General features: G+C 34.3%; 2 protein-coding genes across 2 annotated transcripts; both read right to left on the reverse strand.

Moving 5' to 3' along the window:
• Positions 1 to 908: 908 nt before the first annotated feature.
• LOC123528246 (EMILIN-1-like) lies at positions 909 to 7,924 on the reverse strand. The gene is made up of 5 exons (XM_045307973.2): positions 7,755 to 7,924; positions 3,229 to 3,535; positions 2,880 to 2,921; positions 2,353 to 2,499; positions 909 to 1,216 (listed from the first exon to the last, which is right to left on the reverse strand). The coding sequence occupies exons 1-5, from the start codon at positions 7,884 to 7,886 to the stop codon at positions 924 to 926; spliced, it is 921 nt and encodes a 306-aa protein (XP_045163908.2). The 5' UTR covers positions 7,887 to 7,924; the 3' UTR covers positions 909 to 923.
• A 13,687-nt stretch (positions 7,925 to 21,611) lies between these two features.
• LOC123527515 (uncharacterized) lies at positions 21,612 to 50,916 on the reverse strand. The gene is made up of 4 exons (XM_045307011.2): positions 50,760 to 50,916; positions 33,272 to 33,612; positions 23,313 to 23,536; positions 21,612 to 21,781 (listed from the first exon to the last, which is right to left on the reverse strand). The coding sequence occupies exons 1-3, from the start codon at positions 50,863 to 50,865 to the stop codon at positions 23,318 to 23,320; spliced, it is 666 nt and encodes a 221-aa protein (XP_045162946.2). The 5' UTR covers positions 50,866 to 50,916; the 3' UTR covers positions 21,612 to 21,781; positions 23,313 to 23,317.
• Between the last annotated feature and the right edge of the window lie 10,905 nt (positions 50,917 to 61,821).

Here is a 61,821-nt window from a genome sequence, read left to right on the forward strand (position 1 = left end):
TAAAGGCCACGTCCAGGTTAATTGTTTTACATAGACTTATTTGTTTTTGAAGCAGTGGCAAAGGAAAGTATAAAGTTTGGTACAGATCCCAAAACTCATCTTCAATAATCTTAATCTTGACCTGCTGACCTACTTTTTTGTTTTTTGAAGTTAATGCTGCAAGAAATTTGGACCACAAGTATAATGTTTGATACAGATATCAATACTCAAATTGAATAGCCTTAATCGTGACCTGACCTACTGACCTACTTTTTCATTTTTGAAGTTAATGCAAAGAAATTTGGACCACATGTATATTTTTTGATACAGATCGCAATACTCATCCCAAATAGTATCAATCATGACCTACTGACCTTCTTTCTTGTTTTTGATGGTACAGCTTAGAAATTTAGACCATTTTTTATAACTATTGATTCAGATTTAAATACTCATATTTAATATTCTTAACCCAGACTTATGGTATACTTTCTTGTTTTTGAAGATATGAAGCAAAGAGGTTTAAACAACATGTATATATTTGACAGACAATCTGGAATAATCTTAACAATAACCTACTATCATAGATTTTTGTTTTTTAAGCTTAAGCAATGTAATTTGTTGAAGCAAACAATTAAAACCCATTTGAACGATATAGGATCATTATGGTCCCCTTGTTAATAATATAATAATATAAGAATAATATACACACATCAATTTATAATAATAATACAGATTACAATGTACATTTTACAAATATTGAAGGAAGTTAAGAAGTAAAGGTACTGTGACCTCCTCCCTAAGTACCCGATAACATAGGTTTTAATGCAGTAAACAACGACAAGCAAACGGCTTCAATTTCATTTACAAGATTCGAGTAGCTTGTGAAAAAATAGTGAGGAAGTAAAACACCAAATGCGTATGTATGTACTTTGAATAATTTACTGTTAATATTCGTACAGCAGTACACCAGAAAATGTTGTAAAACCTCCTGGAAAACCATAGATTGATTTATCTGCAACTTTATAGGTTGCTACCCACACGGAATCCCCCTGCTGTAAGTGAAGCAATACAAGGTTCGTGCCCTGAGCATCATGTCCCCGTTGCCATGTGTCCGCTACGCCAGAAGCTTTTCCTTGTCCGTCTACAACTATATGCATCCATAGCTTGTGTGGCTCGTACCCAGCGCCAAATGCGAAATAGAACAAGTACAGTCCTTCACGTGGCGCAGTAAATACACCTGAAATTCATATTGACTGATTCAGATACATTGTCACAATATAAACTTGTACATTAGTCTATTGATTGTGCTAAACTAATTGCGACCAGTAAGACCCAAATCCACGAACTCGATACCTATTAATGTCGAGAAAGGGAGAAAACTTGAAATTAATAAGGCCACATTTTATTTAAACAGGAAATGCAAAACATGTACACAATGATAGTTTAACACAAAATGTTCAACGTTTGTAATGGCGAGATTGTATATAATTTCCGGCAAACTAAACGCAAGAGGGATCACGCCTAAAAACACATCACTTTTTTCAGTTTATTTTTAGCTGTTACAGAATGAATTATGTTGTATCAAGTGAATATACATTTTGTATCAAAATGTATATTCGATAGTCACTTAGTGCAACTTGTTTACTTTAATTATTTTTGTGTTGATTAAATACTTCTAAAATCTATTTAAATCTAAATTAAAACCACAAAATTTGAGAAAAAATATTTAAATAAAAACGTTTGCTAAGTCAGTCTTGTACGGGTATGCTTTCGATATTCGTTTATACTATTTAATTGAGGCAATCGAAAGAATCAGGAAAAAACGAATCGAATTTAACATGATTGTTACAGTTGCTATTTATGACTTTAAACAATGTTGTAAGTCATCCAATTTAACTCTATTCGTAGATGTTACAGTCTAAAGCAAATTCTAGGAGTAATCAAAGAAAGTATCACAACCTGACATTTCTAGGCCAGGTACACGTTTCTAAAGTATAACATGATTTTATGAAATAATATTATAAGCTATAATAAATAAAATCAAATTTCTTTTATTGCAACCAACAAACGTTACAGGTATATCGTTGGTAAGTCTAAATTTATTGCAGTTTCCAAATAAATTCAAAAATAAGCCGTGCCATGAGAAAACTAACATAGCGGGTTTGCGACCAGCATGGATCCAGACCAGCCTGCGCATTCGCATAGTCTGGTCAGGATCCATGCTGTTCGCTAACAATTTCTCTAATTGAAATAGGCTCTGAAAGCGAACAGCATGGAGCCTGACCAGACTGCGCGGATGCGCAGGCTGGTCTGGATCCATGCTGGTCGCAAAGCCACTATGTTGGTTTTCTCATGACGCGGCTCAAATCTTACCGGTATGAGAATTATAAGCATTCCCGTCATTTAGAAGAACATTGTTAAATATAACTGTTTGATCAATACCCGAGTGGTCAACATTGTGGTCAAGTAGAGCCGTAAACGCAACTGGTGTCTCCGGGAATGATCTCCCTCTTCTTTCACCTTTTATACATCAATGATATAAAATTAAACATTATATTTGAAAAAAAAGAACGATATTTTGTAATCTCTCTCTCTCTCTCTCTCTCTCTCTCTCTCTCTGTCTTCTACAAAGCCAACAATATTTCAACTCTTAGGTAACAAGCCGTCCATATAATAATATTATTTTGAAAGCATTAATTCTGATTCAAATTCTATATATAAGCTAGCTGTATAAAATTCCGTATATCAACATTTCCTTTTAAAACAAAGAAAAAAGCATAATAATATCGGTCAACTTTAAATGAGCCAATGTATCAGGCCAACATGCCGGAATTTCAATTTTCTATAACAAGAACTTTGTTTTTTCATTGATTGACTTAAAAAAGAATTCTTTATAAAACCTTTCTTCGTTATACGACCTCTCGAGGACAGCCATGGTATTTCTGAAATGAAACAACATATTTTCACCAATTATCTCTTTCTTAAACATACGTATATCATGTACTACATGTAATATCAGTTATGTCAAAAGAGTTTCGTCAGACTATAAAACAAGAGATGTTTACTGTATATGTATAACGCAATTTCCCTGAAGCCTGTGCAGGAAGGGTAATGGTTGTAGCACAACAGGCAGTTAACTTTTATGGACCTTCTCTTTCAATTCATTTGTTTAATCATGTTCAAAGACTTCGAAGGATCATTAAATAGGCTCTAGTAAACGTCAAAAGTCATTCTTTATGAACACCTTACCGCTTTGTTGTATCCGTTTTCCTTCTGGCAATTTTTCTACTGTTTCTTCTTCAGGCTCATCATTGTATTTTCTATCAGGCCTAGCTTTTAAATTATCGATTTCAGCTCTTTGCTGTTCAATGGTCATTTTATGATTTAACGCTTGCTCTTCTAACTCAATAATACGAGCTTCCAATTTGGCTTGCTTGCGATTGGAATTTTCCTGTTGTACCACCAGACTAGAAATTCGGGATTCCATAATCTGGAGCTGCCGAGAAAGTCTCGAGTTACGTTCATACTGAGATGCCAGTAAGGTACTCTGATCCACCTGTCATCAAAATTATATGATTAAAGAATAAATTATGCTGGTAACGATATCATAGTTTAGTTAAGGAACTGAATTTTTTATATTTGCACTAATTTTCAACCACAAATAAATAAATCTCACACAATGAATTCAAATGCACACACTACCTCATTGTAAAATTACATTGCTGTTCACAAATCCCGTGAGAGCTCTTCATTATTTCTTATTCGAAAGACATTTTTAATCATAATTCTGTAAGATTCTCTGTCTTCATCTTTTTAAGTTATACTCGAATTATATTATATGCATTTTCATGATTTTGATACATTTATTTACTTTTAAGAAAAAAGTACATTAGTGTGCGGCACTATTTACTAATGCTTAACAAAAAGATATAACAGTATCTTTTATTTTGTAACAACAACTGACATTATTAGTTCTATTCATAAAGACGCGCAATTGCTTAACAGCAAATTTTCATTGGAGGTTTTTAGACTTTGTTGTTTTTCAGATTACTTTAATTTCTTATATCTAATTTAACATCTCAGTAATAATATTTTTTGTAAGGAGACATGTTATACTAATTGGCTATGTATGTTTTTCGTATCACTGAACTGCACTTAAATACTGAATAGAAAATGAGAGTTTTTACACTATTTTTTGCACGACGGACGGCTATACGTCGGGCGTACGACGTAATACCGCCCAAGTGTATAAATTGTGTTAAAACACGGTTTTACTTTTATAGATTATTTCGATTCTACGTAATATGCCCTTAATCTAAATAGTAGGTAACATATGATAACAAAAACACTGACGTCATCGCACGTTTAACACTATTTATGCACGATGGGCGATTATACGTCGGGTATAATAATTTCACGAGGACGCAGCCCCCGAGAATTTTTGTTTTGTACGGCGTATTACCGCACGAGTGTAAAAATAGCGTTTAAACACCGTTTTGCTATAAACTGTTTCGATTCTAATATACTCTTAATCTAAAACAGTATATTTAGAGAGTAAACGTTTTTTCCTCACGTACATATTGTCAGTATGAAGCTGAAAGTAGATACAAGAAGAGGGTAGTCGGGTTTACAAATAAACTTTTCCTTTCGTATGAATTTTGATGAATGATGTATCACAATTTAGAATCAAAATGTACCTGAATTCACAATGTTCCAACAGTGACGGGGAAGGATAGATAATCGTTAATTAGTAAATTAAGGACAAAGTACTTGGCTCCCCTTCGAATAATTTGTACTGAAATACTGAAGATTTCTATAACGCTACTTAAGGAGGTAGGTTACCTTCATATTTGTATGTGCGCATGTCCAACCGGAAGCTAATGTGACGATTTACGACGACGTTCACGACAAACTAAATGTGTTTGTATAATATTCATTCTTCTGAAAACAAATCATGAACCTGTCTTCGATCTGATGCTTTATGGTTTAATAATTCAGAAATAATGAATACATTGCCGCAGAAACGCTTCAAAACAATGTTGCTTTAAAATGACGTCACTGACGTCATGACGTTACATGTCAGTTACCGCGCAAAATTAATAGTTTTTGTCTTGAAAGTACGTAATTCTGTGCATTTTTTTATTTTAACTATTTTCAAATAACCATTATTTGCTGAAATATTTTTATGAGTCTTTTGCTCTGAATAAAAATCAATATTTTGCTTCTTTTATGTAGTTATATTGAAATGTTATGCGGAATGTAAGAAAATGGATGATGGTAACCAATGTTATTTGGAATATAGTTGGGTGAAAGGTTACTTGTTACGGCCATTTTCAAATAAAAAATGTAGCAGTTTGATTTGTAATACCTATTTTTCAGGTTCCGTTGATAATTTGTTACTTATATACTAAAACTAAGATCTAAAATTGTTCAAATTTCGGTAGAAAAATGTGGTTTCTTGAATTGAATTGATATTACCATGGAAACGAAGCCCGTGACCTATGTATCTAAATGTAAAATTCAAAAGCGTTGACACTGGTCTATTTAAGAAACACAGCTTCGGCTTTTTATTTTCATTTCAACAATATCCATGAGAATGATAGCAGCATGCTGAACGATTTTTCCATGAAAAATGCCAGACGAGGGGTACTGCTGTAAGTATTCTAAGCTGTGAAATTTGTTTGAATAAATGCAAGTAACACGAAAATATAACTTACGTTAGAAATAATATGTTTTATAGCAGCTACATTAACTAGAAAGATAATCTTATTCAATAGTTTTTATAAGAAACTACATGTACGACAAAAAGCAAGATATAAGCTATTTTAAACATCTCTGTTGCCATGGTTACTTTAAACTTTAAGAAAAATAGGGTACCATGTAAAGTGCTTGGTATTTTGCTAATAATATTACCCAAATATTCAATGTTGGTCATTAACACAAATGTGATGGCTTTTATAAGTACACATGTACTTGTGCCTCATACTTATTTCAACTCTTTTTTTTTCTTTCCATTTTTTTGTAGCTATTATATTGTAAATTTATTATTTACCACACATGTACCTGATTAGTTGTCATTGTTGTAAATTAAATGTGTAAATATTTGCATTAGGGAAGACCCGTTACTAATGTTGCGAGAACTTGTGGGTCGACCCTTTTGCCTATTATATGTACAATTGACGTAGTTATCTGTTTATATATGTATATATTGGCAATAAAATATGTTTAAACTAAACTAAACAGAATGGCACTGAAGCCGTCGAAAACCCCTATTTTTATACATAGTGGTTTAAAAATGAGAGAAAATGCGTTACCATGGAAACACGAGCCCCGCGACATATACATTTTAAGATTTTATTAGAAAGATAACGTGCATACTAGTAAAATTATCAATTATGCAGACTTCTACGGATATCAATGAAACTAAAATACACTGAAAAGTGTTAAATATCCGTATTTTCCTTCTTCTTTCAATATGAAATACCTTTGGAGGGTCATGTTTTTCAAACCTGGATAAAAATTGAACTTGAAAGGACAGAGACAAACGAAATTGAGATTGTAGCAGTTAAAACTTCATATTTACACGAAATACAAAAATGTGCTGCGGTTCAACTAATCTGAATTTACCCTTGTAACAAGGTAACCTACCTCCTTAATCTAAAACAATAGATAAAATTTAGTAGCACTTTTCTTTGTCGCAACAAAAACATTGACGTCATTGCATGTAAACGTGGCGTCATTCTAGTGTAAGACTGTTTTAACAGAGAAAAGCATATTAGAATTATAGTACAATGAAATCATACAGAAATAAGACAGGATTTTCGGAAAAAATATGGGAAGTTTTCCACTTACTTAAAAATTGTTCTATCATTGTCAAAAATGTAAACATTCGTGCTGTCTTTATCAGAAAATAAAACGGTGAAATAGACAAGATTTCTATCGTAATAACGTCCCGTCGGGACGGACTGGACGAATGCTTGCAGTAAGAAACGCTACCGATATGAAAATACGTATACATACTGACATCTTCAAGCATGTTGATAGAAAAGACCAAGTGACATTGTACTCTTACATTATATAGCAAAATACCTTAAGAGAAGTTAACTTTTCTTTCTAACTCATAATCTTTACATATCAGTTATGATCCGTGTGTTTTAGCTGGGGCTTTGACTAAAACAGAGCTAGTGCGCCTGTGATAAATTACAGACTCCGGTATATACCGGATTATCTAAATTTGAACGAAACTATCTTAAATGTATACATTTTGTAAAAAAAAGAGCAATTTTGTGTGCGCTCCAATCGGTAATAATTCCGCGCATGCGCAGAAACGGCTGCACCAACTCTGCAATGAGAAACATTCTTTAGCTGGACGTTTACCATTTGACTGATATATGTACAAAGTACCAGCAAATTAATTTTTTTTACAGTTCATTAATATAGTTTACCTATTGGTCTACTTCGTTTAAGTCGGAATTATTTTTACTTACTACATAATTATTGGCCTAAATATGATAAGATCGGTATAATAATGTTATCTACGTTGTTATGAACTTTCGTACCTTTACAATAAAAATTATGAAGCACTTCTGTCAAAGAATTTCAATTTCTATTTTTTAAATTAGCAGAAAAAATATTATATCTATTAAATGTCTATTTTTTACGAAGGTTTCTGGTCAGGGAACAGTGAAGGAACTTCAAGAAAGTATGTAAGGCTTGTAGCTGGCAAGTATATAAACTAATATTAAATAGTAAAATTAGTTTTTGAACTTGCTTACCTTTTTCTCTAGTTGAATTATCCTCTCTACGAGCTGTTCATAACTTGGAGCAGATGAAGCCTCTGAACCTGATAGTGAAAACACCACGATTACTATGAAAAACACTGAAAAAGACAAGATAGGGCTTGACATCTTAAAAGTCTAAATAAGTATGATAATGTATAAATGGAACGATGCTCTTATCTTTAAAGCTAGTATATGTATTAAAGCGTTAATAAATTAGATAGTATATAAATAGAAGGATGCAATGACTTTGTCTTGTGAATATGTGACAATGAAAAACCACGTATGAGTGTTAGATTTACAAAATAATATGTCGAGTTAAAACGTTCTCAGTTTTTTTCTAAGAGCAACTATTGTTATAGAATGGTTATACCATAGGGGTAATCTAAATAACTTTTTGTGGTTATATAACTATGCAAATAATTAGTGCGAGAACACACAATGTTAAATGCTTAGCTATTATCATGTATCATTTTTAAATAACTGTTCTGTATTAAACGCAAATATGTACAATTGATCTAGGTTTCAGCTAAACCGATTGTATTATTAATTCATATGTGCCCTCTGATTCAATTTGATAATTTCAATTATTCATATCAAGACAAATGATCGTTTATAAGATAGTATAATAATGTCAATATTGCAAAGATTTAATTACATCCAATACGTATATGATAACAAAGCTTTAAAGAAACATTTATTGTTGAAATATCCTAAAGGTTAAACCAATAGCCTGACATAGAAATAAATGTTGTTTTTTTTTTGTAAGTACAATACAATACAATACAATACAATATTGGTTTATTTGTAATACAAGGCCACCGGCCCAAAATACAATCAATATGGCATTAATTATTGTACAATGTAATGACATTATATTTAAAATGTATTCTTTAACATTCTAGATATACTGTTTGAATATAACAACAAAGTTTATTGAGTCTGGAAGAAATTTACCAAAGTTTTATCATATTGCGAATGAAAAAGTAAACACTCAAAAACTGTTCTATGTAGACTGTTAACATACCTTATGGATATTGACAGAAATGTGTTGAGAGACTGAGTAGGACCTTTTATACTTGAAATACACATAATCGATACAGAAGTTACAGTAATTTACTAGAATTAGTAACTTTGTATTTATTCTGAAAAAAGTCAGATATTACATCAATAATCACATAGGTAACGCATTATTATAACATTTTAATAATAATGATAACTGTTCACGTACATCATTTTTAAGCGTTGTCTAACACAGCTTAAGGAGTTTGTATTAATATTCTTTTAAACAGAGTTTATTTAAAGCAGGTTCCGTTAACACTATTCAGTCTGTGCACATGTGCTTATATCTGTTAGATGTAAAAGTTACTAATTTAAGTCTGATATTCTCGACTTCCTTAAGTCGAAAGCGTTAACTAAGAATCTCGAAAGTGAGAAAATACTGTCTGTTTCACAGTCACTCATTATTCTTATAAACAGCTGTTCACAAATTATCGAAGATGTCTATTCTCGTTTAAAGTATCTTTCTCTTGATGTATGGTATAGCGGACAAATTAATAGAAAATGAATCTCGTTTTCAATAGTGTAAATGTTCATACTATGGCAGTGTGGACAAAATCTATAATTCCTATCAATTTTTAAATGTCTTCCTTTTTCTATCATAAGAGCATGACTAGAACATCTAAAATTCGACAACATATGTTTTTGCATATACGTGAGTGGTAGAGATAGGTATTTCTCCGGGTTAAGAGCACACTTATACAGTTTATAAGACAACGATTTCGACGAATTGTTAAGTGATGTAGTAGAAAATGTTATATGAATGTAAATACAATCATCTCTTTGTGCTGGCAAGGACAATTTTCACGCTATTGTCCAATTTATTTGACCTGTCAAAAAATGGACCCGGCTTTTATTATATTATGTTCGAGCCTATATAAGATTAACATGAAAGCCGGGAAAATGTTTTGACAGGTCAATTAAATAGCACAATACAGTTCCTCTTGGATACAGCTTTAGCTGATAATTTTTGTCATTTAACGTATTAAAATAAGTCTTTAGAGAGAGTCCTTTAATCTATGTGCAAGAAAATGGTGAAATTTTGAATTGGGGCATTTCGTTCAATAATAGCACCTTAAAAATCAAGCAGAATGTAGCATTCTGCCCCAGCCCAATTTCCCGTCATCCTTAGTTAGCCGCGCTGTAAACAGATAAAGATAAAATACTTCAAATCTGTGGCATTGTCAGTGGTAATTGCCAAATGTCAAAGGCCAAATATTAAATGCAATTTGCAAAAACCTTATTGTTTAACATTGACTTGCAAGCCGTAATTGTCAAGCGATAAATGCTACCTGTAAAACGCGAAATGCGGACCAATACATCTACAAACGGTTGTACTCCCCCAATTCCTGGTGCGACCGATCGAAAAAAAAAATAACTGGCAGACCAGAGGTAAGAAATTGTCTTTATGTTAATTATCCGCTGTACACGGTGTGTGTATTTAAGTTTAATGAATTGCGTTTTATGCAACTCTCGGTTAAGATTTATTTAATGTGGCACTCGGTAAAACAACATATATAACAGTCAGACACGTACAAAAGTTGCTTCTGCTGGATTCGCTATGGACGGAGACCTGTCGCAAAATTACCCGCATGGTTCGTGTACGCATACAACAAGTCACACAGATGCTTACTGGGAGGGTGACTTGGGCCAAAATTACCTTATAGATCTAGTCATGTGACAGTCTACAATTGAGGAGACTGTTTTTGTAGGTGCAACCATTTTTGTCAAATGTATCTGGCATTTCAAGCTTAAAGATTCAAATGGAAAAATATGAAATAGAGTTCAATTATTAGTGTGAGGACAGTTGAAATATGCATCTAATGAAACATTTACTAGTACTATAGTCGGTTCATCGTGCTCGGCCGTTTGAAAATAGTCTGCAATTTTCATTTATTTTATTTACAATACAAGGTTTCGGATACATACTAACGGGAAGTTGCGTATTTTCCATATGCAAGTTTGGTATTTTCCTATATTATTGGCAAACATACATGTGTGCGTAAAGCGACATTTAAGACCGAAGAGTGCCGAATAGCCTAACAAGTACTCGTAATCACACGGAAATGGTAATGCCGTTTGTGGTCTACTGCCTTAAACAATTAATCATGCATAATATTATGAAAAGTTTCTACTACTATTAAGTAAATAGTTTTGAACTGAATCACATCTTTAGGAATTCATAAAATTAAGACTTAGTCACTAATATATGAAACGATGTTGATTTCTTCATGTACGTTAAAATCACGTCTTATTTAGTATTCTAAGTTTAGCGGGAAGATTGAGGGATGTAAACTTTCTTATCAGGAAAGACACGTCGATTTACATACTACACGGGTATCACGAGGGAATAATAAATTCCGTGTATACATTTCAACTGAACGACGCAGTTGCTGGGCAATGTTTCGGGTCATAATCAACACCTCAGTTATAGACTTCCTCACACTTTAAGAGGTACAAGTATTTGGACAAAGGTAATTTTATCTGTACATAACGAAGTATTTCTGTTTAATTAATGTTACTGTTCGCTAATGAGTGTGCTTTCAGTATGATCTGCTTTCATGCTTAACCATAATAGGAAACCACAGCGCATTTCAGTCTGGCTAAACACTGGCTAAAATGATTATGTTTTAATGTTATGGTACACGAACGCATGCTTGTACACCGGCCACGTCTTAAAGGTTATATATAGCAATCAAAATAATCCAAAGTATGCGACTCAATATAAATTATTTGTTATAAAACATTTTGGCGGTTTATCTAAATATTTTGCGGACTACTTTCACAATAGCTGTGGAAATGTGACTTTTGATCAACTGTTGGAATCTGTGTATACATAGCATCCAATTCTTAGATAGATATGACGAATGAATCACTGTTCAGAGTTGAAATAGTAGCCTTCTTTGGTAATGTCACGCAAAAATTCAATTCAAGATGCCTTTAATTTATTTTTTCTACGTTGTAGATGGTCCCTATGACTATTTCGCCTTAATGGGGTTTTCTTGCATGCCAGGCAGGATATTCCCGCGTTTTTATGCCAGTGCTAAAAGTCATTTTACGCCCCGAGGAATAAGTTGATTATACATTTGTAATAAGGATCTAACTCATGTGCTGAGTCTTTTTGTTTCTTAAATAAATCTTCCAACAGAGTATGAAATTGTACTTTCAACGGTTTAAAACATTCACGCGTTCTGCATCTTTTAAGGTTTCAGACTGAATAAAGGTGTAACAGGTACCGTGACTCTCCTCAAAGTATCAGAGACGAAAACAGTGCAACATTGTAGCTATATGCGTAAGAAAACTAAAAACTGCTCAGCTTCAGACTTCTTTGAGGACAACAGGAACTGTGAAATGGTATCATTGATAAAGGATGAATCAACAAACGAGAGGTCGACATTGCTGTTGGGTGAACAATATACATAATGTCTGATTTCAAATTGAGTCACTAGTCTGTTTATTACATAAAATTTTATATTAATCTCCAGTCCATCGTTTGTGTGCCTATACTGGTCTATAGCTCAGCACAGGTTTGCTAGCTTCAAGTTTAAACTTGAGAGAAAAAAAAATGAATTTACATTTATTTCTGACTTCTTGTAATAATGCATTTCAAACTTCAAATGTAATTTCCAAAGTGTTTTGACCTCGGTCAATATTGTGACTATCGGCCTATAAGTCCTGCAATAAGCATATTTTCTGTCCTAAATATTTGCCATAGTAATATTGTTTTGCTAACTACGTAATCATGCGTTTCTTCTTATTGAAATTTACACATGCTGGAGTGACTTGACTAATGTATAATAAAAAAAGAACAGAAAACATAAAAAATCTTTGCTTAAAATGGAGCTATAGAGTTATATTGGGCCACCCAAAATGACGAATGCCTTGATCACAAAACCGTTCGAAAGTCCGTATTGGTTTTTAAAAAATCGTACGAGTCCACCAGTTTTAGAAGTACAATCGTAGCGTCTGGTCAGGGTAACTACGGGCCCCATCCAATCTTTAGAGGATGCGGTCGTAGGGTATCCGTACGGACATCGCAGACAAGTCGTGGGTAACCAGCAAGAAGCCTGCAGACTGCTCGTGGGTTCGACGGCCTTACACGGCAATCGTACGACTTCCGCACGGTGTCCGTGAGATCAGAACAAATTAGTTCGGCGACATATGAAACATTTCCATTTTCAATCGTAGGATATTCGTTCGGACATCTCGGAAAAGTCGTACGGAGCTCGCAAGGAGCCCAGCCTTACCTCGTATAATTCCCGTTGGCTCGTAAGGCGCTCGTACGGCAGCCCCGTGGAGACATCGCACGTTCTACGCACAGTGTCCGTAATATCTTTCGGTCATCGTGCGTTGACCGTGCGAGTCCCCTTCGATAGTCGTGCGAGCATCGTCAAGCCTCGCATTTTTCCAAATCCGCACGGACATCGTGCGATGCTCATACGAGCTCTTCCTGAGCCCGTGCGGTTCCCGTACCGGGAGTCTTGCGAGCTGCGTCCGACTTTGGAAATTTCTACGAGCTCTTAGAGAATTTTCACCGAGTCCTCTAAGTGATCTTCTAATTTATTTTCCTTTTCTGTAACTTTGCCTTTTGTTTCTTTTTTTTTTGCGTTCAATTCACATGCAGTCGAAAAGAGAAGTGAAGAATAATATGTATGCCATTATTATTTTCTCTCACCACTCATATGTGAATGTTTTTCACATAATAATAATGTTTACGACATGTATGAAACTCTGATTCTGAATAAATATTTTGATTTGACATGACTTATAAGTGATTTTCATCAGTTTCAGATAACATACTGCAGAGTTCAGCACAAATAGATAATTTAAAGATGATTTTCACATTTTCAACTAAATTCATCAAGAACTGTGCTCACTGCTTCGTTAATCCAATACAATGTTTAGACAACAACAGTTTTTCCGTAGCGAGCCTTTAAACATTTCGATTATTTCGATTCCAATATGTCTTTTATTGTAAAATTTAGATCAAATAATTATGTTTCTTCGCGCATGCATTACGCCAGATGGCAAGTCATCACGCTCCTTTGTTCATACACACCAGGACCTGAAATGGTAATAATTCAGTATAGGCGAAAATGTTGGCGATGCGAATAACCAGTAATTAATTCAGACAGTTTTGCAATGTGAAATTTCGTTTTAAACATGCTACTAAGTAAAATATTTGATCAAATTTGAAAGCTCTATTTCTTGATGCACTCACTTCTAAGTAACGCAACATAATATCTTTGTGAAGATTTAAGCATTGCTAGTCATATTAGAATATCAAATGAAAGAGTTATATTAAAAATTATAGTGTTAGGAAAAAAAAAACAGCAACAAAAAAAAACAACACTAGTTTCAATTATTTCGGTAACAGCAAATATTCAGTCCTGGAGCTGTTCTCATTTATTATTCTCTTTCTTGTGATGATCATGAAAGTACATATAACACTTTGATATTAATAATATATATGTAAAAACATAAGGTGTGTGTGGTCACATTAAAGCTAAAACCCTTCTGATTTCCCTTCGTTGTTCTGGAAACAGATTCAATCAGTCATACCGAGACAGATGCGAAAGAACATGACCCCATAAAGTCTAAGAACTCGGCTTATTAGTTTCATATTTCTGAATTGAATTTCACCGATAAATCAGACTTTTCCACCTGGTGCTTGGAAATAATATCTCAAAATGTCTTAAGTCTGTCTTATATTGCCTTTAATTTCTCTGTGCAATCAAACGCTCGCGGCTCATCAAGGCCGATATGTTTGTTGCATATCTTATGTTAAAAATAAAGTAACGAAGAATGTGAGACAGGATGTCGCGGAGATACTCTCAAGGACTTAAGATTGCCTCTAAGTCCTCAGTAAATAGCAAGCTTTTGTTTTCATTTTTGCATCTTGTACAAAGATTCTTTGACAATCACCATTGTCACACGTACACGTGTAGCTCGTGCTGTCATGCACGTGAGACAAAATTCACAACACTCCATTAAGTGTTTCGTGTTCAAGTCGATTACTAGTAGAAACTCATAAACAACTTTGTGTCCAAAATTTCTCAACTTGACTCAAAAACAAGCATTTCTTAAGTATATCAAAGAGCTATAAAAATAATATGTATTTCGTACTTCTTTGAATATATTTACCAAAGGGGTCCGGCACATGAGTGGATTAAGTTTAATGGCTTATATTTGAGTCCTACAGTCATAATTATGTAAAAAATCATACTAATATAACTACTCCATAGACAAGGGTTTTTACCCCGCAGAAGATATGTTTTCAACTATTTTCTTTACATGGCCAGGAAAAAAATATTATCAGCTATTTTCCCATTCAAACATTGCATTCAGTTATTCAAATGAATCAACTTTTAAAATTACCTCAACATATTTATCTGTTTTTCGACAATTCGACATCATACCGAACAATACACAGAGCGAATCCGAAGTCTAACAACATCGCGTAACAACGAATAGATATAAGCAGTCAGTAAAATCAACGTTCTGGACCATTCGCGGACAAAACAACCATTGCAATATGAGTTTTAACTAAAAACTACAAACTAACCGCCAAAGTTGTATTTACATAGCACCAATATCGGCCATAATCCTTGTTTCAAACTTTTTTTTCTTTCTAAAATATCTAACCGCTACCGTTTTGCTTCGTACGTCATATGTTTGCACATACGCGCTCTGATTGGCTCACTATTTTTACCTGACCAATCGGCGACTAATTGTTTTACGGGTTTTTCCAGAGTCGCGTGATTTGTAATTTGACAGCTACTTTGATCAAATAAAAATAATAAGGTGTTGGAGACAACCTTGGCTTTACAGGAATTGAATTTTGCTGGTTAGATTATTGTTTTTATTCACCATTTGTATTGCAATGGTTGCTTTGTCCGCGGAAGGTCTAGAATGTTGTCTTTACTGACTGCGTATAGCTTGATATGTTGTTACGCCATGTTGTTAGACTTCGCATTCGCTCTGTGTATTGTTCGGTATGATGTCGAATTGTCGAAAAACAGATAAATATATGAAAATATGATGAGGCAATTTTAAAAGTTGATTCATTTGAATAACTGAATGCAATGTTTGAATGGGAAAATAGCTGATAATATTTTTTTCCTGGCCATGTAAAGAAAGTAGTTGAAAACATAGCTTCTGCGGGGTAAAAACCCTTGTCTATGGAGTAGTTATATTAGTATGATTTTTTACATAATTATGGCTCTAGGACTCAAATATAAGCCATTAAACTTAATCCACTCATGTGCCGGACCCCTTTGATATTTACTGGAACGCTGTTAAGGGACACTTTCAAACAATGCCCACTTATTTTGATATTGGAAAGTCCATTCAATTATACTGGAAGAGTTTCGACTTTAAGGTTCTACGTTTGACATCACCGTGTTAACGTTATAGATTACGTCAACGTCTCCTACATTACCGTTCGGCAAAGAAAACAATCAGTTAAATCGTTTATCTATATTGGGAAAACCGCTTTGTCAGACTCAACTTTCATCGACACTTTACCACATGTAAAATCCACATCAAACTTTATTCATCCTAATGTTCAGAGTATACAACACAAACTCCATACCGAACTAGACTGGCCTTCTCTGTAACCTGGATGAACGACTCTGTTGTATCCAAAAGCATAAAAAGGCCTTCATTTCTTAAACCTGAACGTAAAGATCTTGTTGGAGATTCTCACGTAGGCGTTATTTTATTCATCATAGAATACATACATTATTTGCGCAGGCCTGTCGTCTTGAACGCATATAGGTTGGAACAGTTCTCTCCGGTAATAGACGTATTATTTTTGGAGTTTTTCTTCGACCTCCCAGCTCAGACACTATCTACAACAATATTTTAGAGCACTCCATCGGCCTAGCTATCGACTCAGACATTCCTGATATAATGATTACTGTTATAATATAGTCTAAACTTTAATGCAACTTCACAACGGAAAATAACATCTATACCACAATAATTTAATCTCGAACATTTACCACTTTACTTTTTTCCTTGGAGAATTAATATTGAGAAGTAACTTTGGAAACTCTCTAAGACAGGCGTTATACACACTGACTAATTGTGCTCATTTCTAATGAAAGGCTTACCTATCTTCCCTCGTCCCTGAGCATAGTGATTCACGTTACAACCTAAGAAATTCTGAAGATATTCATATCGTCCCTGCTAGAACAACCTTATGTTATGACTCCTTTTGTACCCAACCGTTGATCGACAATGGAACCTACTGACACCAGCAATATGCAACTCCAAACCATTATCTTCGTTTCAAAAACAATTTACATAAAAATAAATCACATATATTATTACTTTGGTGACTCCGTTGATCCATTCAAGACTTCGCACTAAATGTAGTTCACTTAATTAATACTTTTTCTGAGTCGTGGCATTGTTTTCCTGCTATTTTCGCATGGTATTCCAAGGAATTAAGGAAAGTGTTTAGATTTGCTGGAAAATGTATAGCAACGAGTATTTCGTATTATTACATACTCGTTCCTATTCCCCGTTAAGTTACACTGGTACCGGAAACGTCAATATTTTTCCATACACTGACACCAGTGTGTTGTTGCACTACTTTTTCTATTTAGTTCAGTATTGTGAATCCTATTCAGGCTATTGAACATATTTATTACATTTACATAATATTTATACGTGTAAATGCGTATGTAACAAGCAAATTCGATGAATTGGTATCCCCCGCCGAAAGGGTTTGCGGTGAGGAATGGCAAAAAAATATATCCGGCAAAAAGTTAAGGATGTTAATAAGAAGCAAATAATTTCATTAGTCAAAATCAATCTAACAGAAAACAAATGTTTAATTAAAGAGTACATAATAAATGTATGATACTTTGATCCTGACTAAAGAATTTATTTTGAATGGGATATGCTTACTGTAATAAGGTTAGCTTTTAAAATTAAATGCAGTTAATTGAAATACGAGCTTGAAGTTTAACTGGAACGAAATATTGTCTTTGAGTGGTTTGGCACCAGGTGTTGTTGTTTAACATGTACATTTGAACTTAAAAAAACAGATGTCCTTATGAGAACACTGGTAAGATATCTTGAACATGACTGAGGGCAAGGCTTGTGCAGTCACAACTTAATATGTTGAAGGTTTGAACATTTAAAAAAAAAAAAAAAAAAGGAATGGAAATATATATATGTATATATATTTATTTTTTATGGGTGTGGGGGTGTGGGGGAACGGCAGAGGAAACAAAATTTCACATGTTGATTATAAATATTGATGGAAAATTAAAAATGAAAAACAAGAGGGTCATGATGACCCTGGATCGCTCACCAGAGTAATATGAGCTACATGTTTCTAATGTCAAACTGATGATTTTTAGAAATTTTTTGGAAGATTTTCCGATGTACATTCAAGTAACCCCTGGGGCGGGGCCAATTTTACCCCGGGGGTCATGATTTGAACAAAGTTTGTAAAAGTCTACTAGGAAATGTTACATATCAAATATCTAAGATCTAGGCCTTCTGGTTTATTTTTAGCAAATTTATGAAGATTTCCCTATGTACAATCAAGTAACCCCTGGGGATGGGTCAATTTGACCCTGGGGGGTCAAGATTTGAACCAATTTTGTAGAGGTCCACTAGGCAATGCTACATGTTAAATATCTAAGCTCTAGGCCTTCTGGTTTATTTTTAGAAAATTTTGAAGATTTTCCGATGTACAATCAAGTAACCCCTGGGGCGGGGCCAATTTTACCCCGGGGGTCATGATTTGAATAAAGTTTGTAGAAGTCTACTAGGAAATGTTACATATCAAATATCTAAGATCTAGGCCTTCTGGTTTATTTTTAGCAAATTTATGAAGATTGCCCTATGTACAATCAAGTAACCCCTGGGGCTGGGTCAATTTGACCCTGGGGGGTCAAGATTTGAACCAATTTTGTAGAGGTCCACTAGGCAATGCTACATGTCAAATATCTAAGCTCTAGGCCTTCCGGTTTATTTTTAGAAAATTTTGAAGATTTTTCTATGTACAATCAAGTAACCCCATGGGGCGGGGTCAATTTGAGCCCAGGGGTCATGATTTGAACAAATTTTGTAGAAGTCTACTAGGCAATGCTACAAGTCAAATATCTAAGATCTAGGCCTTCTAGTTTATTTTTAGAAATTTTTTGAAGATTTTCCGATGTAAAATCAAGTGACCCCTGAAGCGGGGTCAATTTTGACCCCGGGGGTCATGATTTGAAAATTTTTTGTAGAAGTCCACTAGGCAATGCTACATGTGAAATATCTAAGCTCTAGGCCTTCCGGTTTATTTTTAGAAAATTTTTGAAGATTTTCCTCTGTAAAATCAAGTGACCCCTGGGGCAGGGTCAATTTTGACCCTGGGGTCATGATTTGAACAAATTTTGTAGAGGCCTACTAGGTAATGCTACAAGTGAAATATCTAAGCTCTAGGCCTTCTGGTTTATTTTTAGAAATTTTTTGAAGATTTTCCTATGTAAAATCAAGTGACCCATGGGGCGGGGTCAATTTTGACCCCAGGGTCATGATTTGAACAACTTTAGTAGAGGTCCACTAGGCAATGCTACAAGTCAAATATCTAAGCTCTAGGGATTCTGGTTTTTGAGAAGAAGATTTTTAAAGATTTTCCTATGTAAAATCAAGTGACCCCTGGGGCGGGGTCAATTTTGACCCCGGGGTCACCCCGGGTGACCAAGGCAAGTGGGCGACCAGGTGTGGGTGTGCAACTTCACATGTTTATAATAAATGTTCACAGAAAAGAATGAAAGAAATGTAATGAAATTCTGCCAAATGGCAAGTTTGTTATGTACAAATATGTGGATTTTTAGACAATTAAAGGGCAATAACTCTGCAGTTACAAAAGAAATCCATACGAAATTGTGTGTGCACAACCACATTACAGTGCTCTAAATTCTGTTAAAGTTTCATAGTTCAAGGTCAAATATATCAAAAGTTATGATGCAGAAATTGCCATATTTATAGTACCCTATATAGTTAACACTAGAAACTTCTAAGGGCCATAACTCTGGTGTTACTTGGGCAATCTGACTGAAACTTGACGGGCCGCAAGAACTCATAGTGGTGAACATGTATATGAAGTTTTAAATAAATATTCCCAACCATTTCCTAGATATGACTCCGGACGGACGGACGGACGGAAGGACGGATGGACGGACGGACGGACGGAAAGACGGACGGAAGGACGGACGGACGGACGGACGGACAACGCCAAAACTATATCCCTCCGACTTTCGTCGGGGGATAATAAAAAGGTTATTATCTTTGCATCGGGAAATATGCACTCGTTCTTCAGCGGAAGAATATTGCGCTCCTAAAGTCGCGCAATATTCTAAAGACGTGCAATATTCTTCCGCTGAAAAACTCGTGCATATTTTCCGATACAAAGCTAATAACCTATAAATATCAAGAGCACATCTTGCGCTATATGCTGTCCTTGGCAACAGTTCTAAATGATAGAAAACATAATCTTCGGACTCAAAATCACCAAAACCGCTCCATTAGATCCGAGATTTTAGATCCGGTTTTTCAAAGTAACGATTTGACACGGACTGTGGGCTAGAAAACTATTCTGCATTTTGCTAAGCGACTTACACTTTTACTTGTAAAAGAGGAGCTCAGTTTTAAAGATAAGCTCAAGTAAGCTTTAATAAATAAGCTAAAATATACACGCAGTTAACTGAGTCAGGCTTGGACTCTTGAATGTTTTACTACAATTGCAGACTTTGTAGAACAATTGAGCGTTGTTCTGTGATTGCATATGCGGGTCAAAAGGAGTCCTGTGCATGATAGGATTGTGTGTTGAAAGACATGTATTGCAGTGCGTTGCCAGGTGATTTGTCTTTTTAAATTACAATTTTATTTTGCGTTTTATGTTTTTATTGCGTTAATTAATTGAATTGAAAAAAGGGGAGCGGTGGCCTAATGGATTAGGTGTCGGTCGCTCAATCCAGGTGTCGGTCGCTCAATCCAGGGGTCGTGGGTTTGAGCCCCAATGGGTCAGAACGATATGACACCAATATTGGTTTTTCCAGGAAGCGGACTCGAGAGTGGTTCCAATAAGCTTGAAGCTTTCATCACATTCGAGCTAAAACAAATTAGTAAAAACTAATTAATTAAATATTTTTCCAAGAAAATGATTCCACACATATTATGCTTCTGTCATTTATTTGAGGCTTATATCTAATCAGGTTTTCAAAAAGTATGTTAAATAATAAACATAATTTCCGATTAATTATGACAATACTACTACAGTACATATGTGAAAGAATAGCCCTCTAATGTTTGCAGGTACTTGTGTCCGAGCCCATTTGCTTTTATTTGTTTTGTATGTTTTTGTTGGGTTTAACGTCGCACCGACACAGTTATAGGTCATAAGGCGACTTTCCTGCATTAATGATAGAGGAAGACCCCAGGTGCCCCTCCGTGCATGTTACTTTTGAAAACTTTCTAAATACATACTGCATGTTATTTAGAATTACGTATCTTTTATTTATTACTATTGCATGTTATGCAATTTTATGTATATATTATATTGTTTTGACATGTATTATAATAAAATAATGAAATATGATCATCCTTTCACTCGCCACAACACATGCACGTAAAAGGTATTACTTTCTAGCAAAAAAAACAAACAACAACAACCGGAAAACCGGCTATTACAACGCCCGCTGAAAAAAAGCTGGAAAAAATAACCATATTGTAAAGTAAGAGCAAGACATGCTGTGTGACTGACATATTTGAAACAACACATCATCTTGGGTAGATATTTTATTTACAAATTTAAGAACACGGACTACGGAACACATGGTATTTCTGGTGGCGTCAGGATGAAATTTTGATCACGTTAGTGGACGGTGACGCTGATAATTTAATTAATGCTGTGTCGCTGGAAGTCTCTTAATTTCCAGGCGCTGTACTTGTTTCTGAAATAGGGAGAGAAAAAAAAATCCAAGTAGCACTTGCACCAGGTACACAGAATAGCATAAAGTACACATTTGCATTAATTAACTTATAGTTAACTTTATATCATTTTGACCTTGAGAATTTCACGCGGCATAAAATGTAGAACAGGCTCTTGAGTTTTCGGGTCATGAGAGATAACAAACATGCAATATTACTCGTTTCTCCTGGCACCGACTTTAGCGGAAATATAATTATATCATCAAACAACATTGTAAGGACTCCATGAGGACTCCATGATACCAGAGACTCAGAATCAACAACACAACTGAGCCTATACATTAAAATAGCAAAAAAACCCAAAAAAACAACAACTCCATTATTTCTTTATTTGTCTTTATGGTATAATTACATATTTAAATAAGGCCTTTGGAAACACCTTTTTTCCTACCTAATAAAATCTGGAAAGTAGATCCCTCGGAAGCACCGGAAACAAGGCAAGCAATGAAAATTGCAGACTCGGTTTGATTGAGTCTGTTCATGAGCAGTAATGGAAAATGCAACACTGCCCACGCCCACGCCTAAACCATGATCAATTGCGAGCTTAACAGTAGTTTTGTATGTGAACATGCTTGTACCAAATATCGCATTACACTTAAAATATCACAACAAACTTTGTACCAGGGTTTTATTTTTGCATTTTTAACAAAAAAAAAACAAAAACAAAAAAAAACGAATAGTTTTAGCGCATACATTGCATCCTTCATAATGATCAAAATAGCATACAGTCCTTTTGGCAAGCTGCACTCCTGTTTGCACTATCTTCCGAACTAATATACACATGTTTACAGACTAGGTACATTGTAATACACTTAAAACCCGTTAATAATACACAGTACATTTTCTGCAAGTGACAATCAATATTACTATTTGTGAAAAATAATTTCTTTCTCGTGTTTGATACTGTTTAAAACTTAAGCATCTGAGACGTTGCTTTAAAGCTCAACTTTTATAAAGACAAATGACAATTTTGTATTCTTAAACTAATTTCCCAACCCTAACGTTTAATCTTGGACTAAGAGAGACCTTTAGTTTAATTAGCGATTGCTTTCACGTTGTCCTCATACCTGATGTATGCTTGGAAGTTGTAAGTTACTTATAAAAATCGAACATTGAAAGGCAGTCGCGATTAGGTAGTTTAACCGAGAGCACGACAAAACATCGACACGACAATTCATCGACATTGACTGAATATCGACACGACAGAAGTGTCAGGTCGGTATTCTGTCCTGTCGATGTTTAAAATGTCGTGTCGATATTCTGTCTGGCGATGTTTTGTCATAAACCCGTTTAACCAGCTGACAAGAAAAACTGGTAAAACAGTTCTTCAGTTGGCTTAATGCTCGATAACCATGACAGGACGGCTCATTCCACATCTGCTTTATATTGGTATACAGGTATTGCCAAAATTCGAGGCTGACAAGGATAACTGGCAAGGTAGCTCAACAATAAGTGTAACATTCAATAGCAATGACAAGACTGTACAGTCCTTACCTGCTTTATTTGTAGGGATTGCCCGAACTGGAGGAATAGCAGCAGACGTTGCCACCTCTAGCTCCACAACCTAGGTCGAACTCCCAACCTCCGGTACATTCATTGTAGAGGTAATCCCAGGGATCAGGATTGAATGCTTGTCGACGCTTTCTGACCTCTCTCTCGACTTCTCCTTGATTTCTCTGTCGTCTTTTACCTTTACCACCCTTCTTGATCTTTCTTGCCTGTGACAACAACAAAAACAAACAAAATGAATGTATAAAATATATGTCAGATTAATATAACTCAGATCTTTCAAAATTATTCTATACGTTCAAGATAGTAGGATCTAATGGTTATTAGGCCTATAGATATTCGCATTGAAATCTTGGCATGAAAAGAGCAATGCTATGTAGTTAATGTACATTCAAATAGCCTGTCTAAAGATACTATACTAAGCTACAGGTATGACTTTATTATTATGTACTCTTGAATCAGAAGTTTTCTCTAGTTTAGGGGCCTACTTACTGAATAAAGTCACAAAAGTAAATTCTCGTATAAGTGCTGATTATGTTGTAAAAAGTCATATATTTTACAACTCGTTTATAAATCGAGATTATTGTTATACCTACTAGTCTAGATCTAAATGTAAGGACTTATACTTTGGTAATAATCACTTATATGAATAGTCATACTGACTCGAAGGTGGAGCCTAACTATCATATTGACCCTACGACAGTGAAGTCATAACGTTGCGTCATCAAAGATTGTGACGACGTACACAGCTTCAGGTTATAACACAAAAATGAAAGTTTAATGTTTGCAGACCTTTCCAAAAGTAACCTCTGCGTTCTTCGATTTAATAGATTTACTAAAACAATTCTTACCTTTAAGGTTTGGTCAATAAAAGAGTTTTTCGACCTGGAAAAAGTGATATAGTCTGCCAATATATTGAGAAAATGTGACTTCTGATGGCATTTTTTGTTAATGCTCGGATATTAGTATAAAAGTGTTCCTTAGGATCAAACATGAAATCTAAAAGGGGCTGTCGCCTTCTAGGATTCCTAATTAAAGTACAATGGGGTCAAAGGTCAAATAAGTGCATTTACTAATAAACTGTGCCGCTATGCATTCGTTTTATTTTCATATATCATTTAAATTGGTTTAAATATTGTGTCTCAACGCCCTTTAGTATTTTGTAAATAAAACTGATGAAAATATATAAAATATATATATAATATATATAATATTAATATATAGAATAATATATATCTGGGAAAAGTGGCATACGATGGCAAAGTGTGTTTTACTTGACATGTTTGCTAATCTTTACATGTGGATAAACTAGAGAAATATTTTTGGAACTGTCGTATCCAAGGGTTATTTCAATGTAATTTCAAGGTCACAGACATGTCAAGGTCAAAACTGAACCTTTAAAAATGACTTCAATGTTATTAAAGGTAGCAAAATAGTGCGTATATTAATAATATACTCAACAATTTTTCTAACTCCACACTTGTTTTATTCCCTTCTTCGCCACATTTTGACAGATTTGAATGAATGTTTTACACAATGTTAAATGATTATTTTATTATAATATAACACAAAAACGATCATAGCCTGATGTAAATTCATTTAACTGTAAGAGCAACAATAAGGTAACCCTTAAATTAAAAGTCACATAATTAATAAATTCCAAACCACAGTAGTACACTTTGATCCTGTTAATTCAATGAAATTCAAATTATTATATTCTGTATGTTCAACTATGTTTAGTTGTAATGGAACATCCGTCTATATTTTCAATATGAACATGTTAATTTTTTATCAGATTTGTGATGTCATTAATGACACCACATTAAAGACATAATTGATTATTACCGCAGATGGCAGTACTTACCGCATACAGACCAGCACCAAGTTGCATTCATTCTGTGACATTTATTTGGGAGAAGTGGGGGATGTACCTTATTTGAACGAATGTTCGCACAACCGATATCGCCTATTTAATTGAACTGCTCATTAAACAATGTGTCCAATTTTCATTCAAATCTATCAAAATTTGGCAGAGATAAAAACAAAAGTCAGGTGTTGAGCTAGAAAAATTGTTGAGCAAATGATTATAAAATGACACTGAAAATGCATTTCTTGCATTTCAGGCGGCAATAAAATTTGAATTAAGCTTTGAACTGACTATAAAAAAGAATATTTACATATTGTACACCTTTTGAAAACGTGTGCGAAAGAGAAAATATGATAGGTTTTGAGGAAGAAGACTACAGCGGAAAATGAATTACATATAAATGTATAAAATTCTCATGTAAATAGTTAAACTAACTTTACTGTCATGTATACAAACAAGTATTTTTAGCTTAATCAGTAGGGCGCAGATCTAAGGATCGCGGGGTCGTGAGTTGGCAGTTACTTGCGGGGGAAAGACTACTACTTCTAGCGACTCCAGATAACTGATTAGGTTAATCGCCGTTAAATGACTGAAATACTGTTGAAAGTAACATATATAATATTATATGGAATCCTTCTCCAGCCCCTAAAGAAATGATTTCATATTTGGTGATGATTCATTACATGATATATATTTATGTTAATTTGTCCACACGGTGATGGTTAAATAGGACCATTTTAGAAGAATAACTGAAATACTGGTCACAACATAAGTGTACCCAGTACATGTACGGTAATAAACTAAACAGAACAGATCTTTAGGAATTCAACTAATTTATATATAAACTATTCCCTTGATTTGCTGTAATATAGTTCTATTTCTTTTACTATCGGTCAGGCATTTATTATCATATTTTATGTATTTGCAATTAAGTAGCACATTTCAAGAACTAGATTTTCTCTCACCGAAGCTCTTAATGCGATATTTGCATCATTTTATTCTGAAAATTCAGCACGCTATTTCTGTTTCGATTCTTTTTATCTTTGGCTTTGCTTCTACACTCTTACTTCCTGTTCAAAACAAAAGTTGAAAACGAATCAGATCGTAACAATTTACAGATCTGACACTTGGTTTCACTTTGTGAAAACAAAGCTTGTGTCTTGACACTGAAACATTTTTCATTCAGATGTTTTACAAATAAAAATGTAAAAATAAAGATATAAAAACATCAGAAGGTTGATTTAGAATCTTTTATAATAGTAACGTTGAGACTCATTCAGTGAAATATTGAAGTTATACCCTCCGATATTTTCATGATTACTGACAGATGATGGTTCAGCTAATCAAAATGATGAAATATGGTGGTTCGATAGTTACCAAGAGATATACAATGCGTAAAAATAACTTCCTGCAGGATGAGAAGAGCATGGAGGAGAGATTTGAAATTCAAAACGATGGATTTATAATAAACAAATAATGCCGATTGAATATGTCAGGCTAAGACGTATAGTTTGCGAAGTGTTATGGGGTTTATTCGTTTTTTTATTATATAAGGGTAAAGTTATTTCTATATAAGGGTAGTTCATTCTAGCATTCCGCACTGAATCTAATTGACAATATATTTATTTTTACACGTTTAAGGCTACAATAGCGTAAGCTCACATTTGTTTATTTTATAACATAAGTAGATTCCTTTGAGATACATTGGTAAGTTTGCTCTACTCAGTTCTATCACCAACCAGTCACTCGGAAATCTAAAGGTGTCGTAACAGGAAAACAAACATGCTTTGCTCCTATATTCACAGTTATAATGATCATACTAATAACATTCGATATACTATCAAATTCACTGACAAATATCAAGCCTTTTTGAAGTTATGACATCTATAGAACCAACATAAACAAATAGTTACAAAATTGTAGATATTGGAAACACTTGAAGAGCGGTTACCAGTTCTTATAATAGCCTAATGTTAATGTGCAAAGAAATATTTTTTTACCTGATTCAAAAATATGAAAAGTACCATTTTCATGCTAATGGAATGAAAACAATATATAAAAAATTAAACATACAAAAAACATAACATTTGCAGTTATCTAATATTTATATTTACACTTTGATACATAGGTAATATTTCTAAACACCTACACATTCACGAAATTGCTACACCACAAGCGTAAACCACTGGAATAGAGTTTTGATTGACAGCATAGATCATTTTAGATAGTACTGCGAGAATTTGCACATCTCACAAACAGACTTAATCAAACGGAGCAATTTTTACGTCCTTGAGTTCTATGCTTCCGAAGGAAACTTTAGACAACAGTTAGTACAGTCAAAATATGTTTGCTAGAGCTCGACGGGACAAGCAAAATGTGTTCGAGATATCAGTAGTACAAGCAAACGTGAACTATACATTATATAGACCTGACGCTGAGTTCGAGCCAAAAGTAGTAATTGGATAATCCGAATTCGAGCAAACGAAGTTTGACTGTACCAGTCTTTATAAAATACGCGCCATAGATTTCTTTCTACCTGTACTGTTCATACAGACAATCATACAGGTAACCAACCAGCCGTTATGGAAATTGTTAGCCTGAAAACGGAAGTTTTAGAAACACGAGAAAGATAACTTCCATAAATGAACAAAATATCAGAACGTACGAAAAGTTAAGCTTATTCTATAGAAATAACCTTAGTCGTTTTGAAATTTGCCAGTCTCAAATGCAATAAATCTATTTGAAGTAATTTATTTTACTTCTCAGATTCATAATTATCACCAAAAATAATAAGTTTGTATTAGAATGCAGCAAAAATGGCGAAAATCTGAAGTTTATAACAAAAATGCACTTATTGACCTTTGACCTTGTGCTGTGACCTTACTATGACCCTTAGAAGGCGACAGCCCCCCTGAAAAGTTTCCAATTTTTATAAAGTTAACAATGACTATGGCTGTCGGGCATTAACAAAAAATGCCATCAAAGGCAATTTCTAGGCCTCTTTTTTGGATATATAGGCAGACTAATATAGCTCACAGTCAATATTACTTTTCCAGTGTTGGTAAATATCCATACTGACCTCAGTTAAAACAATAATTGCATTATTTTTCTTATATCGCGGATTAATTCTGATATTGGGTTATCATTACAGCAAAGTTTATTATAATAAGTTCGTTCTTGTATTTCATTTTAGTAAGGTGTACACACAGACTAAGATATTGTGCACTTATTGCATTTTAGTGAGGTCGATAAATCCATTTATTACATGACTGTATTCTATTGTTTCTCTGATTGGCTGAAAACGGTTTGAAAAGTAATAAGTACATATCATATCAACTTATCTTGGGTTATAAATAGTACGAAAATAAAAATAGATCAAAGTAGGTGCTTGGAAAACCAATATCAACCTGATTTGGTCTAAATGTATTCCTTATTTCTTTATTAAAGATACAATTGTAAGAACAAGACTGGCTATACATTTATTCATGTAATAAAACAATTATTGACTTTTTCATAGGTTGATATCAGGATTTATCAACCTTCAAAAAGTTATATTCGGCTCGGTGAATATGACTATTTTCGGGTTGATAAATCTTGATATCAACCTATGAAAAAGTCGATAATTGTATAATATCGACCGGATCTAAAAAGCAACAATTGTTTTATTATTAAATCCAGCTTACTTGTAAGTATAAGCATTGAAAACAGTCATTACACAATTTTCCGAAATGTAACACCTTCTGACTAGATTACGTACCTGTAAAAGCGCCTGAGTTTTTGGGGGGTTTTTATATAAAAATATCAACTTCTATTTTCAGACGGATTGTCGAAGACAATTCCGTCAAGTGGAACCACAATATTTACATATACGAATTTCGGCTTAATCGATTTTTTGATAACCACCATGTATTTTACACTCCGCCGAAAGAAAATAGTTCTGAAATTACCATGCTTTGCTGCGCAGACGATAAGTGTACTATATACGCGAGCGGACGATGTGCCCGCTGACCAATAAACAAGACAGTGTTCTTATCGCTGGAAATAAAAGCTCGGCTATCTTTTTGTTTTTAATCACCAAAAAGAAGTGAAATTATAGAATAATAGAACGTTGATACATGTAGATTCAAAAGAAGTTTCCAATGATTTACGATACTTGGAAATTATTGACAAAGGAATTTATTATATTGCCGAATAGAATATTACTTAGCTCTCGGTAAATCTGTAAAAGTTTTAACTATTTTAGAGCAAAAACAAAATATTTCATGCTCAAATGATTTGGCTATTACAGTCTATTTTAATTTGCAACACCGTAACCAGTTGCATGTATATTCCTTATAAGTCTGTTTTGTTTTGTTTGTTTTGTTTGTTTTGGGTTTAACGCCTTTTTTCAACAGTATTTCAGTCATGTAACGGCTGGCAGTTAACCTAACCAGTGTTCCTGGTTTCGGTACCAGTACAAACCTGTTCTCCGCAAGTAACTGCCAACTTCCCCATATTAATCAGAGGTGGAGGACTAAGGATTTCAGACACAATGTCGTTTATCAAAAAGTCTGATCGTCCAATTTTGTATGATTGTTTTGTAAATGTGTCTACATGCACATCTGGGCAATCTGATCATGATAGTCTGCATTGTCCTTAAATTCACAATGAACATAGAAATTTGGCAAGGAAATGGTTACACTGTTGTAAAAAAACAACCGAAAAAGACATTTACTAGTTAAACAGTCACAACAGAAAAGGGACATTTCTGATCTCGGCCTCACAGAGCCAATACATTTCAAGACAATCTGTCCTCTAGCATTTACAATGCTTTGATTCTCCGTGTGACCAGTTATCGACCAATAAGCGAGTCAGTAACCAATATTAATTAATTACGACTTTATCTCAACATACAGTTACTTAAAAGCGAGTTGAACACGTTTCGTGAAAATTTTCTAGATTTAAATCATTGCCTTATGCTATTGTCTTTACTCCGTAACATTGCTCTAAACCTATTAAAAGCTTTTCAAAAGAGAAATGACTAACTGAATCGTGAATGAAATAACACTCTCGTTAAATATTGCTATTGTTGTGTTTATTTGTAAAGGTTATTTCATACTTGTACTATTTAGTTTAAACAATATTTTATTATTTTTAAGCAACATACACATAACATGTACAACAAATTTTTACATGTCAAATACATGGATTGGAAAACAAGCTGATAGCTTATGTAAATTCCTTGTACTATTTGTTAGCCTGCATTGCTAGTATTTACCATTGTTTATGTCTATATGCTGTATTATGCATTCGACTAATAAATTCTCTGTTCTGTTCTGTTCTGTTCTGTTCTATGATAAAACAATTTACCTAAAGATGATTATATATGGTACATCATTGGGTCAGAACAAAGACACAAACAACATTCTTTACTATTATTAACCCTCATTAGCCAAACGATAAAAGTGTAATTATTAATTTGTCATGTACTGCGCAAACTAAATCTTCATAAACGTCATATACTTGTTATTTTTATAGATATTTTGGGTTAATGATTAATATGCATGGCAACTGTATTGCTCTTTTTGTCAACTGAAAAAATGAATAATGTTCTTGTTGACAATTCGGACATAGGCACGCATGTAGTGGACACATGAGAATACACAAGCCTTCGTAAATCCCTTTAAAACGTCTAAAAAATGGGTGCGTAAAATATGAATTTGCTGACCGCCCCATCAAATGTCATATTTAAGAGATTAATATCTTCGATTCAGTTTGTGTAAACCTGTTTGACACCGCTAAATTAATCTGCTCTACTTTCGACGCCTGATTTTGCGGACAAAATCCACTGTGAAGAAGTGCTGCCAGAAATCCCAATAATAAAAAGTGTCTGTGTGGATCAACTGTATATTCCATATCATTTTGCCAAACTTGGAATTAATACCAACACCGTATTAAGGAATATATGTCTTTAATACAGTACAATAAAATTTTCTATGAAAATTCACTTTTTCTCAATTATTGATCACAAGGTCAGTGATTTTTTTTCTTCACTTTGTACTGCAGTCCCAGTTGGGACTGTTTTGATAATGTTTCTTAAGGGTGCCTTAAACTGCAATTCATTCATAAAATCAAATTCATACTGAACGAACGATTCCGTTGATTTCAGCCTCTTACAGCTATGCGCTATGCATATTATACGCAGCTTCTGAAAACTATGCACATTGTACGCAGCTTCTTACAACTATGTACATTGTACGCAGCTTCTTACAACTATGCACATTGTACGCAGCTTCTGACAACTATGCACACTGCGCGCAGCTTCTTACAACTATGCACATTGTACGCAGCTTCTGACAACTATGGACACTGTACGCAGCTTCTGACAACTATGCACATTGTACACAGCTTCTAACAACTATGCACACTGTACGCAGCTTCTTACAACTATGCACACTGTACGTAGCTTCTAACAACTATGTAAACTGTACGTATCTTCTGACAACTATGAACACTGTTCACGACTTTTGACAACACAGTGTCGGACAATTAGGCACATGGTATGAACAAAGCGCAAAAAAGGTATTGTTACCACTCAGAAGTTGCTGTAGCTTAATGAAAGGGTCTGCTTTGTGAGTACGTGTATTCTTGCATTAAATCTGAAAAAAATACGCGAATATTCATGTACAACCCAGCAAAAACTATTACTGAATTAATAAATCACAAAACCGGTATATTGTAAGGTAAGGTAAGCAAATATCCCATTCTTATTCCATGCACATATCTACACCGTACATGTCGAATGAAACATTATCTGCATCAGCACAGGAACAATGAAGACCTGTTTCATAAACTTAGGCAAAGACAGACAGCACTAAGTAAGAAATAATTTATAGCAAAACAGTGCTTTATCACAATTTATACACGATGGGCGGTTATACGTCGGGCGTAATAATTTCACGAGGGCGCCGTCCGAGTGAAATTATTTCGGACGACGTATAACCGCCCGAGTGTATACATAGTGATAAAGCACTGTTTTACTATAAATTATTTCGATTCTAGTATGTTCTTTATTGTAAAATTTATATCAAATATCATGGAACTATTTCTTCGCGCCGGCATGGCGCCATTACTAGGTATTTGTTAAAACACGCCAGGACCGGAAACAGTAATACATCTTGCGACAGAATTCAGTTCGAGCGAAAATTATTGCGTATTATTCAGCAATGCGAATAACTAATTCAGTATGTGAACAAATTAATCAAAACATTTGTGCAATGTAACATTTCGTTTAATACATGTTATTAAGTAAAATTTTTCATGAAATTTGCAGGAACTATTTCTTGATGCGTACATGGCGCTAAATATCACGTTGACGTGACGTCAACATAACATCGTTGTGATGATTAAGCATTGTTAGCCATATTAGAATAACTACTACTAAACATAAGGATGATTAAATCGTTCTTCTTCTTTTTGATTTGGTAGATATAGGTAAAGTTTGAACATTTTTATTTTTGCGCATTGGTATTTGATCAAGTGTGTTTTGGATCGTATTTGGGGTTTCCATTGGGAAGCTTTTATTTCTCCTTTTGCCGCAAAAAAAACCCAAAAACATGAATTGAAAAGAAACTGTGTTTGTTTATGTGTGAGGTAAATCTCCAAAATCTCCTTTATCTTAATTTGAAAAGTAAATCTTACGCAAAAAAAATAAACAAATATACTCTGTACTGTTACAAGAAAGTGTTGTAAAAGGGTATATATGACAAAAAGAGTAGAACATGTATATGACAGACTTACATTGGAGCTGTATGCAGCGGCCGTTGAAGAATATACTAGTATTTAACTAAGATTAATATCACAAATACAAACAAAATTGAGCCGACCCATGAGAAAATCAACATAGCGAAGTCTGGTCAGGATCTATGCTGATCGCTTTCAAAACCTTTGGCAATTAGAAAATCCGTTAGTGAACAGCATGGATCCTGATCAGTCTGTACGAATGTGCAAACTAGTCCGGATGAATGCTGTTCGAAAATACACAGTATGTTGGTTTTCTTCTCGTGTGGCTCATTAAAATTTTAATAAATCATCTTACCGCTTTAACGGGTGCTTTAACTGGTTTTGGAGGTACCGCTACCGGAGCTTGTGTTGTAGGCCGAGGTGCGCGGGTGGTTGGTCGTGGTGCACGGGTGGTTGGTCGTGGTGCACGGGTTGTCGGTCGAGGTGCTCTAGTAGATGGAAATGGAGCTTGTGGTGTAGGTATGAAAGGCCAGAATGGGTACCAGAAGAATTGTTGTGTCACGGGTGCGGGAGGCGGTGGTGCACGTGTGGTCGTAGGCCTTGGTGCCGGCGTTGGGTCTGGTGTAGGAGGATCAGTAGTTCCGAAATCGACGTCTAGACATTCACCCCCTTCTTTCTCACAGTTATTTATTACCTCTGAAAAAGAAGTTGCATCCATTTCATTTTTGTACTTGAAGACTTGTTGGAGGTTCGTTCTACGTTTATTTAGTTTATGCAGAAGAATTTTGTATTCTTCTATTGTAATCAAGCCATAATAAACCATGTATCAGACATTCAGAAATAGAATATGTTCACTTATATACAAAACATGCACAATCGTTTGCAATAGGTCCACAAAAAGGTATGCTCAAGCTTGATGTTTATGCACATTATGTTTTGCATTAAAAAGGAAGATAAACGCGTGTCAACAGAGAGATTCACGCGCTCACGAGCTCAGTGTTAAAACACTTTTATAGGTGCGTTCCGTCGCAAAGTGTAAAGCGGATAATTAAAAAAGGAACTCACGTTAACGTCATAGAGCAACGCATATATTTTCGCGCATTTCATGAAAATTTAACGACGTTTAAGAAATAATTCATAGCAAAACAGTGCTTTATCACTATTTATACACGATGGGCGGTTATACATCGGGCGTAATAATTTCACGAGAGCGCAGCCCGAGTGAAATTATCTGGGATGATGTATAACCGCTCGAATTACTTCGATTCTAATATGTTTATTATTGTAAAATTTATATCTAATATGATGGAACTGTTTCTTCGCGCAAGCATGGCGACAATAGTAGGTATTTGTTAAAACACGCCAAGACCGGAAACGGTAATACATCTTGCGACGGAATTCAGTTCGAGCGAAAATTATTGCGAATTATTCAGCAAGGCGAATGACTAATTCAGTATTTATATAAATTAATCAAACATTTGTGCAATGTGATATTTCGTTTAAAACATGTTATTAAATAAAATATTTCATGAAATTTGAAAGCGCTATTTCTTGATGCGTACATGACGCTAAATGTCACGTTGACGTGATGTCAGCATAACAACGTTGTGATGATTAAAGCATTGTTAGTCATATGAGAATGAGAAATATATCAATTTATTATTTTTTAAACGCTTTATGCTAAGTGAAGAATAGCGTAAGCGCATGTACACTTTGTTTTGTATCACCTTGTGAATCCTCGACATGAGTGGTACAGTCGCCTGACCGAGCTCGTGTCACATACAGTCCCTCAGGGTTCTACAGATGTTATAACATGAATTCTAACTCGACCAGCAAATAACTTACATACACAATGAAGAGAAGAGAAGAGGTTATTTGCGATAACCAGTGCGCCTGCAAAGGATTGTTTTGGCTGTTCCTTATAATGCCAAACCCCCGCGAGCATTTGTTTTTACGAATGAAAGTCACGTGACGTTTCTAAATACTAACGTAAAAGTGGTTGAATCTGCGTACAATAAGATAAACAAAATTGCACACAAACAACTAATCACTAATCTGTTTTAAGGACTAGAAGATAATTGATGAAAGGTTTGACGGCCATGTTACATAATATTTGCTGCAATCCTTAAGCAATGGGGATATTACATGGAGGGGATTTCAACAGTCACATCCAGGTGCGTAGCACGAAGTGTAACTCATGTAAAAAGTAGTTACCATTTGTTTCTAACAATGTTGTTTCAAGTATGTCGTGTTAGAATCAAAATAAAACTTTCCAAATTGTGATTTATGTAAAGGAGAAAAGCCGAAAACTGTCCATTATGTGAAAGAATGGACAAATCGAGGCGCAACGCGCCGAGATTGTCCATTCTTTCACATAATGGATAGTTTGAGGCTTTTCTCTGACTTAAAACACAGTCCTCACGAAAAAATCAAGATTGTCGTGATATTATATAATGTCTCTTATGTTGCCCTCTTTGAGGCAAAGACAATTCATTGATATGTGTCTAGGTGCTAAATAAAAATACCAAGTCGAATGGAGTTTAAATTAGACTGCATATAAATATTTATTGCAATTAAAAGTTTTTTTAAACACTAATGATATTCAGTGCTGATTCTTAGGAAAGTTTCGAACATATCTCGTTTTGTCATATTTATGAATGATTTGAAGTACCTTTACAAAAAGTAAAATTACACTTGGCCTTACGATGTATAGTTGCCCATGCTTTGTTCGTGCTGAGTTTGCAGTTTTATATAAATCAAGTAATTTAATAAATGACGGGTCCAGGTGAAGACATTCTAAATTAGTATATGTATTTTATATCGTTATTAGAAAACAATCGTTCTTATCTTGTAATTACGAGATATTCTTTCAATTTTATTAGAAGAAATGTACCCGTATCACAAGAGATCTTTACTCATTATGACTCATATCTTGTTTTTACGAGAAAATATTTCGTTATTACAATAAATAGCATCGTTATTGCAAGACAATTATATTCAAGTTCAATTAAGATCATTACGGCCAAATTTTCTGGTAATACCGAAACGTGCAGTAAAACTTTAGGGAAATTGACGTTGTTTTTTGTCTTTGTAGTGGAAAGGTGAAATTGCACATTTCTTGATAGGACTGCAACAAATGTCAGTTATGGCACAAATTTAACCAATTTTACACGAACACTGCATGAGAAAGATATGTCTGCAGCATTTGAAAAAGAAAGAAACATTATGTGTTTTAGCTCGATTATTCAAAGAATGGGTGGAGCTATTGGACTCCAGTTTGTTTAATTCTGTCCACTGTTTTCGCGTTTAGGGCACAGCCATTATTTTATCTGGGGACTATATGCCGCTTTTCATGGATTTGCACTCTAAATTACATTCTGGTATTTATAACATGTGTAAATGCTGAGTTCTGCTCAACTCGGGGCTAGAGGGCGTGGACGGTAGCTTGCACTTCCACTACCGTCCATGAACAGGCTCAATCAAACCGAGCCTGCAACATTTTCGTTTATGTCGACCTGTGGTTTTCCACTTTTTTATTTCATCCATGCGTCGATGTCCGCGTCGGCGTCCCGATTTGGTTAAGTTTTTGTATGTAAGCTGGTATCTCAGTAACCACTTGTGAGAATGGATTGAAACTTCACACACATATTCACTGTGATAAATTGACTTACACTGCACGGGTTCCATAACTCTATTTTGTATAATTTTTTAATTAAGGTTTTATATGTAAGCTGGTATTTCAGTACCTACTAATGAAAATGGATTGAAACGTCACACACTTGTTCATTGTGATAATCTGACATGCAGTGCTCATGTTCCATAACTCTACTTTTTTACAAAAGTATGCCAGTTTTTCGACTAAACAGTTGTTGGTTAAATTTTTGTATGCAAGCTGGTATCTCAGTACCCACTAATGGGAATGGATTGAAACTTGCACATTTGTCCATTGTCATGAGCTGATATGCATTGTACAGGTTCAATAACCCTTTTTGCAATTTTACAAAATTATACCCCCTTTTCGACTTTAATATTCATTCAATTGACAAGGCTGTTGAATAGTCAAGCGTTGATGTACTCCGACAGCTCTTGTTTTTACATTACGTTGCCTATTTTCATCTATTTTTGACTGAAAATGCCATACCAGGTGTATATCTGTGATACTTTTCTATTGCGATTTACGAGTACACAAAGAGGACTTTATTACTTTCTAACGGTTGAAGATTTAAACTAACATTCTGTAATTACTTTTGGCACATTGTTTGATTTTCATTTGACTGATAATTTGTGGGGCGATTTGGGTTAAAGTCATACGTCCCTCTTCAGTTTTTTTATTGCAGTTACAAGTTCTGTAAAACGTTACAGTTTATATTTCGAAACTTTCGAATTTCTTAGGTTAATGAACTCACACCTCTCAACGTACAAGGTTGTTACTATACCTGTCCATTATTAACCTGTACCTGTCCATTCTTAAAGTATCCATTATTTTAAAAATGGACAGTTACAGGTTAATAATGGACAGGTATAGAAAAATAATCACGTGTATAGAACGGTGTCGGTACAATAACCTATATAATGGACAAAACTAACAAAGGATTACATCACAACCGTGTTTTAACATACTAGAATAACAAGAGTTTTTCGTTCTTATTGACCATATCGACATTATTGATAAATCCCGTTTTCCGGTATCTCCGCACATAGGGTCAAGGGGGGGGGGGGGGGGGGGGGGGTGTCCCGTTTTCCGGTATTTCCGCACATAGGGTCGTGGGGGGGGGGGTCGGCGAGATTAACCGATATAAAGACCGTGTACAATATGAGCGATTATTTTTGCCAGAAGATAAGAATTTATGAAAGATCTTACTTTCTCACAATGGAAATACTATTCTACGACTTCGGCAACATTTTTTTGCAAAAATAATCTGTTTATCTTGAAAAATGCAAATAATTTCACACCTTCGGTATCGAGCCACGGAAGCGGCAGTGTAGAATAAAAGATAAAATTTCAAAAATAAAGTAAACTTTGAGGATATTTTTGCTATATCTTAATTACAACAATGTTTGATGATAATCTGCAATACTTTTTTATTCATTTTCTTTGTTTAAAACTTTAAAAAAGGATAATCTAAACACTACCGCCATGTAGCGTAATGGCCGATACCCCCCTCACCGTGAAAACGGGAACGGGCGTTTATTAGTGGTTTATACCGGAAAACGGGATTTTATCCATAATGTCGATATCGAGATTGCGAAACAATATATCATTCAGGCCTTCGGTCTTCGTAATATAATATATCATATTTACGCATAAGAACACAAAACAAGGGTTATTCTACGAAAAACCGCAGTTTGGAACTTATTACTTTATTAAATTGCATGCGTTATCCCTAGATTAGTAGAATCGCAAATTCATTCTCGGCAAGACTTTACCAAGTATTTGTTATTTGTTGCTATAGGCGCAATGTTTTTGTTTTATTAAAATTTGACTGAAGAAAAGTTATATTCTCTGAATAATCTATCATCTTTAAGTCAAGTTTTTTTTTTATTAAAACAAAAAGCTCTTGACAAAAGGTCTATCTTATGTGACTGCTGGATAGACAGACAAATGGACGAACGAAAAGATAATGACACAGTATAAAATTTATGATTACAATGGAACAGAAAATAAACAGCCAGTTTATCATTCTGTAAAATTATTTGTCAAGTCTATGGTTACGTTAATCAAGATGTAAGGTTAATAAAATATCTTATAATCAAGCCGCGCCATGAGAAAACCAACATAGTGCGTTTGCGACCAGTTTGGGTCCAGACCAGCCTTCGCATCCGAGCAGTCTGGTCAGGATCCATGCTATTCGCTAACAGTTAATTGCAATAGGCTTTGAAAGCGAACAGCATAAATCCTGACCAGACTGCACGGATGCGCAGGCTGGTCTGGATCCATGTTGGTCGCAAAGCCACTGTGTTGGTTTTCTCATAGCGCGGCTCAAATGTCATTGTCCTTGGACACTGAACCAAACACATCCATTATTTATCTGCCGGTCTGCCGGTAAATAACTAACATGTAGCCATCAACATCAAAGAAATTTTGTGTCAACATGGGTCATTTAAATGTTATTTCTTCTGGTAATATCAACTATTTACATGTAAATACAAACAATTTCATTAATTATAACCTCGAAGTTTACTTCTGAAAATAGCACACACAGCCGACGTCTGTTTTTCAGTTACATTTTACAAATGTTTACATATTTGACCAAACAAATACTTTTTTCGGCGACGCCGTCTAAATTCGTTTTCGTTACCTATGCCACGTGACTTCAGTTTGCAAATCAAACTACTTGATAACGCATTATAGATAATTTATCAAAATGGAAGATTTATGCAACACTCTGTCTGATTGGACGAGAGTGTCAATTTCTTTCACTCTGTTGATTGTGCTACGCTGAGTGAAATGTAGACAAAGCGTTTATCCTAAACGACGCTGTTCACAGTTTTAAAGCTAACTCAGTATATTTAGCAAGAATATTGATATATCTCAAAATGATAAGTAAGTTTAATAAATATGATAAAAACCTGTTCAAATACCAACATATATCAAATTAAAGAAAGAGCTGAATACGGTCTGCGTATCACATGAGTAACTTTGATGACGATTTGATACTCGGGGCTTTATTTATCCCCCACAACAATCTCGTTTTTATAATGAAGACGAATTTTTTAATTTTGAAAATGAAGTTACTGTTAAATATAGTAGTTATAAATATTGTATTATACTCGGCGATGCCAATGGACATACTGCGAATTTTCCTGATTATGTAGTTTTTGATGATTTTCTTGAAAAACATTTTGATTTAGACGATGAGTTTATGCGCGATTTTAATTCTACAGATTATCTGACTAGTGAGAATATTCCATTAAAAAGATCATCAAAAGATACCAAGACAAATGCGCCGGGTCTAAAATTTTTAGAATTATATATGCAAATGCAATAACTTTTTTTTATTGTTAATGGACGCATTGGCAACGATCGTGTAATGGGAAAATTTACATTTAGAGATACCTCTACTATAGATTATATTGTAGCTACAGGAAATTGTTTTAAATATTTCACAAATTTTGAAGTGCTGGATACTGATATGTTGTTTTCTGATGGGCACGCTCTTCTTTCACTTTGTATTAAATGTCCCCTTAACTTAATGGTAAATGTACCCCTGTCCCAAAGCAAGGTTAAGCAAAAGTCGATCCCAAAACGACCTAAATGGCAGGGTAACCTACAAAATGAGTTTATTGAAAACTTACAAGCTGACAAAATAAATCATATAAAAAATATGGTGTCAAATTTGCCTACAAATGTGTCTAAATCTAAAATAAATGAAGTATCAGAAAGTATTGCGGAACTGTTCAATGACTCGGCTAATATCACTTTTCCACATAAAATTTCAACCTCAATTAATTGTCAGAAAAACACTAACAAGCCCTGGTTCGGGCCTCTCTGTAATAAATATAGGCTTAGATATAACACCGCGAGAAAGAAATTTAATTTGCACAAGACTGACCTATATAAGCGCGAATTAAATCGAGCAAGTAAAGCTTATAAACAAACAATGAATACCTTTATTCGGAAGCACAAAACAAGAAATGAACGTAAACTTAGGCATATGCACTCAAACCGTCCGAAAGATTTTTGGAAGGTTTTGAACAGCTTCAATACCCAAACTGGGCCGAACAAAGTGCCGGATATCCAATACTTTTTTGAGCACTATAAGAATATTAATGTTGATTGTAACGATGAACAAAACGAAAATACTGATTTCGACATAAACTTACAACAAAACGATGATGTTCTTAACAGTAAAATTTCTATAGATGAAGTTAGTAAAATGATCGGTAAATGTAACAATGCAAAGGCAGCATCACCACAGGATTATATATACAATGAATACTTAAAGAGCACTGAACATATCATGGCCCCAATATACTGCGATTATTTCAATAAAATATTTGACTCTGGTATTCTTCCTGATAGCTGGTTAATAGGAACAATTACACCAATTTATAAAAAGAAAGGATCCCCCCTCAGTCCAGAAAATTACAGACCTATCACTATCTTAAGCTGTTTAGGAAAACTGTTTACTGCCATTTTAAATGAACGTATAAATAAGTTTCTCCTCATAAATAACGCATTAAATGAAAATCAAGCAGGTTTTAGATCTAAGTATTCGACATCTGACCATATTTTCACATTGAAATATATTATAGACAAGCTTAGGGCACAAAAGAAAAAACTTTTTTGTTCGTTCATCGATTTTTCGGTAGCCTTCGACAAAGTTTGGAGGGTGGGCCTTTGGAGTAAGCTACTTAAAACCGGCATCGATGGGAAACTGTTTCAGGTTATCTTTAACATGTATGCCGATATTAAGTCTTGCATTTCGGTAAATAATGATATTTCACCATTTTTTAAAAGCCAGTGCGGGGTTAGACAGGGTGAAAATTTGTCCCCTATCCTCTTTTCTATCTATCTCAATGACTTAGAATCCCATCTAGCCCTAAACAATACTGGAATCACAATAGAGCGTCCAGGCACGGATATTAACCAGTACCTAAAATTGTTTATTTTACTTTACGCCGATGACACGGTAATTATAAGCGAAAATCCCGAGATGTTTCAAAACTTACTAAATGATTTTTACGACTACTGCCAAACGTGGAAATTAACAGTCAATATGAGCAAAACTAAAATAATAGTATTTGGAACAAACAAACCAGACCGATTTAAGTTTTCCCTAAATGGAGAACCTATCGAGGTTGTAAAAGAATACAAATACCTGGCGGTCCTATTTTCATCTTCTGGAAGCTTTCTTAATGCTAGAAAACTGATCTCTACCCAAGCAAATAAAGCCATGCACATTCTATATACAAAAATATTTAATATCGACTTGCCAATTGACATCCAATTAAAACTGTTTTACCAAATGATATTACCAATTCTTACATATAACTGTGAGGTCTGGGGATTCGAAAATTTAGATATAATCGAAAAGGTACATACCGATTTTCTTCGAAAAATAACAAAGAGTAAAAAGAGTACCCCACTTTACATGTTGTATGGTGAACTTGGTAGATACCCATTAGAAATCATTATTAAAAGTAGGGTTATTAAATTCTGGAGTAAACTAATTTCTGGAAACCAAAATAAGATATCTAAAATCTGTTATGACAATATGTTAAATTCCAACGCTAATTTTAAATGGCTTAAATTTGTCAGAGATATTCTGAACTCAACGGGAAACGCATACATTTGGATACAACAAAACACAATCAACCATAAATATATTGATAAAACTGTAAAGCGTACCCTTCTTGACCAATTTCTACAAAAATGGAATAGCCAACTTACAAACTCGTCAAAAGGCATCAATTATAGAATCTTTAAAACTGAAGTTAAACTTGAACCTTACTTAACCATATTGCCTAGCCACTTGCGTCTTTCGCTATTTCACTTCAGAACTGGTAACCATAAACTACCTGTTGAAACAGGACGATGGCACAACTCCTACGTCCCACATGAAGACAGGAAGTGCACTTTGTGTTTGTTGAATGAAATCGGCGAGAATTTCATTACCTGTTCAAATGTCCCCTCTTTAAGCTAGCGAGAGCCCGTTTTATTCCCAAAAAGTATTATAAAAGACCCAATGTACCGAAGTTTAAGGAACTATTCTCTTTGGAATCGGCACATCTGCTTACAAATATTACGTTTATGACGCGACTAATAATGAAATATTTTAGAAGATAAATGAATTTAAAAGTTTCTAGATTCTAAATTGTGTTCCGTTCTTGCAAAGTCTGGTAAATGAACTGGCATAATAATATAAATATATAACGAGTTACCTTTTCCTGTATACATCCCGCACGCAGACGTGACACATTAATCCAATGTCCACTTATTTACACACTGAACCCCTTTCCGAATAAATTATCTTTCCTAAGACCGTTGCATGGCAACACACGAAATTGGCCAATCAAAACTATCCATTCAGTTAAAAAAAAAATTCAATAATTATAAATCCAGGTATGGCCACTCCCACGAAAACCAGAAAGTCGTGCTTTCCGTGCTAGACCGAAAGTTATTAGATTATTTTCCCACGCTATAGAGATTTTGTTAAAGACCCTTTGGAGATTTAAATTCCGCAATCTATTAAAGTCCCATCATGTTTCAAAGAATTCAGAATTACAAGAGACTATATTTTCTATAAGATTAACTGTACACCATTATAAATACTTACAATATAAACGTAGCCATTAATGGAATTTACATTACTATTACTCAGTAAATAGCTAGCATCTACGATGAAAAAAAGAAGAAATAAAACTAAATAAATATACTTGACAACGTTACCTTACAACCAAATTTGATTAACTTCGTTGCTTTAGTTATTTTTCCTCTATGTAGATGAAGTAAAAGAATACCACTGTCCCCATATATATATATTGTATTTTAAATATTGTATAACACCTTGTCTGCCCGAAATATTTTTGAATACCATATATCTATTGTAATACACTCCCACAGTCTGAAGAATTTATTTAATCATGTTGTTACTATTATGTAACCTGATTGCAAATAAAAGTAATTGTTGAGTAAGGGTGTGATAAGAGTCTTTTATGTAGTGAAGTGCTTTTTAAAGATTTTCCTTGTTACAATTGTCGTCTGTATATAAAAAGGTTTCTTGCTTTTGTGACTTATTCAGATTGCATATTAAAATGAGTACTTGTTTGCTTTGATATATTTGTTATAAATTATTTAACTGATTTATTATATATGAATATTTTTCTTTAGTATGGTATGCAAATATTGAACTCAGTTGAAATCTGTTTTATTATATATATGCTATATAATGACTGAATCTCATTACACTGAAATGAAGGTACGATGCATACAGTTTATCTATGTGATATGACTACGGTCAAAGTTTGCTTATGAAACAGAAATATTGAAAAAATTACAATTGTACGTTTTGCTTGACCTTCACTTTTTTTATAGGTGTGACGTCATTGTCCAAAGATTCATGAATAGCGAATATGCATTTGTTAAAGCGGGATCAGTTGGCCTATTTTAGAAATAGATAAAAATAATAAATAAACAAATCCTTTAATTGATTTTTTCTCATGTATTCTAATCAAACTTGATTTGTAGCATCTTTATTAGGCCCGCAGCCAACTTTGTTCAGCTGGGACATTTAACCCCTTTTAGAGGCTGCTAGAGCTAAAACTAGAAATGCCTTTATACAGCGTCTCATGAACAGCTTGGTGGATCTTTGTCATATTTGGTCTGGAGCATCATTTTAAGGTCCTCTTCCAAATTTATTTATATAGGAACTTGGGCCCTATTAGGGACCACTATAGCTAAAAGTAGATATGCCTTTCTTCGCATTAACCACTAAACTGTAATGGATTTTTATCAAACTCGATGTGTAACAATATCGTAAGGTCTCCTGCTATTTTGTTACAAATGGGGATAGGGACCAATTTAGCTAAAAATATAAACACGTTTAATGATCTCTTCTCATGAACCGCTTCATGAATCTTCATCAAACTACTGCTGTAATTATTCGTCTAAGGATAAACGAAACAAAATTGCAGCCCTACGAAACCTTTGCGAAAAATTAAAAGAGAACCATTTAAATTGTTAAAGTGCGGTGTTTAGTTTTGCAATTTGAAAAATGTTAGATGAAAGGTGAATGTTAGATGAAAAATTCATAAACTTCTTTCCTTATTACAATACGCCGACCATCATTTTTAAAGATATTTCTTGTTTATTGTTACCATTCGTGTTTGCTGAGCGCCATAATATATAGATGACGTATTCTTGAAAACAGAACGTAATTAAAATTGATCACATGTGAAAACAAAAACAGCAATGCCGACGCTCGTCGGTACATTGGGCAATTTGCAAATTGCATTTTAGACATGTTGGACATTGGGAAACGCACAAAACATTATAAAAATATAATGAATTATAAGAATAGTCAGGGCTTTTGACCTTCTTAAAATGATTAAAAATGTACACTGTGCAAATGTGTAAATCTCTTACAGTATTCAAGTAAAACGGACCTTATATAAAATATCGATAACAAATATGCTAAAAATTGCTCTTATAAAGATTGACACGTTTGCGGAATTCATTAGATTGATATTATTTGACTTCTTATCCTTTTTTTTGAAAATTTTACAGGTGTATTGCTTAACTCAATGTTAGGCTGAATGAAATGCATTTCTTTTAACGAAAACAACACCGCCCACACCAAAAAAAAAAAAAAAAAAAAAAATATTGCTAAAAATTCTCTTTGTTTAGGTTTAGAAAGATGCAACGTTGGTAAACTGGCTGGAAAAAGGTAGATGTTCTGACTGTCATAATTTAAGCGACCATCCTCATGTCAAATATTTTGCATTCACTGTCACTAAAATGCTTTTAAGTGAAATCCGTTACCTATTAAATGTTTGTAACTTTTATTAAAGTAATAAAACTTAATTCGTTCTGCTATTTTTGCACTGCTTTTTTTTCTTTAAAGTATTGCCTTGATGATACTTTTAATTTTTTTAATTTTTTTTATTTAAATATTTTTAGCCATGAATGAGTTTCTTGCATTCTTAATTGTAAACGCATATTCTAGATATTTAATGATCCCACTTACACATTTCCATTTACCTTGCTAAATTTCTAATTAAAAAAATCATTTTGGGCAGTACCGTTCATTATTCGAACTGAGGGTGTAAACTGAAAATTACTGTTTAAATAGCGAACAGTTCGTTCAGACCAAGATCAGCCGGCATGGATGTTCGGGTTGATCTTGGTATGCACTGGTTTCAAAAGGCTGAACAATTTGCCGACTGCAGGCGAGAGGTTAAACAAAAACTCTGATCGGAGTTTGAACCCTCGACCTGTTTATTTGAATTATTGTGCACAACGTTTAGCGGTCAAATATTTAGTACAGTTAAAGAAGGCACGAACAATATAAAGAGGATATTACATGAGTGTCTTTTCATATTGAATTTATTAAACGAGTTGAATAAAATAATAAAATGCGAGGCCACATGTGCCGAACATTTTATTAATTTTATTCAACGAGTTTAATAAATTCAATATGGAAAGTCACAAATGTAATATTCTATTTATCACATGTTAGCCTTTCTTGTCGAAACATTAAAAGTTCGACTTTCTTTTACTATATAAACAAATCAATTTTATCAACGTCTCCTGTACTATAAATGACGTCGACGTCAAAGCTTTATTACACTATTCTAACATGGCTCGATTTGATTTCCAGTTAAACAAAGAAGAAAATCAAGCTCTATATATTCTGCGATAAACAACGGTTGACGCGCGGACCGGTAAGAGAGCATTATGACGTCAGTTATGACGTCATATTGCCGCATGACGTCCGATATATTACTCCTCGCGTAAACGAAGTCCAGTATAATATCTATTAAAATATATCAATGAGCATGTCAGAATGAAAACAATCAAGACCTTCTTGTTATTTATCGTCTAATTAACCACGGTTCATCGTTCAGATGCTTCAGTATTTAACCACTCGGGCTAATGCCCTCGTGGTTCAATTCTTACGCATCTGAACTCTTAACCGTGGTAAATCAGACGATAAACAAACAACTCAAAGGCCTTGATTATTTGTTAAGTGTATTAACATTTTTATTCAATGGCTTTATTACACTCCCGCGACGTCAAACATGTGATAAATTGATATTATGTTTCCATATATATCCGCACGACTCATGCATATCGTACAGAAAGGTGAAAACTACAAAAAAACATGATGGAAAACAAATAAAATGTCAAAAAATCTCGACAACCGTGAAGCAAAACATCCACTGAACCCCGCCTGAAAAGTCGCGCGCATGCATATTTGTTCCACCCCAACAGACAAGATAATGACGCTGATTGCTCGATACTGCTGTTGATGGTAAAAAATGATTTAAAAAGAAGCAATTTTGTAGATTATTCAACAATTTTTTTTTATTTACATATTTATTTAAAACTCTGCAACAAAAGTTAAGGTTAAATAGCATATCAACAAACCTTATAGGTATCTGGTTAACGGAAAACATCTTTACCAACAATTTGCCTGTCCGATATATGTTTTATCATTCTTTCCAGTACGAATAGATATTTATTTGTAAAGAAATAAAAGTAAACAATTGCTGAAAACTTTGTTAAACATATTCTTGTGAAATTTCAGTACTGGGATATTGTTAATGCATTTAAATGAAGATATGTAACAGTTCTTTGAAAATGATGCGTTTTTTAAGTCGCTGAGCTGTCAAGAAGTCAACGTAGACCCTTATGCAGATCTTTTGCTGAAATTCACTGCATATATCAGTAAATAGACAATCGTTTTATTGAGTATTACACGTGTTTTATATGCTGTTAAAAATTTTCATGTAAATCAATTTTTCCGTGGTGACAATTATCCTTTTCTACAGATCTATTCTACGTGTGTGATTTTGGCACTCTACTGTAACGATGGGAATTCAGGTGCTTATCTTCCGAAGTATGCCGAAGAATATCGAGACGCCGTACGGCGCAAGACCACAGTGATATGCCCTTGATTGACCACAATAAGGAAGTGGTTACGCGGAAAATAGTTCCTCTGTTTGATAGTGAATATTGGTGAATTTTGAGTGAAAGACCTGCAATAACTGCATGATTGAATAGAAGAGGTGTTAAATAGTAGGTACATGTAAAGTCTGACAGAATGAGAATGTCAAAATATGCATAACATGACTTTGGATAGGGTCAGTTTGCCTGTTTGCGGTCATCTAGAGAATGTCCTCATACGCATGTTATTTAGTTCAAAATGAAACGAAAAAGAGCCGGTCTGTTAAATTCAGGTATTTTAGAGGGTTTGGAATGCATACAAAAATGCAATAGCGACCAGTGTCTATATAGAATATATAGTAAAAGTAACTTTGGTCTAAAGCCAGTATACAATTAAACGTTTTATCATATACCTATATAAATTCTGTCAAAATACAGCTTGATTTCGCAAGTAGAAATGAAGAGGCAGGAAAATAATCTTGTTGCCGGACTACTTTCATTTGATATGCATACCTTATACAGTTCTATAAATAGCGCATACAAAAATTTCACTCTTTTCCGGCCATTTTAACAATTTAACATCAAACAAAAAAAAATACAGGTATAAAAAAAGGAGTAATTACAACAGTAGCTAGATTTGGGATTTTGTATGCGGCTCTAGTGGATTTTGCAAGGATGGATCACACTTCAACGACCTCTATTTTACTCTGCGTGCATCCCAGACCGAGCTATTTAATTATAATAGGCATAATTATTATATTATAAAATGTTATAATGGGTCCATAACTACATTTCATAATAAACAAAAAATACTTATCATACACGATTGCTGCTAAATTTACCCATGTATTGAAGATAGGTTGACACTGCTTCCAAACATACAGTATATATTAACACATGACTTATATGAATCGCAATTTCATAGTCTGTGATAGTCACCAGTCTATAGGTGAACGTAGGTTTGCTGAGCTAAAGTCAAACTATGAGAAAAAAAAACCTTGAAACGCAATCCTAATGGTATATTATAAAAATTGAATGATTTTGCGACCAATGGTAAATACTATTATATATATCTTTTAGATATTTGTTCTCCAAAGTCCATTAGTAGAAAATTAAAGTAAAATATTTAAGAATTTTAGTTAGACTCTATAAAATAGCCGGAGCATATGGATTTTTGTAAATCGTTTTCATTTTGTAATGAGGTATTCTTGTAATGAGGTATATACAGTTATATAAAACTTTAAGATTGGTTTTCTCAAAATGTTGAAAATGTTAATTAGGGCACCGTTCCACCAAAGCGACGACGTGCAGGCAGAGCAGGCGAGGGAAGAGTCTGATTCGAGCACAACAAGTATGGGTTCGACAACCAAAAACTTGTAATCTACACCGCTGTTAAACCAGACCAACCCTACCACATTCTGTCTACCCAAACAATGTAACTATGCGCATATTTACCACAAAAGTTAATACATTTTAAAAATAAATCAGACAAATAAGAGCATTTCGTGTTTATCATACCCTTTAGTATTAATGGCAATTTTCTAAGAAATCTGACTTCGCGAATGAGAAATCGTTATGAATTATCATTTCTGCATTAGTAATAGATTTTAAGGCAGGCTAATTTGTTTTCCTTTTACACAAAGGAGCTGGAACTGACTGCAATGATATTCTGCGACAAAATCAGCGTTAGTACGTCACAGTTATTACGTCAGAGCGTCATAAGTCATATATTTCAATAATTTTTAAATTTTCTTTTGACTGTAATCATTGTCGTTTAGATGCATGTAAATATTTTACTTTAATTGTATAGGATAGAGCTACCTTAATTAATAAATACGAATAAAATAAATTATTAAAGGTGGTAATCAGTTTTGGTATACAGTAATTGTAACAGATTTAATAAAAACTTTTAACATGTTACACTTAATTGTTAGACTATGTGTTTACTTAGAGCTGTAGACGCTAGTTAGATTTTGCTTTTGGTGTTTTTGAATGAGATTTTTCTATCTTGTTTGCTCCATAAAGATATTTTGAATATGGTATGAGATAAGTATTATTTTACTCGTATTATATTCATTTAAGATTGGTACTTAATTTATAATTTTATTTAAGCTGAAATTCTTTAAAAAAAAAACAAGATTCGTCTGAAAAAATATAATAACCATCCTATGTGTAGGCCTATCGTGGCTGGAAATAAATGAATTAAAACCCTAAACACAGTTTCAAAATTTAGCTTTTGGTTCAGATTGTTACATAGAAGCTACTCCGATTTTTATCATATGCAAATTTAGAACATAAAATTATATTGCAACAGAAAAAGTCTTAAAAAAAATTTAGCCTTTTTTGATATTATTTTTATTATTTTAGTTTATAGAACCATGTTAAAGGTGCAGGCTGGTCACACATTTTCTTTTTCAATTGCAAAATGGGTCTAATATTGTATACTGGGTCTGTTTATCCCTGTAAGTTACATAAATCTCTAACAGAGCATATGGAAAATGAAATTAATGTTACAAAATGATTGACAACTTTTAAAATGTAATCATGAATATTAAAATCTATTATACATGGAACGTAGCTATTGACTAAATATTTTCTACGCAAATCATTTTGACACATTTCACAGTGAAAAAAAATAGGAATTTATTCAAAAGATTGATACGTTAATGTTATGCACTTGCGCAGCGACACCTGGTAATGAGACTATTATGATTTTATTGTAGAAGAAAAATAAAAATATAATAATCCTCCAATAACATGTCAGAGAAGATGACATCTGCGTCAGCTAAACGATTTATTCATCACTTAATCAAAGCATATCCCTTATCTGTTATGAAAATATATAGAAGAACCTTTTTTATTCAAAATAACGAGAAAAATAATAATATCAAATAGAATTACAGGAATATAACATGGCGGTTACGCTTTTCAGTGCCATTTTAAGAATATGTGAGACTAAGATATCTTTATAATACACTTTCATGTTTTGTTGTTAATTTATGATTTCTATATTAGAGTAATGCACTTCTTTACCTTATGGCCACATATTCCTAACAAAAAACAAAATAGTTTAAATTTTGCGTGCATTAGACAACAATTCTCCTTTAACGACCTCTATTTTACTCTGCTGCTTTTAAAAAGATATTTATTTTTGTACCATTTTATGCTTGCTATTTCAGATTTCTTAATTACTAAATAAAGAAAAAAGTAACAGCAACTAAATGATTCTTACCGTAATAGTTTTGTCGCGCTTCCCTGTACGAGCCTGGAGAAAATGCAAAGCCATGAATGCACTGAGCCCATAGGAAAACAAGAGCTGCACAAAGTAGCGCCCTCATATTGCCTATCTGACTCTTTCTCCTTCTCGGCGCGCTGTCGTCTCACGTCGGTTGCAAAAACGCTTTTATACGATAGCGTAGTACTGTACGTTCTTTCACGTTCGCGCGCGTTGATGTTACATGTTTCTGCACATAACAATTGGTAACACAACGCTAATATGCTGAAGTCTACAGGTAAGCAAGGGTTATCTTTCGGCCTGTCGTCTGTTGCAAAATAAGGGTGGGTGTTTCTACACTTTTAAGCGTATTCCAATGCATTTTTGATCTTATAACCAACATGACGTTTGCCGAACGTTTCTTTTTACAGGACCATTTCAGGCACCGCGGAGTTACGTGTTCTTGGACAAAGGCGCAATGTTTACACTTTCATAATTTGTGCGTAAAATTACGTGGCGGAAACCACTCCCTCATTTGAACAATACACCTTCATTGTGGAATCGTGTGTTTGTTACATTCTGCTTAAAGTCAGCTAAGGTGTTAATGACTTATTATAAGTACTTTTAAACTTACACACATGCATAATTTGTGTATGAACGCTTGTGGTACAAACACATATGGAAATGGACCGCATTGGAACTTCATATGTGTGACCATGGTTAGTGATACCGTGATAAAAGAAACCTTATTTCCTGTGAGAAAGCAGTACAACTGAATCACATTCAGTCACATTCAATCATACCTGATACACTACGACATTCATTAACCTTGTCAAGTCGGTGTGCCTGAAATTTGAAGTAATAGCCACCTAAATATCTAAAGCCAAACGTAGGTATAAGAACCAAATTGTCACCACATTTTATCATCCTGAAACCGTTAGGGGCCGCGATGTTTCCGATTGAAAAATATAATGTGTGACGTTAACGCTAATATATATAAACGTTACTGTGATGAACTCATGGCGATTATATTCGAGTCACTGCTGCGTCCGCTTTTTAGTAAAACTATTGCTAGTGTCAAACTTACCTCTTCATGGTTGTGCAGTCGATGCATCAATCACTAGACCACCGATCCCCTTTAATCATTATTACTTCCAAAGACAAATTGATAACTGGCACTAAACATTCACACATTGCAAAGAATAAAGGCGCTGGAAAGATTTGTCATTTGTCAGAGTTTCTAGGTCAACTGCCGTTTAAACTTTTATTGAAAACTTATATAATAATGGGTGCACCGTCAACGAAAGCCATCCGACAATCTTGTGGAAAACAGTTGGCGATTTTACTAAGCTGTGGTGTGTTTGAATGTTGTCTAAGCCAGAACACTTATCATGTGATTTAAAACTACGCCGGATTTATAGAATCTTTGTTTAGTATGTTGATTTTCAAGAACTTGCATTGTCATAAAACTGAAAAATGAATATCAAAACTTTTAAAATTAAAACTCATTTGTTTTCAAAATGTTTAATGCTCTTTAGCTCATGTGACATTTTGTGATTAGAAAGGGTTCGGACATTTCGTCTGATATATTTTATTTCAAACAGTTTGATTAACCTTTACCTTGCTAAATTTCTAAAATGGACTGGTCTATCATTCAATTTGGGCAGTACCATTTATTATTCAAAGGGGTGTTCACTGAAAATTTACTGACTGAATAGCGAACAGTGCAGACCATGATCAGCCTGCACGGATGTGCAGGCTGATCTTGGTCTGCACTGGTCGCAAAGGCAGACACATATGCCGGCAGCAGGCTAAAGGTTAAAAGGCTAGAAAAAAACTGCACGCGTGCAGCAATGGCTATATCCGTGAACTTGTGGCTGATATAATTTACGAAAAGTATCACCAACAAATAAGAACCAGTTAACGCAAATATTTGTGTATTGACCTTAGTATTTATGACACGCACCGAAAAAAAATTGTATTTCATAATTGTTTATATTTATCAGAATATCTTTTTCATGTCTCACTTCACCATTAATTATTATGACACTTTAACGGTGTGTTACAGGTGAATGTATGTCTCTTTGATGAAAAAAATAAATAGACTTGTCAGAAAAAATGAACGAGTTCCTGTGAAATGGCACTTGACAAAATATAGTAAAGGGACGATTTATTTGTACTGCAACAAATATGCAGTAGATATTATTTTTTCTACATAATGAGAGCGGAACTTATCTCTCATGCAAGAATGATAACTCAATTTATTTTCTCCGATAATTAAGTACTTTGCATGCAATCAGGGCAGCATAACGCCGTTGGGGGAATGTCTTGACAGCCGTAATTATAAAACACCGTATTCGTATAAAAAATGATACTTTTATCAGAAAATCTAAATACACTGATTATTTTCCTATATTGGTCAATGTATCAGTTTTTTGTTTGTTTGTTTGTTTTGAGTTTGACGCCGATTTTCAACAACATTTCAGTTATTATACGGCGGGCAGTTAACCTAACTCTGTACCAGTACAAACCTGTTCTCCGCAATTTCTGATTTAGAGAAAACACTAAATAAGAGAAAGGCAATTACTTACGTGATCCTTAAGTTGCACCTGCCATACACATTTGCAAATAACTCATCTTGGCAGGCGTGTAATCTAAGTTCTTACAATTCTTCAAGTAAGAGGACTAAACTGTTAATCGTGATACTATAATTACCATAAGAAAAATATGTGTATCGCCACTGATTCTTCTTTTTCATTTTGGTTTGGATAAAATGGCCAGTTTACAGTTTTATAGCGGGTACAGATTCTGAGAGGGCCGGGCAAAATTCCGTGGCTGCTCTAAAACCTATGTTGTCGTTAAAGACTCAGGTACTGACATGGGATCAAGAAAATCCTATATTTAAGGTTCTGTTGGCTTCATAGCATAATGTTAATATGCCAGATCATAGATCAATTAGACAGTGAATCAGCTATTTGATTTAATAAAAGAGAATTACGTTGTATTGAAAACAAAAACCATGTATCTGGTGAACGAACTTTCTACTGTTTGTCGCTATATTTTCCTATTTGGCGTACGTTGACTCAGTGATGTCCGCCAAACGGATGGTGAAATGGATTTTTTTGTCGTGTAACTTGCCTAGTCGTGTCCTTGAAAATTGTACTGGATTGCTTTTTCTGACAAGTTCACGAATTAGAAATATATTTCTTTTCTTTTTTTTTGTTTGTTTTTGTTTTGGGCTAGGGCCGTTGACATTCGTTACCGCAAATCATGTTTTTAATATTATAACGGGGTTGGTGTAGGGATTGGGGGCAATATCGCTTGAATCGGGCATGGCATAGAAACGACTTGATAATATGCACATTTTCTTTTTGCATTTATACATTTATGTAAATCGGGGTAGATTGCCTGATGTATCTGGGCAAGACTTAAGTGTATTGCGTTTTGTAAAATGTGAAAGAGTTATATGTTCTAATCCTGACATGGTACATATATATCTGATAACATGAGCAAGTTCATAGTTATACAGTTTGGATAATGTTCCCTTCAATACTATAACTAGAACTATCCTGAGGACGGGCAGGACAGTACGTGTATGCCCCACCACTCACGTGCTTTCCTCTGGGAGCAAAAAAAAAAGAACATTGTACCTAGTCAATTTTAACTTTTTTTTTAGATTTGTTTATATACAGTTTCAGTTTACCTTATTTTTCAATTAATATATACATGCATTGTACATATATAGGAATTAAATGCGGGAAACAAATGCAAAACTAGGACGTAATTTAAAAACAAAAACATACAACAAATAGTCGACATCGTTATTGTGACGTGTTTATTATTCTTATGGCCCAGTCATTATGAAAAATCTATTTCAGCTGTTTCAACTTTGTAGTTGAATTAATATTTAATATTTTTGGTCATCTGTTCAAAAAGTTACATAATTTTGCTATCTGCAATGTTTTGAACGAAACTCTTGGTTCAGAAAATAACTGAAACTCCCACACACATTTTTACTTATTTTTTTACCCTTACACTCGTGTTTAAGAAAATCTTATCTGGTCATGATGTATAATAAACGTTTTACTCTTCACTATACAACTTCTCAGGAAAATATATGAGCCGCGCCATGGGAAAACCAACATAGTGCGTTTGCGACCAGCATGGATCCAGACCAGCCTGTGCATCTGTGCAGTCTGGTCAGGATCCATGCTGTTCGCTTTCAAAGCCTATTGCAATTAGAGAAACTGTTAGCGAATAGCATGGATCCTGACCATACTGCGCGGATGCGAAGACTGGTCTGGATACATGCTGGTCGCAAACGCACTATGTTGGATTTCACATGGCGCAGCTCATATCACAAACTTATATGTAAATTATGTCTGGTGTGGACAACGAGGACTCTTGCATTTTTGGGATGCTGCCTGTCATACTGGATAAATACATTTTGTCATTGCTTTTTACTGCAAAACTAGCACTTTTAACGAGTAATTACAAAATAGGCAGCCACTGTGTTTTTTTCTTTTGCTTTAACAGGAAAACAATGATCATTACTATTCAAAGTTGTTCTTAAGTCAGAAATAGAAGATATTTTATCAAAAAGAAAAAATGACACACAGAACGTTTCGGTATAGATATAAATCTTAATGACTGGCTCTGATAAATAAACTCACCATTCGTAGTAAAATTAGATGGATCTTCATTGCAGAGTTGTTGCAGCCGTTCTGTGCATGTGCGGAATTATTATCCATTGGAGAGCACGGTAAAATTACTCATTGTTTGTCTGTCCGCACGCATTTGATGTATAAAATGCATAATAAAATTACTAAAGGTTAGGGTTAGTACCACCATGGTTACAAAATATATACATTTAAGATATTTTCGTTCAAATTTAGTTAATTCGGTATATACTGGAGTCTGTAATATATCATATGCATGCAAATCTGTATTTAGTCACAGCCAAATTAGATAATATCAATTTGTCATACCGCTTTCTTTTAGACATTTTTTAGGCATATTAAAGCGAAGAAAATGTTACGCACTATAAATATACCTTGTAAAAGAAATAACATTGCATGGTGATTGGGAACAGTATTTGAATGACGACAAATAATGACGACAAAAATTAAAGAGTTTTCACCAAAACTTATAACATGTAGTTCTGTCTCACTTTTCGCAGACAGCGAACTTGAAAGATATGCATACAGAATCGTGAAATTGATTTGTTTCAGATACAGACCTGATTTAAAAAGTTTTAGAGCCCTGATGTCATATTAATAAAACGTCTGTATCATATGAATTATAATCGAATGCGAACGTTTAAACAAACGCAGACCTCAAATCAGACAGTCAATATTATGTATGGTATGTTTGCACGCTATGCAGACAATATAAAACATGTTTAAAAGAAGTATTATTTATTTGTTTTGTCAAATAGAATATAGATGAGATCCCCCACTAATATATTGGATAAAGCTTTGCGGATTGTTTTTTTTTTTTGTGTGTGTGTGTTTTAAATTGTTTATTTCGTAACTTTTACTTCTAAAACTATGTCATCCGAAAACATGTGTCTAAAAGAGAAGAAGAATTATCAAAACACCCGGTTAAACAATAGGGCAACCGACGGTGTCGTAAATATTTCTATTAATCATTCTCTGCTTCAAGCTAAAAACTTTTACCTACCTCACGGCATTTCTACTTGATTCTGTCCATTTATACAATATTAGAAGTTTAACAATAAGAAACACGTATGATAAATGATGTTCTAAGACTAGAATATTATTAATTTATCGTCTGTATAGGCCTAAACACTATTCACAAAAAGCACAAATGTACCGTGCCATGAGAAAACCAACATAGTGGCTTTGCGACCAGCATGGATCCAGACCAGCCTGCGCATCCGCGCAGTCTGGTCAGGATACATGCTGTTCGCTTTTAAAGCCTATTGCAATTAGAGAAACTGTTAGCGAACAGCATGGATCCTGACCAGACTGCGCGGATGCGCAGGCTGGTCTGGATCCATGCTGGTCGCAAACCCACTATGTTGGTTTTCTCATGGCGCGGCTCAAATGTAAAGGCATTGAGAGATACAAGCATGTTGCTTACTAAATGAAAAGCGAAACATAACTGCATTTTTAATCAAAGCACTAAGAGAACTGATGTGGGCAGCAGTTGACAACTTCTGGTAATGAGCATGAACAATTAGCTTAAGTTTAGTGATTCTAGTTAAACAACTTTTTATTAATAAGCATTTTCAACTTTTCTTTTACCAAATCAAAGGGTAAAACTCTGTCAAATGGGATAAAATAATGTATGAGCAAAACTCGTGTGCTTATTGAAAATTTTTTGAGGTTTGGTTAATTTTGCTAAAAATCTTTTTTGAAATATAAGCATTTTTTATACAAATCAATGGAAAACACTGCTTTTACTAAAACAAGGGAAATAACAGTAAATGTGAGCAAAGGTCATGGACTAATTGATAATCATATGATGTTTGGAGATTCTAATTATAACAAGAGCTTGTAGAACACTTGCATGAAGTAATTGACCTTAAATCAATGATTATATAATATTATATTCACCAGTCTTAAATGACCTCCGTATCAAATGTAATCTTAGACCAAAGCATAATCTAGTTTTCTGGCAAAAAAGTCCTATTGTCAGTGTAATATTGACCTTTGACCTACTGAACTCAAAATCAATAGGGGTCATCTGCTGGTCGTGACAAATCTCCCGATCTCATGATCCTAGGGTCAAGCATTGTCTAGTTATCATCTGGAAACTGATTAGTCTGCGGACCGACCAACATCCATCATCAAACATTAATATTTACAACATACCCTCCTGTATCCCTAGTCCCCCAATGCATAGTCGTAATAGGCAAGAAGTCGATAGAGGATAGGAGCGAAAGACAAAGAGACACTAATGATTGGCTGCAATAGATATCATCTACTTTGCATGTTCAATCACCCTAAGAAGTTACAAAATTCTGGGTCAAATGGTTCTCAAGTAAACCGTTTTCCATGTTCAGGCCCCTGTGACCTTGATCTTTGATCGAGTGAGCCCAACATCAACAGGGGTCATCTACTTTGCATGTCCAATCATCCTATGAAGTTTCAATATTCTGGCTCAAGTAATTGATGCAGAAAGAGTTATTCCATCTTCATGTCTCTGTGACCTTTCATTTAAGTCAAGTGACCCCAGAAACATTAAGGGTCATCGACTTTGTAATTCCCATCATCGTGATTGAAGGTTCTGGGTCAAATGATTCTAAAGTGGTTGGTTGATCAAGTGATTCAAAAATCAATAGGGGTCATCTACCCTACTGTCAGGATACTGGTTATATGACCCAGGGAAGTGCCTACGCCTTTAGTATCTTGAACAATGGTTTGGGTCCAATCGCTAAGGTGACTATGTCTTAGACTAGCTGACAAACGAATGTAGAATGTCCTTTGTTAAAACGTAGAGCTGGTGAGACCAAATATCTCATATATAGAATTTTCCTCTGGCTACCTTGCCTAAATGATTCGTGTACCAATGATTCGTAAATTATTTCTTATTATGAGCTAGACAATTTCAGGAATCAGGCAAATCACTAAATGTTTCAAACTAACAATCTTCAATTAAAAATGATTAGCTCAAACTCCTATAGGCTGGAGACTCTATACTTGACTGGTCTTTTTGTTGAAGTTCCCGTCAGACAATGTCTTTGAATCAACAACATACGAGTCCTATCGCATAGATGCTCGGCCTCTGTCCTCTCAAACTCTATAAGATTGCCCTGACTCCTGGATGCTCAGCGCCTATATGCTATCATATATAGCATTCAACTACCATATAGGTATTATCCCCGATGCCTTGGCTGTACTTTGCCAATAATGCTGAACCTTCTATAAGCTGGAACTCTCCTACTATCTCAGTAGATTACCAAACTCTGGGTCTCTGTCTCAGCTTCCCGATGCTCAGCCTATATATGCTATCGTCTATAGCATTCAATTACCTTTAAGGTAAAACTCCTATGCGCTGGCCCTATAGCTCGAAACCTTATTGAAATTCTGCAACTCTTCTTTAGTCTATGAACTTCTAAAATCTTCTTTTTAATAATTTATCCGCCCTGACAGGGTTACTGCAATAGTCTCCTTATCAAGGTACTGGGATAAATTATTAGTTGAATCCTCGATGTGTCTTCTTCGACCGCTGGATACCGAATGAGCTCTCTATCATTCATCTACCTATTTATACCCCAGCAGACGTGCTATTTTTAGAACTCGTTTCTGATTGGTCCAAATTTAAACATAGCGTTTTACAACGAGTACTTGCTCTATCAAATATCTGGTTCCCTTTAACTTTTGTATATGATATAATGTGTGAAGCTGGGACACAGCTATCCATATAATGAACCCAAATAAGCCAAAAATGACTCAAATTCTATTATTAACAGCAATTCAACAGTAATTATAGCAATGATAACCTGAAAAGGGAGTCAAGCACTATCGGTGCTTATGTGTTACGTTATCAATATATTAAATATACAAATTATTCTGACACCTACATGTCCAATCATTCTACGAAGTTTCAACATTCTGGGTCAAGTGGTTCTCAAGTTACTGATCAGAAACGGGTTTCCATGTTCAGACCCCTGTGACATTGACAGGTGAGTTTTTTGTTTGTTTTTTTTCAAATGTGATCTAATCTTGGTAAAAGCAGGCTACTAATATATTATACATAAATTGCAAACTTAAGATAAAAAAATACTTTAGAATAGTTCTTAATCAAAGAATATTTACAATGAAATTAAATGTTTCATTCAATTTTAAAACAACTAAAACAACTACTACTGTCTCCAATATCAGCACACATCATGATATTCGGGTTGCATTCAGTCATTTTTCAGCTGTAGATTAATATAATATGCCTCATAATCATGACAACATGCATGATTTAATGTTGTTATAATTATTTTCTGGTCCTTTGGGATCATGGAGTCCATTCGACATATGTAGAGTTTCGCTTAAGCCGGTGCTAGAGGGCATAAAAGGTGTTGCACATTTCATTACCTCTCATGAACAGACTCAATCAAACCGAGTCTGATATTATTTTTCTTGGTTGCATTCTATGCTTCCGAATGATAATTTTACAACTTTTATTGTTAAAAATGCAAATATTGAAAATTGACATTTTTCTAACTTAGTTTGAATTGTCTCATATGATTTCATTGCAGTCTTCCGAATCCCGCTATTGTATAATTTTCCGAGAGAAAATCGTACGCCAGTACGTGAATATTTGGGGACAAAAACACCGCAAATCTGCCGGCGATTAAAAGGCGAACTTGTTAAAAACAATGTTTCTTTCGAATTAATTTTACCCTTTAATGATATGCCAATCACAAACACCAGCTGAAATATAATATTAAATCAAATTGAAGTGCATACGTTCGTATTTTCGGGAAACAGGTACGAATTTTTCGCCCCCTCCATTACGGCTGCAATCCTTTTCCTTAGTCGTGCAAATAAAAACTATTTACGTAAATATATGGAAAGGGTCGTATCTTTCTCTATGAGAAATAAATAAGATAACACCTCTTTTGATTCATGCAATATTTCTTTCCATAAACCCATTTCTATGCTACAAAGTTCGACGGATACATGGACGCAATTTTATCCAAAATAGAACGCACGCATTGCTAGTTAGATGTTTTTTGATCATGTGACCAAAACAAGCTCTTTGGTGTTGTTATCATAATAAAATTTCGATAAACTTTTCTAGCAGGAACCGAGTTTTAATTTAAAACGTTTACAAAAAAGGCAATTTGGTTTTAATACCAATTTTAGATCTACACGGATATTGCTGAAGTACACATACGATTGTTAGAGTTTATTTATAGCTTATTAAATTTTGGTCACATGATGAAGAAATTGTTTTGATCACGTGATCAAAGCAAGCATGCTCATTTTCATACGCGTTGTTTTTGTTATAAAGTATAAATTACGACAAATATGTACTTAAGCAATGCATTTTTTGATAAAGTTGAATCTCAGAAGCTTTCTGAAAGTTATAAACAGACTTGAATTACGTAAATCAAAGAGCTTTGAAAATATATATATATTTTTATATTTTATACTTCTTTGGTAAAATGTATGGAGGACATGGTACTACTTGTTCTTCGGTTTCGGATAAGCATTTTGACCGTAAATTTGTGGTATGGTAACTCTGTGGTCACGCTTCGTTGCCCACAAAAATTGATCTCTAGCGTCGTAAAGTTACTTACTGGTCGACCTTGTTTTGCAATCTGTTTTGTTTCAGTATAATGTCGGAATTACACACTTGCCCTGAAAGCCACAATAGACATGCGAAGCGTAAAACTGTTATAATTCTTTTCAAGACATATTTTTCATATGTGGGAGGTATAAGTTGAGACCAAATATCACAATGTTACTTCTGGGTGACAAAAAGGTCACTCATCAAGACATAAACGAAAATGTTGCAGCCTCGGTTTGAAACATCCACAGATGACAAAGTAAATAAAAAATACAAAAAGTAGTCGCTTGGACGAAATTTTCTTAATAGTTTTGTAAATTAAGATGAAGAATTGCTACTTTAAGTAAGATTAATAAGCTGTCATTTTTGTGATATTTTTTTAAACATACAATATACTTTCTTGAATTAAAGAAATATCACTGAAATATTTCCGAGAGACATTTGAGCCTTGTCATGAGAAAACCAACATAGTGGCTTTGCGACCAGATTGGATCCAGAACAGCCTGCGCACCCGCGCAGTCTGGTCTGGATCCATGCTGTTCGCTAACGGTTTCTCTAATTGTTATAGGCTTGAAAGCGAACAGCATGGATTCTGACCAGACTGCGCGGATGCGCAGGCTGGTCTGGATCCGTGCTGGTCGCAAAGCCACTATGTTGGTTTTCTCATGACGCGGCTCATTTATGAATTAGTGTCACCTTACAACAGTATGGTAAAAAATACCTGATTTATCACTTTCAAATGTTTTGCTTGGCAGTACATTTAGCATGTTATTTACGCTTTGCAGGACTGCCTTTTAAACATAATTAGGTCATAAATAAACAG

This window comes from Mercenaria mercenaria, chromosome 14 (assembly GCF_021730395.1).
Source record: "Mercenaria mercenaria strain notata chromosome 14, MADL_Memer_1, whole genome shotgun sequence".
NCBI lineage: Eukaryota > Metazoa > Mollusca > Bivalvia > Venerida > Veneridae > Mercenaria > Mercenaria mercenaria.

Excerpts from the sequence above, each read along its gene's own strand:
- LOC123528246 (XM_045307973.2), bottom strand. The coding sequence starts at position 7,886 with ATGTCAAGCCCTATCTTGTCTTTTTCAGTGTTTTTCATAGTAATCGTG. Across the intron at positions 3,536-7,754 it reads TAATTCAACTAGAGAAAAAG|GTGGATCAGAGTACCTTACT; the intron begins GTAAGCAAGTTC and ends TTTTGATGACAG. Across the intron at positions 2,500-2,879 it reads AGGTCGTATAACGAAGAAAG|GTGAAAGAAGAGGGAGATCA; the intron begins GTTTTATAAAGA and ends GATGTATAAAAG.
- LOC123527515 (XM_045307011.2), bottom strand. The coding sequence starts at position 50,865 with ATGAGGGCGCTACTTTGTGCAGCTCTTGTTTTCCTATGGGCTCAGTGC. Across the intron at positions 33,613-50,759 it reads AGCGCGACAAAACTATTACG|AGGTAATAAATAACTGTGAG; the intron begins GTAAGAATCATT and ends CTTCTTTTTCAG. Across the intron at positions 23,537-33,271 it reads TTAAAGCACCCGTTAAAGCG|GCAAGAAAGATCAAGAAGGG; the intron begins GTAAGATGATTT and ends TTGTTGTCACAG.